Below are 60,948 nucleotides of genomic sequence, written 5' to 3' on the forward strand. Positions count from 1 at the left end.
CAACAGTAGCACACAAGGTGCAGACATTTCATTGCTTTTAGAAATAATGCCAGAGGAAGAACTGGCTTCATTTCAGGCTCTTCTTAAAAAGGCATTGAACTTAGAAACAGATTTTACCTTTGTGGCATTTCTCCGCTGTGCCCGTTTCTTACTGACTTCTACTATTATTTGAGTACTGACAATGGTGACAGAAACAGCTTTAATATAAGAGGAGACAGACCCACGCTGGGACTGGTAAAGAAAAGTTAGCCTGAGAGAATGAGTGAATTTTTCTGAGTTCTCCTTTAAGATTACCTATTTTTGAAGGCATGCTTGCACTGAGATAGATATCTCTAGGAAAACACTGAAAAGGTGGGGAAGAGCAACATCAGTCACTGCAGTCTTACAAAAGCTAAGACCCTTAGAGATGATTAAGACCACAGTGCGCTTAGTACTTGGAGTGGCCTCAGATGCTGAGTCAGTCCAAAGTTATTCAGAGCAAAACACAGTTCTCTGATGCTGCTGGGCTGGGTTATATCAACATAAATGTTAAAATCACAGACAATAACTGAACAGTCAAAATCAATGCAGATGATACACAGCAGCTTAGCAAAGTCATGACTAAAATGTGAATGTTATTTGGTAGGTTTGGGGTTAAAAATTCAGCTCGACAAGATGAATTAAACTGGTGTGCATCTTATAAAAAGCTGAATTTCATAAGACCTTGATCTGCAATGGAATGACTTCTGAAACAAAATGCCAGATCCACCTCTTTGTGTCTGCTCTGTAGCTTTGCTCATGAAACTGAAACTGAACAGGGCTGTCTTGATAAAAAATAACTTTGCCACTTTTAATTTTAGTATAACTCAGTGTTCAAAGTAGTTACCTTTATCTATCTAATTCACAAAGAAAAAAAAACATTTTCTACCTGCCACTGGATTTGGGCAATTACAATTTTTAATTTCCTTTGATAACTGTAATGAGGGTTTATTGTGTGTTCATGTGCTGTTTTAGAGGGAGCTAGTGTGCTAAAATTACATGTGAGGTGCTTCAAATCAATGATTCACCAAGGTCAGACGGAGGATTTTGACGCCTCCTCTCATCTTTTAAGAAACCACTTCACAGCTCTTCAACCTTATATCCATGCTTTTGTCATATGATGACATGCCTTTCTACTCCACTGCACTTGTCAATACTCTCTGTACCTCGTGGACAGGCACTGTTCACCACCCAAAGTCCTACAACTGATGATGCAAGCAGTAGCCAAACAGCAGCAAGAAAGACTCCTTTTAGTCCCAGACCACTTATCATGCTCTTTACCAGAAAAGACGAGGTTTTAATTGCTGAACATTTTCTACTAATTCTATTTTAAAATGCAATGTGGAAGACTAAAATATTTATATTCTCAACTTGTGTTCTTTGTTTTTTTTTTCATCATGGACCACAGCTGGAGTGGAGCTCAAGCTTAAAAATGTTCTCATAATTATGACTTACCATGGGATTTTTCTGTCTTTTAACAAGGTCAGATTTTACAGTTTTACAAGTCTTCTCTTCTTACAAAGTTTTTGATGTTTCAGTCATCTCTAGGCCAAGCCAGTTTGATTTATACACAATCATGTGCATAAGCTTTAGCCATGTAGGGTGCTAAGGCTTTATCTCGGGGCAGCTAAGGCCAAGCTTGACGGCATCTCTTTATTCCGGCCCTTTCCACCCCTGGTTTTGACGCAAACGAGATACTTGTGCTCTAAAGAAAGGATAAGTGCTCTGCGAAGAATTCCCTAAATCTAGTTAAATCCTTACTATTTGCCTCCACGAGTCAACTTTGCAAACCGATGGACAGCAAAAAGCAAACACCTCCCCAGGGCTGTCAAGTAAGAACCCTCTGCTGGTCCATTTAGTCCCACCACACCTCCAAAGAGCTGAACAGTGATCTTCAGCATCCCAGAGCCACCCCCTTCCGTGCTTGCTCTCACCACCCACCATGCCAACATGTTCTCTTTCTTACTCACCCTACAACATGGCTAAACACCGTCGCTACTTTCAGCAGATCCGGGCATAGCAAGATGATAGGGAAAGCAGAATTAGGATGAGGTGCCCTGACTGGGGCTATCACTCACCTATCTTTGCCTAATGGTAAAGTTTGCTTCTGAGAGTAAAGGCCATCTCCTTTTCGGCTTGGGGGTGAAGTGAGTGCATGTGTTGTACAGGGGAAATGATGAAACAAAAAGCGCAACATTTTTGTTTTTTTATTGAAAATCTGTACGTATTTGTTATTTTTTATTGTACCAGTTTCTAACCAGTACACCCAAGAAGTCTTCTAAGAGGTATCAAGGACAATTAGAGCAATGGTGTGGTGTGCAAATCAAGACAGACACACAGACACAGCCAGGAAACTTTAACCAAACTGAAAACAAAGAAAGATTCAGTTTTAGGTAACAAATGTTGGTCACTGTAAAATCATATTCTGGTATAACTGTGAGTTTGTAGAGTTTTTCATATAATTTCTATATAGATTTATATGTTGCTTTCAAAGCAGAATGAGACTGGTAGCATCTCTCTTCACCCTGACATGACCCACCTTTGCAGCAGTATTTTCAGTGGAAATTTGTTATTTTGTCTACTCTCTGCTTAAAGCAAAAGCATTGTAGGTGTTAATGATGAAAGCGGGCCCTTCAGGCAGATATAGAACTGTTAAAAAAGCGCTGTCATGTCAGACATTTGCCTCTCTCTGTGTCTGCTTTCTCTCTCCCTGTCTCTCTCTCAGTCCTCCGTTTCTTGATGTTCAGCTCCCACTGGTATTCTCCAGTCAAACCACCAGTGGGGGAACATCACCCGTTTCCTTACATGTCATGAGAGGAGCGAGGATGCAATTTTTAGTGCCAAAGTGTTTTTTTTTTTCTTTTCGTTGAAGGAAAAGTAGGCCAAGAGCATGAGGAGTTTTGAAAAGACAGAATGACAGAGAGACACAGAGGGGGAGAGGAAATGAGATGTGTAAACAAGAGAGTTTCCATCATATTTGTGACGTTTTGTTATTTGTTTGTGGGACATCCATCATTCTCGTACACGTCGCCTCTTTTTACTGAAGGAAAACAGACAGCCGACATGAGGACAAACTCTTTCACTTTGTTATTCCTCTTCTTGTTCCTTTCCTCTACATCACTGTCTGACAGATTTAACCTGGCATCACCCAATGTACAGGTGATTTAAAGGTACAGCTTCCAACTATTCTAATAGCAATAAAATATTCACAGGAAAAAAAACTGGAGTATTAGTCATACTGAATACTTACCAGAACAATGTTTGGTGAGAAATATCAAAAATGCTTTTACTGTCCTTCAGGCTTTTCTTTCTCTTGGGTGTGAAACTGTCTGAAATGTCTGTAGTCTCTCACTTATCCATCTGAAACGACAGTTTGACAAAAACATACCCATCCAAACATATATGCTCTCACACTTTCAGACAAGTGAAGACAGTGAAATATTGTCCCAGAAGTTATGTGTTAGTTTTATATTGAATAAAAAACAAGGCCAGGCGTCAAAAAGTGTTGTTCAGCTGGGAAACAAAAGAAAGAGGTGGGGTATAAAATATGTAAAGAAAGAAAAAATAAAGAATTTCACACCAGCTAACAGAAGAATAAGTGAAAGGTCTCTCAAATGTGTAGGCAGAGGTAGAAAAGTGTCTAAAACGCTGCATGATTTCCTGTCGGTGATCTGACAGTGCATTCACACTGTTCGGCTGTGATGGCAGGTCATTGCTTAAGGTAGCTTGCAACACTCAGTCCAGATTTTAGGACATTTTAATAGTTTCTTATCAGTTATCACTTATTCATAGCTTTAAGTCATGTGGCTGGTAACAGTCTGGGCTAAAGTACTACTGCTACCAATGACTGCTGCACGGAGCTGAAGATATTATTTCACCCTTTCTTCAAAATGACATTTACATCCCCTGACAACCACAGGAACACTGAGGTAATAATTCAAACTGGACATCATCATGTTAGACCCTTATGCATGGAGCACCTGAGACTTGAGTTCCTGACCTAGAAAAAAAAATGATGTTTACATACCAGTATAGCTGGTATGAGAGAATCCTTCTCCAGCTGCCAGGATGAAAGTTTTACAAAATTATTGACAGTTTTTTTGCATTTAATTTTGAGTCATTTTTGTTACAAATTGGTAAGTTTAAGTCAGGAAATTCTTCATCACTAAAGATTTAGTGAGTGCTAATTAGCCAACATAAGCTTGCTCATGTTACTCAACAATATTGTGACAATGACAAGCTATGTTTACATGGACCACTTGTAAGCAGAATAAATACCTGATCTGAATAAAAGTGCTTCATATTAACACTTGATTCAGAATAAAATTCTGAGATCAACTCATTCAAAAAGGAATTTCATTTTGACGGGGAGGGGTTGGTTTATGCTGATGGTCATTCAGATCAGTGTCCATGAAAACACTCCATCTGATCATCTCTACATGTTTAGGGGGATTTTAGTCCTACTGCATACCTGTCCCACTGACTGAAGCGACAGAAATATGGACACCAGACAAAACTGGTCTGTTGTGAGAAACTATTTCACTCGAAACTGCACAGCAAGGGTGTCAAACTCAAGGCCCGGGGGCCAAATCTGGCCCGTGGCACAGTTATACCTGGCCCACCAGATCATATCATATTTTTATTATAACTGGCTCACCAGTATGAGGTCTGCAGATTTCCACAACTAAAACAATGCAAACTTTTCCTTGATGATTGAAAATATCCTTGTTGAGTCATAAGAATTACAAATAGTAAAGAGTTAAAATAATTTGATAAAAAGTCAGGAATGTGGGAAAGGAAATTTGTGTTTTTATTTTGCATTTTCTAAATTGCATCTCACAACTATGACTTAAAGTTATGGTTTTGACTTTTATCTCATATTTTGACCGTTTAGATTCACAATTTAAGTTTTTAAGTCATATTTTGATGATTTAAACTCAATCACATTGAATTTTATCTTACATTTTGACATTTTCAACTCCTAACTTTGAATTTTAACCATTCTATCTTAAATCTTACATTTTTAGCTCATCTTTGGACCTTTATAACTCAGTATTAATTTAACTTAATATCAAATTTATCTCATATTTTGACATTATAAACTCATTATTTAGAATTTCATCTTATATTTTGACATGAAAAAATCTTGATTTAGAGTTGTATCTCATATTTTCACCTTCTAAACTCTTGATATAGATTTTTTTTCCAATATCTTGACATTTTCAGCTCCTACATGTAACTTTTCATCCCAAATATTGACCTTTTTTTTATATCATCTTTTGACCTTTTGAACTCATCATTTTGAATTCTATCTCATATTTTGACTGTTTAAAGTCATGATTTTGATTTTTTTTTTTAGAACTTTAACTGTTAAAGATCATGATTTTAACTTCTGATTTTTTTTTTTTAAATCTCAAAATCATTTATCATCATTGTTACATTTTTTCCCCCTATAATTTGTTACCAGTTAAGATGAGGTTGACAGTTTATGGTAAATTTTGACCCAGTTAGGCCTTCAGGTTAGACTCAAATTCAGAATTCCTGCTGCGATTGAGTCCAACATCCCTGCTGTACAGGCACAAAATACTAGAACAATGTAATATTTTCACGTGGGGAGGAGGTGAAAACCAAAGTGTAATAGCAGTTTGTTTACAATAAAGGTGAAGAGGAATTTCTTCTTCTATACACTCCAATACACTCGGACATTGGCTGCCTGGACCGGCTGTTTAACATGTGTTCAGACCAAGCGACAACCTCCGGTCCTAAAAAATGAAGCCAATGCGGAAGTGCCAAAAATTGTTATACCTCGACTGTCCACTTGAGGCTGGCTGCAGGAAAACCGGAAGTTCCGTCTGCACACATGTTGAACAGCCGGTTTTGACACACAAAATAAACTGGTTTACAGCCTGGTTCAAAACACCAAATGTGTCTCATTAGCTAGTGTCTTATTGTGCTCCCACTGTACGGGGGGTGAATTTTTTTGTACCACGATCGTTTGGCTGATATTTAGGATGAAAGCTGATTGGCGCATCTCATTTGATTGACGGATAGCTTGACAGGCAGAGGCTCCGTTTCTGTCAACTGGAATGCTAGCTAGCAGGCTGACAGGAAGTCACGCTTAGTGGGCGGGCGTTACGTTCGGCTGAGACCGTGATGTCAATATACAAGCCTCCAGGAATGGGCTTCAAAAGTCGTTTTGGCCCGCCTATTGTAGGCAGACGACTGACGTCACATGGGGTTTGTCCAATTCTTTCTACAGTCTATGGTGCAGACAGGACTTCTGGTGTTCCTGCAGCCAGCCTCAAGTGGACACTCGCGGTATAGCAATTTTTTGCACTTTTTTTTTTTTTTTTCCCAGGTCAAATGTACATTGTGACGGCAGCTACTGTCAGCTTTTAAGACCAAAAGACACCAGTGCTGTCCGGCACACATCCAATTGATCGCAACCATTATTTTCTATGAAAAAAAAAACCCCACTCTGGTGGAGGCCATGCTACAGCACTCTACACCACTGCTCAGTTCCCAGTGCATCCAGTGGAGGTTTTTCCTGAGACAAACGCTGTTTTGTCCATCTCAGCGGATGTAGCAGCAGCTCAGTTTGAGCGCATAGGAAAATTTAGCGCTATCTTTTGTTTGAGGTTTAGAATAAGTGGGCTGCTGTTGAAATACCACTACTCCTCGCCCTGTGTAGCGGGGAGGCAAGCCCGGAGTAGGTTTTCCTCTCTGATATCAAGCACCTGGCCATGTAGTGGCTGGGCAGGAGTTTGCTAGGGACAGCATAGAGGTGCATCATATGATGTGACATGATGGTGTATTTTGAGCTGTACTTACAGTCAGTATTTGGGGGCAGAAATGTGTGTTAAAAGGCAGTCAAATATAGTGCTCAGATTAGCACAATATTTGAAAGCAGGATTAGGAGAAGTCTGTTTGGTGCAAATATTTTGTTACCTAAAGCAGGGGTTCTTAAACTTTGCAGTCTGCGACCCCCAGATAGGTGCCAAAGACTGAGGACCCCCACTGTACCTGAGGGTGGTTGAAGCATAGTTGAACACAGCCTTAAAGAACAGTCATGCGTAGACTTATATTTTGCGAATGTGTTAAACATTACTTTGATAAAAGCTAACCTTGCAAAGCACATGGATTCGCCTGTTTCCATGTTTCTCACTGGCGAATCCTGCAAAGGTCCCATCTGAACAGACTGGGCCCTGAAAGAAAGTGACAGGACCAATCAGGAGTAAGAGGCAGTACTTTCAGACATGGCTGTGATGTAAGCAAGCATCGACAAGAGACTGCTATAGAGTCAGTTTTGTCAGAACTTGATGACATTTCTTCGTTGAAAGAAGAACAAAGAACAGCATTGAGTTATTTAGTTTTCAAAGACATGCACTGACATGTTTACAGTCGCCATGGTTCGCATTATGCAGTTCTCTATGGAGTTTACGCCTGCGCACACCTATTCATGTTTTGTTGCTCTGATTGGCCCGTAAAGATGTGACAGAACGGTCATCCACTCCGAGTTTTTTTCAAAAGCTCTGCCCTTTCTCAAACGCTGTCTATGGGAAATTTTCCAGATAGATGTGTGAAACAAATCCATCTGGCGTATCAGGTTAGATAAAAGCCTAATCTCACCAAATGACCATGTTTTTATTTTACATTGAACACATTTTCTGCATGTATTCTTTTTATAAAAATAGGTAAAATATTCTATTTCAATATTTCAAAAGTATTCCTTTATTTTTGGAAGGCATCTGGTTACCCCCCCTTAGTGTCTTGCAACCCCCAAAGGGGTCCTGACCCCTAGGTTGAGAACCACTGCCCTAAGGGCTTTTCTCCTCATTAACACACATCCTGTAGCACAAGCAACAGGTCCTCGGTCAGTCAGTGGGTTACAGAGGTACTACAGCACCACTGATGAAGAAAAGTTAACTTCAGAGATGGAAAAGCACAAAAATCTATATGAAACTGCTCTTATAACATTCTGATGTCCTCACCCATGGAAAATGAAATATTGAACAGGGAAGCATTAAATCAAATCTGTAGAGCACAAACTTCTTGTGCTTACCCCAAATCTTTCTGCATAATGGCCACTCACAGTTGTGTTTAAAACACCTAGAGAAATCTTTTTAGTCCTTCATGCTGTAGAACTTGCAAAAAGAAAAAAAGTACATTTTGTATAACTCCCCTGTACAACTGAAACACGCACCGATACTGCAGAGAGGGAAGAGGACTCAAAGTAAATGTTGATTTTTTTGTCATGTTGATGTTAGACAGCACTATTCCCAGCTGTATTGGAGTGATTGCATGTAGAGTGGAGCTGAAAATGCAAATAACAAGAGAGCGAGCAAACAGAGGGAGAGAGACAAAGACAGAGAGGGAGGGATGGAAGGAAAAAAAGGAGCGACAGGACTGCTGTTGCTGCCACAGGAGAGGTTTCATGTAAAAACACACAGCCGGCTTTCCTGTCCAATTCACCAAATTACTGACGACCCACTCTCCCCCTGAAGAGAAGAGGAGGGTGGGATAGATGAAGTGTGTGTGTGTGTGGGTGTGTGTGTGTGTGGTTGGGCGTCCGACTCATCTCATTTACCAGCTTAGACAAGATCTCTCTGTCAGATATCCTCACACATACACACTGGCGAAGTCAGCCCTCTGAAATATTTACTAGCCTCATGTGGGGAAATCTCTGAGGATTATCCCCAATAACCTGTTTAACTTAATCCTTATCTCACACACATGAATAATAAATCCCCCCCACTACTCTCCGTCTCCATCTCTCTCTTTTCCAGAAGTAACGCCTCTCTCACCTCACTCTTCATCACCCTCCCTCCCTTCCCTCCTCTCCCCTCTCACACACTCACTCCATCTGCTTCGTGAACATGAGACGGCTGCTTTCTCTGCCTCTCCAAGCGTCTTTGAGCGGTTTTGACATATGTGCTCCCTCTTCTCTTCTCTGTCTCTTTCTCTCTCTCTTCCCATACCTCTCCATACACCTCTCGTTATTCACTCCACCTCCTCCCCCTTCCAGGACAGGAAGAGGAGCAGTAGCAGGGAGCACCAGCGAAGAGGACTGACAATAACGGGAAGAGGAAGTGGGCAGTGACCTGTGTGAGAGAGAGGGGACTGTGGTCAGACAGCTGAGGTTCAACACTGCACTTTTGGCTTCTGGGCGAGAAAACCACATCAGATACGAAAGGAGGAAAAAGAGCACTAGAAGACCTGTTGGACTCCTTAAGAGGGAAAAACAAGGTGATAGAACAACTTTCAAACTGGAGTTTTTACCTGTTTGGGAAGACAGACACTAAATTGGTTTCACCCTGGGAGATTGTTTCATCTTTCAAGAAATCCAAACCTGGGATACATTCTCCTTTAAAAGGCATCCACTTATACTTCTTCATCACTGACTTCTCTTATTATCCTCTCCACAGTCCAGAAAAAAGGAATTATACTGGAAACTGGGGAAAAAACAAGCCGAGGGAGACAGAAATCCCTGCCTGTACGACAACACCTGCTGCTCTCTTTCAACATCAGAAAGCGCCCACAGTCAAAAAGAAAGAAGCTAGAGAGGCGAAGAGACAGAGTTGAATAAGGAGGCGGTTTTACTCCCTGTTGAGCACACGACCACCTACCAGCCTCTAATTTCTACCACAACCTGCCACATTAATAAAGCATAAACCCAGCGCGAGTGAGGAGGAGAGCTCGTTTCACTTGGTTGTTTCGTACGAAAACAAAGGTCTGAACATTTCTGCTTGAACTGGACTATCACTCAAGAGTGGTAAGTTATCTTCACTGTATTTTAAGGCTCTTCAAATTTAAAGAAATTCACCATGTGTTGTATGTGTGCATGCACAACCAATGTGTTCTTCTCAGTGTAAATGTGATTTAAAAACAGTGTATTCCAGATTAGCTCTAAAATGTAACCCAGAATCCTTTTGAACACCCTCCAGGCTACTTTCCCAGTCACCCAAGGGTGAAAAGCTCATCAATACAAGGGAAACTGTCTGGAGGAAGGCACAGAAATAACTTGATAGGGTGGTTATAACCCCTGTAAGGACAGGCTGTCACAGTTCACATATGTTACGCCAATGATCTCAGACAGCTTGGTGTAGATTTGAATGCCGTAATTGAGCGCTGCCTCCCTCCCCTTCCCCTTTTCCCCAGAGGCTGGACTGTCATTCCTAAGCACAGACGGCTGTGACCATTAAGACGATCGGGATGATCTGTGGACAGAAAAGGGGAAAAAAAACATCAAAATCAAACTAAATCCAACAGGAGTTCAGCTGTTCATTTTATATGGTTCTAAAAAGAATAACCGTTTTTTATTTTGCGGCTGTTTTGTATTGATTAAATTGTTAAATACATCTAAAGTAGCAAAGAATTTGCTGGGTGTTGACCCCCTTGTCATACATTCATATTTTTTGTTCTATCTAATTTCTTTTGGTACATTTTATCCCAAACAGCCAAGCTTTATAGCACAATCTAAATATAGAATTCTCAGAGAGTCTTTTCATATAATTCCTGATGCTGCAGCTTGTGTTGCGGTTGTCCTGGACTCCATTAAGTGTTCATATCATCCTCTCAGTAATACTACCTTCTTCTCCTTGAAATGATGTATTTGTGTGCCTCTGGATCCATCGTCCACAGTGACTGAGGTGATTTGATTCTTTCAATACATCAAAAGCTGTGGACACAACTAAACCCAGTGGTCTAATTCCTGGAGAGGGAGCTATCAGGGGGAAAAATCCTCAGGGTGCCATCTGGGAGACTTCACCCTCCCGCACACACACATAAGATTCCTGATTAGAGCCATTCATTCGTTCATTCAGATATATGTCAGAGTGGTTGACAAGCTGTCCAGATGTGGTGATGTTAGCTCAGTTCCTGATTACAAGTGAAAGACCCAGTTAGGGTTTTATTTTCAGTGTCTGACCTGTATTCTGCACTTTTCTGACTATCATGCACGTCTATTATGACAAGATTTTATTTCTTTAAACAATATTTATTAGTTTCACATCAGAGCCCCAGGGATTGTTTTAAAAAAGAACCCTCAGTCATCCCAAAAGTGCATGGGTTGAAGATTTCATTTCAGATAGCAGAGCAATAAATCTGGATTAAATGTTACCTGAAAGATTATGTAGTCTTGCCCAAACAAAAGCCAACCAAATCAGTCAATGAGGTTTTGCTAAAAAGTGCAACTACTTCAGCAATATGTGCAGAAGTTATAAGATCACTGAATATGTTTGATAAGGAAAGAAAAATCACCATGTTGTTTTGCTGTAGTTGGAAATGTTTTGCCTTTAGCAGAGATAGGGGCTGACAGCTGAGCCAAAACCGATGTGGACTACTCAGATTATTTTTAGATGTCTGTTGGTCATTACTCTGTTTCACAGCGGGCTGAAATCCGTCATTACCGGTTCACTTTGATCAAATCAGATAAGTCTGATTGTGTAAGGAAGAATCAACTAGAAAAGAATGAACACCAATCTGGGGCTGGACACAGTCCGTGACAGGACAGTGTCAGTGAGGACACAGTGTGCGTTTCTATGTGTGCGTGTGAGTGTCTGTGTGAGTTTGAGTTGCAGTGGGTCCTGGTGTGACTTGCTGGCAGACAGATTGTGAGAAGCTGCTCAGTGATTAAACACATTCTAATCTCAATCTGACACCACACCCAGATTTTGAGGCTTTTAAATCAAACATTTACTCAAATACAAAAAGTCCAGATTTTAGTGAAGTTGAGAAAAACCAAAGCAAACTGAACTGTTGTCAAAGAAGTCATTTAGAAAGAGAATTGTTTGTGCCAAAACTCTAAAGCTGAAGCTCAACAAGGAGCTGATGCTAATGAGAAAGTTTATGACTTGAAGAATGTAATACTTCTCTTGTTTCTTAAGTCAAACTTCTAGCAGGCCAAGACAGTTTAATCAACCTCCCGATGGCTTTATTAAAAAGATCAAGTCACCACTTTAAAAAAGTTCATCTCCAGGGGAGTAGAAACACACTTCTTTGATGTCAGTCTGTTCTCTGATGCAACAGGTTATCATGAGTGCAGGTTAAGATGTCAAGGAAAGAAGGTGCCAGAGAGCATGTGCGTGATCATCAGTCTCAACAAGATTCATCACTAAAATACCCCAATAAATAACCTGCATGAAGGTGGTTTCCTTTAAAAGTTTAATGGTTTTTAGTAGAAATGTGAATCTTTAAGTATCTCATGATTTGATTCAGTTCTATTTCTGGGAGCCTCGATTCATATCAGAATTAATTTTTGATTCAGACTGATCCCTGATTCACAACACATCCTTTATTTCTTATAAAGAGGTGATAATTTCAGCATCTGCTCCAGCCTGCTGTGCATTTAAGGGCTGCAAGTTGCTATTTGACATTAAAAAGCTTAAGATAATGCTGTTTTAGCATGCTTGTAGTGTCTTTTTAATCAAAGAATTAGAGTTTTAACAGAGAAAACAGTCATTTGAGCTAAGAAAAATATCTAAACATCACTGTAAATGATGCTGTGGGAGAGCAGGTGTTAGCATCCAAAACTTCAAAATACGGCATCATCATGCTCATATCAGATAGTCATTTTAGTTTTTGATGGTGGTGGAACAGGTGGATTCTTTTGGACTCAATATGTGGAAAAAAATGAATGTTATCATCAAATTACAAACATTACGTCAAAGGACTTTGGAAATAATTGTTGAGGATCTTGCTCTCACTCCACACTAACCAGATAAACATATTCTTCAGCTTTCCTTTGACTTACCAGCTATTGTAACAAATATTCACTGTTTTGTCAAGTGATGGAGGTTTGGGTTGAGAGGCCATCTTCCTTATTCAGTCAATAAGGAGTTTTTTTTTTTCATTTACTCACTGTAATTTGTAGATGACACCGGAGCACTTAACATTTCTTGTAGCAATCAAAAATGTTTGCTTTTTAAGGGGTTACTTCTGTTTGTTGAATAACCACAACACAAAAATCAACCAGTTCATGCTTTTCCCCACATTTCTCTTTATGTCTTTAGAAAAACCTTCTTAAATCATCATGTCTCCGTACAGAACACTGATTGAATAATCAAGCTAGAAAAACAGGCAGTTTGCACCATAAAGGAGGTTGATTATTGGATTAAAATTGAAGATGTCACCAGATATTCAGAGGGCTTAAGTGCACAATATGCAAATTACACTGCCAGTCAAATCAACAACAAAAGATAACAAGTAGAGACCTGATGTTGAGCTCTGCCCATAACTGCTGCTACTTCTTATTTTTAATTGAGGACTCTAACCAATAAATCTGAACCCCATAAAGTATATTTTCTACACATCAAACTCCTGTTTTCCTTTCATGGATGAATTTCACATCATGAGCAAGAACTGCTGTTAAAAGTGGCTTCCACGGTCAACACTGTGAGTGATCCCAGAATGTGTTAGCCAAGAAGGCCACTTCTTCTCCTGCCTTATTGTGCTCAACAGTGTGGTTCTGGAAGTAAAAATTACACTCATTTTCTCCAAAGTGGGTTGATTATTGATGATATTATCAGAAGGATCCAAGTGAGCCTTACCACAAGCTACCTCAGGGTTAAATGGTGGTATATGCTACTGTAGAAGACTAAAGTTTCTAAGAGATCAACTTCTAGTCAAGAAAAACAGTTTATTCTCAATCTTAGCCAGAAATACTACAACACCTACAATCCTTGAGTGTCACAGGGACATAGCTTGATTTGTGGGGTCTTTGGTCACCATGAAAATATCTTCTGAGCCTGCAAATAAGTGCTGTCGACTGTGGATGACGACAACGCATGTTATCACAGTATGAGGCTATAAATAAGTTTACTACGATATATTACAACATTATTTCAGATGTAAAGATAGATGTAGAAAAGAGGTACTTACAGTGCTTAACAAATTTATTAGACCACCTGTCATGTTTGTCTCAAAGACCATCCAGCGTCATGAAGTCCTTTAATGCGGACTCTTTCATTGAGCTCCCCATGTTTTACCATTTTGAACAGGAATGAGGGATTTCAAACTGAATTCACCCAAATTTGAGCTGGCTCACTGGGCTTCTCTGAGAAGTCAAAAATTAATCAAGTATAACATTCAACCACTAAAACTAATTTTTCTGTTCAGGAATGCAAGTAAATAACTATAATTCGACATATTAATCAAGAAATTTTAATGTGCTTTACTATTTTTTCAGTATTTTGTAAATCAGTAAATTTGAAAATTCATGGATAACAATAATAATTATATTTTAGCATTAAAAATATTATTTGGGTTAAAGAGCTTCTACATATTGGTGTATTAACCATTGCAGAAACATAAAAAAAGATTTTGGTAATTACCAATGCTGTTAATTTAAGGCAGCTGTGGCATAAACCTTACTTTGGTTTGGGTTAGGGTGGTCTAATAAATTTGTTAAGCACTGTATATCGAATAAAAGCTTGAAAAACTAAATTGCAATGGATTATGGGATGGTAGTTCCTTCTCATGGAGAAATATGTACACAGTTTAGTATATATTTCACAGTTTTTGCGCTGAATCAAATGTTGTATAGTCATTAGTACTCGGGTAGCTGGATACCTTGGTTCATGCATTTAAAGCATTGTGAAAATTTTAATGAAAATTTTATGACAGATTTCAGTGGCAAATTTCATTTCCACAGCCAAAGCCACTGTGGGTGGGCACTTATTAGTTCTATTATGTGGTTTACTTTTAAGGGGATAACACCTTATGGATTTCTGTTTTTATTGAACAGAATCCTAAATTAAAACAAGTGTGTCTCTACATGGCTTGAAAATATCTAGTGGGGCCACGGTATCAGTATCATTACAACTAAGTAGCTCAAAACAGGTACAGCAACAGAACAGCAGATTCCAGTGGTAGCCTGTGCTTCCCTATATGCCAGACTTTTAAGTTTAAGATTCCACAGCTGCAAAAATCATATTGCATCAGTCTCGGCAGCTCTGTCATGGCATTCTCTGTCTGGAAATATTTGAGGTATTGCAAGTAGTCAATAAAAATTGGCAACTTCTGCCCTTGCATAGGAAATAAAACACAATTACTTGAACAACATAGCCAAGTAAACTCGATTTCTTTTATTAACAGAATTAGAAACATTAGAGATGTTAGATTTTGAAAATAGTGTGAATAATCCCTTGCCCAAAGACGTGTTGAATGACTGATAGATTCCTTGTCCCTACTCAAATGTCATCATGAAGGACAAGAGATCCTTAAAACACACAAAACAACACATTCAGACTCATGCACAAACTTCACTGTCCCTTCAGCGAGCGCCGGGATTATGAAGTCTTGTTGACTCGTTTCTGTGCTTTAGCCTTTGGTTGAGTGAAACTAGGTCAGACCTGTCTGCCAGTCACAAAACATCCCGCAGAATGACAACTGTATCTCTGCTCCTCCGTCACACTCTCACACGCTCCCTTGCCTGCGGACAATGTACAGATGTAATTACAGATATTCCTGGATGTTATTTATTCTCCATACCTCTGAAAGATGCCTTTGATAAATGCTGCCATAAATAACTTTGAATAATCCTAAAGTGAGCTTTGCACACTCACAGTCGAGAGGAATAAAAGGGCGATTATCAAAAGATTAACAACCGCCATCGTAAATCAAAATGACAGGTGTATACAACTGTATAAAGAAATCTAAACTTCATTTACATCTTCTTGATCGTACTCAACACTCCTGTCACTTTCAATAAATCTCTCTGTTTACTTGCCTCTGATTTTCAAGTGACAGTGAAGGGTTGAAAAGGAAACTGGAGTTTAATTGAGACTAAAAAGAGTTGTTGAACTGGTTGTATCTTTTTTTATGCCCTGCAACATCCATTAAGGTGCTAAATCTGCTTTTAAGGTGAAAGGCAGCGGGAGTGACAGGAACGAGAGAAGAGAGGTGAAGAAGAAAAGGTGAGAAAAGGAAAAAGGAGGTATGATACTCAGGAGACAGAAATAGACTGTGTGAACAGCCAGATGCAGTTTTTACCTTGAGAGAAGAGGAAAATTTAAGAGGAAAGGAATGATGGGAAGTGGGAGCAAGAAAGGGACAAAAATAAATAATGAGCAAAATAAAGAGACAGACCTGAAGTATGAGACATCAAGAAACAGAGAAAGACAAAATGTGACACAGAAACAAAGTGAGACAGCAGACCATAAAGAGAGAGAGAGAGAAGTGAAGTCAGCAGCAGCTGCTGAATACCAGGAAGGGTGTGTCCTCTAACTAATGATGGCCCTTCATTAACTGAGCCAATGTTATTTCCCAGAAGGCATTGTGTTTACAGTTCCTGTTGCTGATAAAAGGGGAGGAGTAAGACGCTGCCTGTTGAAGACGGAAACGTGACATTTAAAAAATGCCCTTTTAGGGAAAATGCCCACAAAGGTTCTGTCATCACTGAACTAACAGTGAGGAAGCCATTCAGAGGACGTGATTGTACATGAGTGAGTAAGAGGCTACATGTAGGTAAAGGTGACTCAAAATTTTGCCCAAGATTTTCTGTACTTGTCATACGATTCAGATACACAGTCAGGACTTAAACTCAGATTTGAGAAATCAGGTTATTTTATCTAATAAGAATTTTCCATTCATCCATTTTACCACTTATCCCATTTGGGGTAAGGGTTAGGGGGGCTGGAGTTTCTACTGAGAAAGTTTGTGTAGTTAAGATCATACATTAAATTAATTAAACTCAAATTTCAAACACCAAGTGGTAAATTAAAACAATGGGAGTCATTTACCAACTGTTCTTAAGAAAAAAAACTTGTTCCTAAAACTCTTACGCAGTTTTTCAGAAGATTTGGACATTCACCAACATTAGAGATCAATCTTATGAACATTTGAGTGCTAGGATGAAGGATAAAATGTTTTATTTTGCACTCATCACCACTCTCATGTATTAGATTAAAAATGACAGCATATTGCTGGCATTAGGTCAAAACCTTGTATCTCCATTTTACATTATTTTGATGTTTTTCATAAATCAGGCTTATTGATCACCTTTTACATCTGTCAGTGGGTATTTAATCATTATTAAATAAAAAACTGCTAAAAAAACAGATGCTGACTATGACCATTGAGTGTTAAATTGAGTGAAAAATACAGCAAATACAGGGTCAATATTCCTCTATTCCTCCCAGCATTGTGATTATTCTCACTACAATTTGCTGTCTTTCTCTCTGTTACGCTCCGACTCGTCTCCTTGACCGGGTGTATGTCTTTCAAACTATAAACTCCAAAACTTCGAATAAGTTCCTCATGTCCGCCATCTCCTGGAGTTAAGTGGTAACAGCGCAGACCTCCGCCATTAGCCCTATCTCCCAATAGTACAGAATCTTTTAAAAATTCTGGGATCCAGAGGGTGATCTGGATCAGTCCCAAAATCTAATCAGTTCTTCCTTATGCCATTTCTGACATTTCCTGAAAATTTCATGAAAATCCGTCCATGACTTTTTGAGTTATGTTGCTAACAAACTAACAAACAAACAAACAAACAAACAAACAAACAAACAAACAAACCCACCCGATCACATAACCTCCTTGGTGGAGGTAATAATGAGGCCTGTAGTTGGTAGAATTATTAGTGTTACAGTACATCTCCAGCACATGGGCAGCAACATAACAACAAAAAAAGATTTTAAGGTTTTAAATTTTACTCTCTTCTCCCCAAAACCTGCTGACATGGACTAAAGTGAAAGTCACCACGCAAGCTCAACCTATGTCAGGATTCAGGATATATGTTTGAAATTGTTAACTGGCAGTACCAATGACATTAAAAAAATACACTTAATGACTTACATAGGCACAAGCCAGTGTTAACTAAATACATATTACAGTTTTAAAAAGTATATTTACTTTACAAAGATGAACTGGACACACACTTGTTATTTCTTTAAATCAGGGAGTCTCAACAGGACTGGTCTTAGGACCCACCATCACCTGTTTAATTGGAAATCACAACCCAAATTTTTTAATATTTTCAACCACAATGTATTTTAAGAAAAATGTTGCAGTTTGGACCTTAGATGGAACAAAAGAATTGTCTGAACAAAGAGACAGGGCAATATATGTTTAAAAAGTGCATCATTACACAAGCTCTTAGAAGACATGCACATGCATCCATTTAATTTTACTTGGTTTCCTGTGATTACATGCACATTTTGGTTATGCTCTAGGGATCTGGAGAAAATAACTCATCACAACTGGTAAAAGGGCTTTGTTGTCCCAAGATAATGAGATAAGTCAGTTGAGATCTCTGTGTGAAAACAGAGTAAGATAAAATGTATTGATCGAGGTCTTGACTTTTTGTGTCACATTCTCTTTTCAGGCACTGATTTTCAGCCCAATGAGAACAGCTCTGCAACCCACTTTTGGGTCTCGACCCACCATTTGAGAACCACAGCTTTTAAAGGTCTTTAGTTAAGTCTGTAAAACAGCTTTACTTTATCCTCAGTAAGTCAGACGGCTTAACTTTCATGATTTTGAGGAATTTTCAGCTCATCTACATTGTCTGCACTTTTAAGAGTAAAGATTATAAAAACAAAGAAAAACTGTAATTTTTCTAAAACATGTTAGAATGGATCTTTTAAAAGTGATTACATGGCTAATTTGGATTAAGAAAAACTAGTGTAAAAATATATCAAAGACTTTTTCAAGTGTGATATTCTGGTCCTGAAAGCCACTTGAGGTTTTCTTCGAGGCCTGTGTCTTTGAAGGTCTTTGCGTGAGAACACACATGATCAACACGGGGTGCGATTTCTTTGTTTGTTCAGAACATGTTGAGAGGAAGGATACAGCTCACACACAGTTTAAACCAGGCACAGTGCGAAGAAGGACACAGCAGGACACCAGCAGGAAACATGTTTGGCCTCAAACAGTGGCCCAGTTCACCACCAAATGTTTGTGGGTCTTCCACTGTTGAAGTCACTCTTAGTGATGGAATTTCCAAAGATAAAGTAGTATATTAAGATAAGAAAAACACAGAGGAAATCACAGTTAAATGCACAACTCATGTTGAAAGATTGAAAATTAAGGCAATGTGGAAGAAAGAGAATAAAGTCTAAGATCTCATCAATTAGCACTTTTCCAGGATAAGATTTCTCAGCTTTGTTTTAATTATTTAGACCAATGGTACAAGTTTAATTACATTTAAAAGGCAAACCCACTTTTCATTTTCCCTCTTTCCATTGCATCTCAGTTTCAGTCATGGTTGTGATGGTTTCTACTATTTTCCCCAAATATTAAAGATGATTTGGACTATGACCAAGAGAGTTAGTGCTTGGGGTAGCTTAAAAATGGGACAATCCTTATACTACTGTTCTTTGAGAGGTTGCTTAAAAAAATAGTATTACAGAAATACAACATGCATAGTAAAAAAAATCTCATATCTCAAATACCTCAAAGTTACAGACATTGCCCTGTTTCTTCATTATGCAGCAATGACAGTAGTGCATTTATTGCTTTTAGTTCATAGCTTAGGTTATTAAAACAACAAGGCTACTCTATCTTCAAGGCATTAGCACTTTAGTGTGTTGGGAGAATCAATAAACCTTTGCATAAGTAATGAATCACTCCCACAGTTTTAACGAGGGTCCCGTGTTTAGTTAAGTGTAGGTTTAACATCCAGTCTAAACCATACAATGAAATTTGAATGAGGTTTGAAGTAAGGGTATGGCATTGTTTAGTTGTACCACAATAAGGTTCACTTTAATTAGAAAGCAATTAAATAATTAATCAATTAAAAAGCAATATTTTTCTTAATGCAGTGTTAGCTTATTTATGGTGCTGCCTCTAGTGCCTTAACGTCTCTGAACAGAATGAAAGCAGAAAATCACCACTTAACTTTTGATGCTCAGAAAACTATTGCAAGTGTATGTAGACTATACCAAAGCATTATGATTAATTGATAGCACCAGCAACAACCTTAACCTATCTTATTGTGAAATAACAATGCTGATACTGAGTGGCGAAATCATCAACAATGGTGCACAGATGGCCTAGCGGTCTAAAGCGCTACCTATGTACGCAGGCAGCTAGGATTCAAATCTGGCCTGTGGCCCTTTACCACATGTCTCTCCCCACTCTCTCTCTCATTTCCAACCCTTTCCACTGTCCTCCTCTATCAAAATAAAGGCAGCCTAAAAATAAATCTTACAACTTAGTGTGTTCCTGGAGGGATGAAATTGACTCTGCTCGTGGAAGCATAAGGGGAAGTCAAAATCATACATTTCTAAAGGATCTAATCTAACATGGAAAACACTGCTGACAACAAAGAGCTGGTAAAACCCCTCTACTCTTTTGCGTCCTCTGCGATATAGCACTTATCAAAATGATACATCATGAAAGACCGCTCACCAGGTCCTGGCTGGTCTTGGAGTCAAATGGAAAATAAAAATTGCTGCAAGACTCATCATGTCTGTTTATAGTGCTTACAAAAAGTATTCAGCCCCTTGAATGTTTGACTCTTTTATTGATTTTATAAATCAATCATGGTCAATATCATTTCATTTTTTGACAAAACAAAAGAAAATCCCCTTTAATGTCAAAATGAAAACAGATTCTTACAAAGTAGTGTCAACTTAATAAAACTATGTAATGTGAAATAAGTGAGTACATGAATATTTGCCCCTTTCAAGTCAGTATTTAGAAGTATGTGGATAGGTCTCAATCAGGCTTGCACATCTGGACACTGCAATTTTACTCCATTCTTTTCTGAAAAATTGCTTAAGCTCTGTCGAGTTGCACAGGGATCAGGAGTGATAGCCCTTTTCAAGTCCAGCCACAAATTCTGTCTTGGATTCAGCTCTGACTCTGCCTCTCCAGAAAATTCACCTTGTTTTCTATTTCTGTGTAGCTTTCACTGTATGCTTTGTGTCAGTGTCTTGCTGGAAAATAAATCTTCACCTAAGCTGAAGTTTTCCTGCAGACTGATTAAAATTGTCCTCCAGGCTTTTCCTGTTTTGCCACATTAATTTTACCCTCTACCTTTACAAGCCTTCCAGGGCTGGCTGCTGAGAAGCATCCCCACAGCATGATGCTGCCAACACTGTGCTTCACAGTGAGGATGGTGTGTTTGTGGTGATGTCCAGTGTTTGCTGTCTGCTAAACAGAGCATCTTGTCTGAGCACCAGAAAGCACCATTTTGGTCTCATCAGACCAAAGAACTTTCTTCCACTTTTGGCGAACAAAGTCCAGATTTAAGATAAGTTTTCTTCTTTTCTTTTTGCAGCTTTCTCTTTGCCACTCTCCCATTAAACTTTGAATGGTGAAGAACATGACCAACAGTTGTTCTATGCAGAGTCTCCCATCTCAGCTACTGAAGCTTGTAACTCTTTCAGGCCTTGTCCACACGGAGACAAAAATGTTAGATTTTCATTTTGTTTTGAAAAAGTTATCTGTAAATATGGGATTGTCTCAGGAAATGTCGGCGTAAGCACGGAACCACTGTAAACGATTGGAAACGCTGCAGTATGTATGCCAAGTCTGTACGTGGTGCTGTATTGCTGCCATTGAAATGCACCAAAAGAGACAAGAAGATTACAGAAAACTTCTTCTAGTTGCCATTCCGGTTGTTCTCAGCATTGGATTTAGAAACATCTGGTATATGCTGTTTGCGGTGGTGGTAAAGGAGCATCAGATTTTTATGTAAAAGCTATAATAAGCTCAATAGCTTCTGCAACACAAACACAATCCACCATTGTTGTTTTGGTTTGATATGTGCACGTGGGGTAAGTGTGACATAATTGTTTCAAGAAATATGCGGTTGGCTGTCCACATGGAGACGAAACGGTAAGCGTTTACAGATTTGTTCACTCTGGGACCCGGTTTCAAAAAGTAGTGTTCACAGCCTTTTAAAATACCGTTTCCGTGTGGATGAATATACGATGATACGACAAAAAACTTTTGCGTATAATTTGTCTCTGTGTTGGCGGGGCCTCAAAGTAGTAATAGGTGTCTTGGTGGCCTCTCTCACTGGTCTCCTTGCACAGTCATTCAGTTTGCGAGGATGGTCTTATTCAGGCAGATTTACACATGTGCCATTTTCCTTCCGTTTCTTGATAATGGATATAACTGAACTCCAGGGTGATGTTCAGTTCCTTGGATTTTTTTTTGTATCCAACCCCTGACTTACACTTTTCAATAACGTTTTGTCTGAGCTGCTTGGAGTGTTCTTTTGCATCCATGGTGTAATGGTGTAATGGTGTATTAACCAGTGACTGGACCTTCCAGACACAGGTGTCTTTATCGAATGAATTAAGCGTACACCTTTCAGCATTGCTTAGGAAACTCTGACATGTAAAAGTATTTATTAGATAAAAAAACATGCTTTAAAGTGGAAGTTAAAAAAGTTCTGGTATTAGTGAGAGAAAATAGTATGAAATCAGGAAAGGGACGCTAGGCCTAACCAAAAATGTAGAAGATATGCCTGGTCATTTGTATCTTTTGAGTAGGCCTTATGGAAATGTCCCATTCAAAAGTCCCAAATCAATTACAAATAGATCATGCTCTTGTGCTTAATTGGTTCAGTCCTGAAAAGAGTCCACACACAAACAGAAACAGGAGGAAATAAAACCCAAACAAAAGGATGTTAACTGAAGGCCAAACAAACAGTGTTGAGTCTTTATTTGAGCTGATTTGTCAGGAGCCGTGTGAAGAGGTCAGGGGAGGTCAGCAGAATACCAGATTAGGCCATTAGAGGGAGAAGACTTTGTGTCGGTATAATCCCCTCATCGTAATCTCTCTTCCTCCCTCCCTGCTGCTGCTAATGGCTAGAAGACAATAAAATGCTCTAATCTGTCTACTGGGATGGCACAGGACTGTGCTGAGATATCAGTGGAGCACATATAGACTAAAATGTTTTGAAGATTATTTCCCTGGCATTTCTGCACTATTAGATAGAGTCCAGTGTGGGGGGAGGGGAGTGCAGGAACCATGGGGGACAGACAGAGAGGGTGAGACAGAAAGAGGGAACGTAAGGGAGAAGTTTACAGGGCCGCTGGTGTTTGTTTGCCTCTTCATTTTGGTTAAATAGTGCTAAAAGCCTCTGAGGCTAGAGTGAGTGATGCAAGACGATGAAACGGCTCCAAGTCATGATCATTTAGAAGCCATAAATCAGGCAAAGTGCCAGCTGTTGGATGGTGATTCCACCAGAATTCAATTTTAATATTAATTATTCCCTTTACTGAGAAAACAGTTTCTATTTAGGTAGAAGAATTGATATGAATAGTGTGTTTGTTTTCCTAATCAACATGAGTGACGTTTATGATCTGAAGTGTTGTTCAGACATGAAAAAGAGTGTGACGAAGAAGAGCTTCTGCGTTAGACATCAAACACGTTGATAAAAAATTTACTCTTATAGGTATGAGATGATTTCATTCAAACTCAATTCTACACACAACAGTTCAGTACAGTTTGGATTAATAATTGTTAGATTATGTTCACTGCAAGTCTTTTTTTTTTTTTGCTTGTTAGACAGCACTGTGCATAACCTTTGGGCATGTTTGGGCCAAAAATCTCAGTCTGCTACAAACAGCACTGCTTTTGCAGTATACTTAATTCCCTTCTCTAAAGCTCAAAGAGTAGGCTCACTGACTGAAGTCACAGCCATCTATGGATACTAGAGCTGTCAATATTTCAAAAACAACTTTGAAAGAATTTCAACATCCTTATCCATTCATGTTTCATTGAGCTTTACTCAAAAGGGGCGCAACATGATGAAGATGACAGTCCTGCAAGAAATTAAGTGAAAGACATTTTCTGATGTTCGAATAAAAAGGGACGGCCCAAATGGCTACAGCCCAGATTAGAGGCAGGTGGCTGGATTCCTTTTTTAAATTTACTGATATACTTCTGGGTTTTTGTGCCTTTATTTCAGAGAGGAGGACAATGTATAGAGTCAGGAATGAGAGACTGGAGGAGAAACGTGGGAAAGGAGCCACAGGCTGAATAAGATCCCAGGCCGCCAATTTTGCTACAGTCACAGTCCTTGTGCAGCTGTTGCCTGTTGTGGCATCTGACTTTGAATTTTTGTAGTGATGCTTATATTCCCAAGAGGACTTATATTTGTTGATCCTCTGACTTTTGGCTCCACCAGGAGCTTGATATTTGTGGATTCAAGCAGGGATGTCATGCAGGGTTTACAGTGGGGTCAAGAGGGTCCTTCTTAGAAAAAAAAAAGGGAAGAACGGTGCCATTTTATGCCTGTTAAAACACACAGAATAATTTGAATAAAGCATGCGAAATCATTCACACCTTTTTTTTTGGTTCTCATTTATGAGCTCACTTCCATTATGTGATTTAAAAAAGCCTTGCTTACTAAATCTAACAGTGCTTTGACCAATTATAACTAAAGCAACTGTCACTCATTATAATCTTTTTAATTATCATACTTTGGTCATCATTATTAGCCTGTCAGTTTACCTACAGATAAGCACTCTTATCATCCTGATGAACATCACCATCACATCACATCCTTACATGATAGGTCTGGAATGGACATAAAAGTAGGAAACAAAGCTTTTAAGGCTCCGGCAAAGTTAAAAAAAAAAAAAAAGTACATTTAACCACTAATGAAGCGCAGTGTTGAGACAAAAATTGTTTATTTTTGAGTTTTCCTTCTTCTGGTAGTTTCAATTTCTGCTGTATCTTGTAATGGAAGTTACTTTACAAAACCACTTTGGTAATAAAAAATATTTGAATATTTGAATTTCAGTTAGGTTCATTTCTGAGGCTGTGTGGAGTTATCCACATGCTTCCCTGCAGTTTAAAAAACTTAAGTCTATCTCTGACTTTAGCTGCTGTAGCAGTAAAAATCTGACTGCATGTATGCATCAATTATTTGCATGCAATAAAACCAATTACTCTGTTGTAAGCCCTTCTGCATAATAGGAATCAGCAATTTGCTGATGCCATCTCATTATTATGCCAATTAAATTTCTATTGCAGGTCTTTTACTTTTAACAGCGTGATTCTACACTGTGTGGTATATTTAAAATAAATAATTTGGGCCTTTTTTAAACACTTTAATTAGATCTGTGATGCAAGATACCATGTCTTTCTAGCAACTCAAAAGTGAAAATATCCTACCTGTTGCAGTTTTGTTTTGTTTTGTCGATATTTCTCTCTGCATCCTGACATGAAACTATCCAATGTTGATAAAAATCACCTGCTCACTCTGACTACTCTAGGATTTACTCAGCTCTGAGCTCACATTCTCAGTATTACATAGGATGCTAAATTAGCCTTTAATAAGTCATAGCTAAGTAGCTGCTAAGGCGGGGGGGGGGGGGGGGGTAAACCACCCACATATGGGCTGGTAAATATCTTTGTCATATGCAAAAGTTTGTATTACTTTTTTGTTGAATTTCATATTAACACTTTTTTTTTGGTTTTGTTTTTTTTTTTAAAGTTGATGCTTTATAGTCCCTTTAGCAACCCAGTGCCATTTATGTGTTGCAGTCTCTGAGTGCTGCTCATGTGAACTCCTGCAGCAACTTTTAGATCAAACCAGCAAAAATAATCTAGTGGGGCTAAGAGGGCACCAGCACAAGTGCTTAGTCTCGTGAACTAGAGGAAACAATTTTTTGTCTTAATCCACTAACCAGAGATTTGATTTTTTATTTAAATGTGTCTTTTTTTTTATCCCTCCAGGTACTAAGATATTTATACTTGGAAACTCTCCTCTCTGGAAAATAAAAAAGTTAGTTTGGTCTTTGGTTGGGAGTCAGTCTAAAGCCGATGTCGAACTACATAACTTTTGCGATTCACTGGTTGCTATTTTGTGTTCTCTGTCTCACTGTCACATGTCACAGCAACAAACCCTATCACTCTTCTTTCACTTTGCCATTTGTGACTGCTGCATGCGTGAGTCTGCACTCTCATTGGTCAGCGTCACTGACATCACAGAACAGATCTTGGAGAGCAGGACAAAAATCAAACATGCTAGACTTTCTGTCCAGAGGTGGTGAGGTGCCTTAGGCATGTTTTTGATTTTCATTCTCAGTGACACACTATATAAGATGAAACAACAGATTCTGGGGCCTACAGGTCCCAAATCCCTGCCACTGTTGGGTCAGGTTATAATCATTATAAAAACATTTAGTCTAACCTTGGCTTTAGGTTAAACAGACGAGTATTAATAGATAAAAACATTCAAACTGCAATCGATAAGTACATATCTTAATGTACTTTTCCTCACCCTGCTTTCTTCCTTTGTTTATTAGGGCTCGGGGACCAAACCTCGAAGCAAGAACCCCATTGTATCTGTAAGTGTTTGTATTATTATTAAATAGGGCTAATTTGCTAAAAAAACAAAGAAACAAAAAACTCTCTAACATTCACACAAAATTCTGTGTGAATTTTTGTGTGAATTCTCACAAAATGTCTCTAGAGCGCCCCCTAAAGAGCAGTCACTTGGCCAGGTTTGAGCTACATGCATGAAAATCAGTACGTATATTATGTCCAGACACACAAAAACGTCTCTTTAGACCACCCTCTACAATATACAGGAAATGTGCTCACAACAGTTAAAGGTCGAACTTTCACATTTTTTTGCCAATGGACAGTTTTAAATCTTAACAAAGTAGTCTGAGGGATTTAATCCCATTGACTTGACAATTTTGGGGGTATTCTAGACAAGACTGAGATTTAAAATGATCAAAATCTTGAGTTTTCATTACAGGCAAGGCTATGACAGGGGCACAAAGTTGGAAGTGCCCCTTCCCAAAACCAACACCAACAACAGGAAGTATTTAGTTCCAAGGATTTAACATACACCTTCAGTCTCATACATTATTTTGGAAAGAGTGGTACAGGATTATTTTAGCTCATTGGCTATGTGGCACCCCCTACAATTAAAAAAAAAAAAAAAGGTTTGAACTGCATCCAGTTTACACCATGGTCATTAACATGGTGGTCATATGTCAAAGCCTTCACAAAAGCCTCTTGGACCCATGCCCAAATACTAACAGGAAGTCAATCTGGTTCGTTTGATTTTCAAAATAATGTCTTTTTTGTTACAAGATGATTTTAACCTGTGATTAAAAAAAAAAATGTGTTTTTTGATTTTTTTTTAATTTTTCTTTAAATTTTTTAAATTTTTTGCCAAAACAACAATATCAGACTGAACATGTCTGCATCTAGTTATCTCATCAAAGTGTCCCGTGCTGGACACAGAAAGTGATACACTATTTCCATAAATGTTACTATTTTGAATTGAATGTCCTGGGAGCATCTATATTAACGCTCTACTGTGCTGTAGCACACTGCATGGTTTACTAACACCTAGCTGTGGCTGCACACCCTAGTTTCATTATTTTTTGTGTGTTTTATTATTCTTCCTTTCACTGAGTATGTCTCATGGCATGCTTTCTATTTTCTATTGTGCTATGTTGTTATGTAACATAAGAAAACAAAACAGCTGGTCATGAGATCTATGTAAAGTCTGGGGACCCCCTCTTCAGGTCATAATTAAATAACACAATTTTTCTTGACAGTGAGCTTTATTGCCACACAGAGCAGCTAATGTTGCTGTGGTCTCTCTCTGTGTTACTGAGCTCTGTGTACATCTGGTGTTGTTGCCATTGGTAAAGATAGAATTTTAAAGCTATAAATCCTTGAGTTTTAAGGCTTATCTGGTTGCACACTGCACAGTAGTTGAAAATGTAATACTATTTCATAACTAATTTATTACAAATGGTTTTTATCCTGAATCTTGATAATCTCTGGGTAAACAGAATTAGGCCATTGATGTTTTGAGGAAATCAACCAGAAATGGCTGCTTATTTTGTTTATGCAGAGAACAGAACATTTTTTTGGCAAATGATATTATGCTTTTATTTTCTAGTGGTATCTTTGTTTTATAAACAAAGCTGTCTCATTAATACAAATGAGGAAGATGCATTTTCTTTCACGTATTAATATGAATGTGACCCATCTTTCCCTTATTATCCTAGATTTTTAAGAGCTCGTATCCCTCTGTGGTACACCAAAACCCTTTCTTTCCACAATTTTATGTGCTCCATTAAAGGGAAAAATACCAATCAAAAATTCAAAATGTCAGCCAGTCCCTTTGTGGGAATGTCCTCTCTAATGGTTGATTAAGACAGTCATCCAAAGTGGTTTTAATGTCAGCTCCTCTCTCCATCTCCCACTGTCTGTTTCTCTCTCAGTGGGTCAGGACCTAAAATGGGTCATGGGCCTATGTTTAATAGATCCCAATACGACCACAGCAGTGATACGCCTCAGCCAGGGTCCCATGATGAGAGGCTAAATGTTTCATTTGGGTCCCTGCTGAAGAGCTTTAAGAGCCCTGGGCCTCAATGATAGCTAGACCTCGAGCTCAGCAAAGGGGACGGGGAGTCCTTGGCCTTCAGTCTGAGTCTCATCCTGGCACAGTGAAGGGGTCTGTCCACGGCTGATAAGTGGTTTTAATGTGATCTCCTCTCTCTTCTCTCCCCCTCCATATTCCTCACATCACTTACTCCACTCTTCCTCTTCCTTCACGTTCTCTTTGTCATTCTCTCACCCTTCTCTCCTCTCACTCCTCCCCTTCTCCTTTACGGTCATTCAGATGATGGCCTGGCTCCAGCTGTGTGCCACGATGGGGCTTATAGTTGCTATGCTCCTGTCGATCTCTTTCGCTGTGGCTGAAGATTTTGGCCTTCCCGTTGTGGAAGGCCATGTGGAGATTGTGAAGAAGGAGACCCATCCTGTCCTTTTCCGGCAGAAGAGGGAGTGGATCTGGAACTCCCTGTATGTCGAGGAGGAGAAACCTGCACCCCGTCCCTACAAGATAGGACAGGTAGGTCAATTTTTGCTAGAGGTCATCTAACTGTTTGTCAGGAATCTAAACGTCCACCTCGGCTCCATCTTTTTGCCTGTGACTGACCAAATGCTAGCTTGAGACAAAATTTCAAATCTGGCAGGCACCACCAAATGGCACGCCATGGTCCAATTCCAGGCCCGGTTACCATTTTATCTGGACCTGGCTATTAATTTGACAAGTGCCCCAAATATAAACCTAGCAGCTTTTGATCCTTTTTAATGTATTATTCTCTAGAAACTGTCACACATGACAATACTTGGCCATTCAAAGCCTTTCCTCAGACCAGGCTCTGTGAATGAATGCAGGGGGTGCATGATAACAGAAACTCAGGAGTCAGGGAAGTCTCAGAAACACAGCTGGAGAAACAAAGTGATCCAGGGACAAATATAGAGCCTCTGTTCCATGAAAAATAAAGAAAACAACAAAAGAAATGTTTGTGGAGAATAAGCAGACTTCTTTAAGTTCATTCTCCCCACAGGCAATTTAAACCAGAATGCCTTATATGTTTCAATAAACTCTATGATAAGCGAGCATTGCAATAAAGAAACTGACTGTTAGATGGTTAAAAAAAAAAAAGACACAGGGAAATCAGATACACCTTTTTACTGGATTTTTCAAAAAATAGGTACACTTGTTTATTTTAATTAGGCCCTTTCTAAGAGTTGTCATTGTATTTTATTTTTAGATATTAATTCTTCCACTGAAAAGAGAAACTGATTTATTATAATAGGTACTATTGTATGATTAAAAGTTTATCATCACAGTACCCTCCAGTTTGTAATGAGCATTTGAAAAAGAAATGCAACCGTAGCACTTCTGGCGTCCCCCAAACCACTGGTGCTCAGGGTGGGGAAAAGTTCATCAAAAAGATGGAAAACATTAGGACCAAAACACAAATGCAAAAATAATTCAGGTCCAGGCACTCCAGATGGTTTGAAAATGCAAAAGGCATTAAATTCACAGGGCTAATGCATAGGAGAAAAATTAGGCATGCTCCCTCTTCAAAGTATAGTGACTACACCCTGAAGAAAGTGCGAGCTGATACGTGCTGGTGTATTTTCAGTGTTTCAGATCCTATGAATGAAAGACCTATATTTTTCAAACCATCTTGAGCACCTGGACCTGTATTATATTTGCAAATGCGTTTTGGTCTTAAGTTTTATATCTCTTTAGTTAAAATAAGCATTATTCTTATACAGTGTGTTTTATGAAAAAGACTCATCTCACAGGTGAGATGTAATGACCTTCACCTTGAGTCACAGCTGGTCACATTGTAAATTTGAATTCAAATTGACCCTTGCCTCATAAGGGCCGCCAATGTTAGCCTTGACAACCCAACCCCAAACCAATGAGTGATGCCACTGAAGTTACGATCATGCTTTATACAGTCATGTTGATTTAACTTCATCTGTTTCTTCACAGCTGAAGTCTAGCAAAAGAGTGGAAGTGAAGAGCTTCAAAATTGATGGTGAAGGAGCAAACACCATCTTCACTGTGGATCCGAAAGGAGATCTGTTTGTCACCAGATCTCTGGACAGAGAGGAGAAGAACTTGTACCATTTGACAGCTAGGATGTTCGATGGGAACAACCAGTTGATAGAAGATTCTGGAGACTTTGTTGTGCAAGTGACAGACATCAATGACAACAGCCCTGTTTTTCCCAGAACATATAATGGCTCTATTATGGAGAGATCCACAATAGGTGAGAATGGTCATGACAGAAACTGTTAACTGTAAAGGAAAGTCATTTTCACAACTCACATTGCTCTATATTACATAGTGTCTCAAATGGGAATGTTCAAATACCTGAAAATCAAGACTAAAACATCTCAAGCATCATGCAAAAACCTTCAATGAAGTGAATTCTTGCAGGAACACTTTCTTTTTCTCCAAGTGTATATTTGACATTTACCATCCAGTGATAATTTAGTATAAAAATAGGCGAGACTGTGAAATGTCTTGGAAAAATGAAACATAATGTCAACGCCTGTCACATTCATTAACACTTCCGCTCATGAAAAAAGGCACTTTGCTGACTTAAATAACACAATCTTAGCACATAATCATAAAGCATTAATCACTTAAATAGACATGATGTTCAATACTTGAACATTTGGCATTTTCTGCAAAATAAAATATCTTAAGAAGAACATTTCCTCAATATCTACTCTTTTAGGAACCAAAGTAGTTGAGGTGAAGGCAACAGATGCTGATGACTCCACCACTGCTAACGGAGAGCTCAGGTACTCTTTGATGCACGACCTTTCTGCCTTCCAAATCGACAGCATCACAGGTATGTTAGCTGAGATTGTTCCCTTGCAGCAACATTACGTTTTTCATCCTTAACAAGTGAATGCATGAGCTATTTTTATTCGATTATGAGTCAGAGCTGACCTAACACCCTCTCTCTTTATGCCCGTTTCTTTGCAGGTGTGATCAGCTGCAAGATAAACTCTCTGGACCGGGAGACCAAGAGTCAGTACGTTGTGGTGGTTAAAGCTCAGGACATGAGAGGAATGGCCTCTGGCAGCACAGCCACCACCTCTGTCACCATCACCATCACTGACACCAACGACAACATCGCTTCTTTCACCCGAAGTAAGACACAGAGTGCAAAGAGGGATGTGAAAACCTGTGGTGGTGGTTAATATTTTAGACGTCATTCATTTGTAGACTTAACAGTGAAAGTGTGCCTCTTAAATATTCAGCGTTCTTCATATATTAACTGTCTTATGGGTGTCTGCTTTGTCTGCAGAGGTTTATGACCTAGAGGTTCCAGAGAACCACAAGTTGAATGAAAAGATCGGCACTCTGGAGTTGGAGGACAGAGATCAGATTCAAAACAAAGAACCCATTTTCGCTATTCTCAATGAGAACAACAAGGTGTTTAACATTGAGCTCACCCCGAATAAGGACGGAAACCTCATGCTCAAACAGGTAAGAGGCTCAAATGACAATAAATGAAAGGAAAATTTCTCAAGGGTAACACCTTGGCGAGCATTTTTATCTCTGAATTTGAAGTTATGAAGTGGCTCCAGTCCTCTAAAATATTCACATTTAAGCATTCCAACCCAAAAACCAATGAGAAACTCATTTCAAAGTGGTATTACAAGTCATGGTTTGATGTTCATTTGGAATTTGAAGTATTTAAGAAATGCTTTCATTCATAAGAGAAGCACAAAAATAGATTTATAAGGAAGCCTCACTAATATTTAACACAACCATGACAGAACCTTAATAGGATTTCCATGACCAAGTGGACTTAAAATTTCAAATATGTTTTTTGCCACCGGATCCCAACACATTTTGCCACCCCATCACACCAATTACCTAAAAAACTAACCTGGAAATTTGGAGTCAAATGTGAGATTTTAATGCAAAATAGGATGTATAACACTAAGTAAAACCCCAAAGTCCCAGCATTTAATATTCAAGCAAGTTTCCTTCCCTGGATTGTGCTCTTCAGATAAAGTATTTAGGACATCAGAGAACTGAAAATGTGCACTAATAAAATGAGCTCTGAAACAGCTTGCACCAGAGTCAGCCTTGAATCGAATCTGCTCCCTGCTCAGCTCGCCCTCAGCTCTGCAGCCCCTCTCATCTTTCTCCGCCGCTGTGTTTACATGCAGAGAGTAAGCCGGCTATCAGACACACTGTGGTAAAGGCCTTATTCTTGTTAAGCTGTTTACACTTGCCTTTGATACCCTGCGACTGAATATACCTGTTAGCATGGATAATCCAGTTAAAAGATTAAGTTTACCTGTGGTATCCCATTTGCTGATAAAACAGCCCTGCAGAAAAAACACAACTTAACAGAGGGAGATTTTATAAATAATTCCTGCAGAAATCTGACCATAACAACTGCCTGCTTCCATGCTTCTGTAACTTTATGTAAACCCTAGTTTTTTTTTTCCATGCATGGTGTCATGTTTAACATGAAGGGAAGAGGTTAGCATTTTATCACTGTCCTTACATTCACAGTTATGAGCTCGACCAGCTTGTTCCAGCTGAGTTTGGACATTTAAAGCCTTTTTACACCTGGCATCGACTGCTGTCCTTGGAGAATAAATGCAGGTGTTAATGCACCAGGAATGAAGACAAGAGATGCATTTAAGCAGAAAAAAGTAAAAGTGTGAATGCAGCATCTCCCAAAGTCTAAAAGCATGACCAAAAAGATAGTAGAATATCAACTTCTGAGGAGACTACTTTTGTACCAACCAACATGTATACTCTAAAAACAAAGTTAGAAGACAGAATAAGTTATCATATAATTTGTGAATAAGAGAAACTCTTTGAGATTTTGGATTTTTAGCTGCATTAGATCAATTAAAAATGAGTGCCTATGAAAAGTATTCGCCCCTTGGATGTTTTACCCTTTTATTGATTTTATGAATCAATTATGTCCATGTAATTAGGCTTTTTTGACAAAAAAATAAATAAAAATACTGCGTGCAGTGAATGGGTCTCAAGTGATTGTAGTATAAAGACAAGGGGTGTAACAGAACCGTTACGGTTTTGGGGTCATTGTTTGGTGCATGTAGTCCCACACCAAATATGTCTGAACTACTATAAAAAAGGGGGAAAAAATAATACAAATACAACAGATTTACCGTCAGTACAATTGGTGGTAATGGCAGTAAGTGTTTGCTAACTGCTATCAAACCACCAACAAGGAAGAGGAAGTAGCTGGCATATGAAAACAGAAGAAGAAGAAAAGTCCACTTTAGGCTGGCTCCCTATGGCTGGCTGTAGCAAGCATGTCTAGCATGCACTATTAGAAAGATGCCCTTGCAGACATACAAATATTAAGCCTTTGCTAATTGACGTGAAATATAATAGAATTAAATAAGTTATATATAACTTAAATTCAGTGCGCACATCTTTTTTAATCATTTCTGGTGTAGCGGGAATGCTTCTGTAAAATGCAACTTAAAATCCTCCTTCAGTGGCACAGTGACTAGAGAGAACTTTAAAGAGCCTGCTGGAGTTCAGTCTACTAAAAAATACAGACTTTAACTCCCTGTGGTTACACCAGTGTGCCAGCCAGCATGTGCGCTCAGTACTTAAAAGGAATGAGAGTTGATACTTTGATTAATTTTACTTATGTCGCTCCTAAAACACAACCATATGTTTTGCACTCTTCTCTTGGGTTTGCACCTAAACTGACTGTGTTCAGTATAAAAAAATTTAGAAGGACATGCCTAAAATCGCTTAGGCGACAATACACTCCACACCATCAAACTGGGCTGATAGTATTTCACTGGGATCAATGCTACATGTAGGTGTTCAAAGGTAAATTTAAAAATCGTCATGCTTACAATGTCCTTTGTCCATAAACATCAGTCATTCACTCAATCATTTGTTAAATCTGAGTCTTTAAAAAAATGGGAAAAGCCTTCATATTTTCAACTAGAATATTTAAGTCATTTTTGGAGGTATTCTCTACTGTAGTGCAAAGACTGTTTTGAATATTGAAACCCAACTAAACACCAGTGCTCTATATATAATCAATGCAAATATGATAAGAGCTTTTGAAAGAAACCTAAACTAAATGTTAAATCATATCCAGATCCAATGATAGCTTAATTTTGATTGTTGTGTATTGATTTCCTTAGGCTCTGGATTATGAGACAAAAAACAGCTACACATTAGACGTCCAGGTGCGAGAAAACCTCAGAAACCTGCGTTTTCCTGCTGACAACGTGAACACTGCTGTCACAACAGCCAAGGTAAATATCAGACGTGAAATCTGCGGTCTTCAACCCATCTTTTAAGTGTCTTTTCCCTGATTAATTACATTTATTTTTAAACACAATAGGATCACTGATTACTTTAATTACTGTTTTTTTTTTAAAAAGAAATGGAACTGTGTTTAAGAAATTGAACAAATCTGGTTCATTAAATCTTTAATGCAGACCGAATGTGCACAATTTCTAACCAAAGCAGTCAAAGTTGTTTCAACTGTTACCATTGGCTTTCAAACTGATAGGTGAATGTCAGGGTGTTGGATGTAGACGAGCCGCCGGTGTTCTCTCAACCCATCTACACATTCACGGTGCTGGAAGAACGGATTGTTAACAACATAGGAACGATCACAGCCAGAGATCCTGACAGAGCAAACAAGAGCATACGGTATGATCATCTAAGGGAATAAACAATGTGATGTATGCTGAAAAGTGGCTGTTAATGTGATTCTCTTCTCTCTTTTCTATTTAGTTACTCCATCTTGGACAAGGACTGTCCGATCAGTATCAACCCGTTCACTGGTCAGCTGTCTACCCTGAGGATGCTGGACAGAGAGCTGGAGGCCACACATATGTTTCAAGTTAGGGCGCAGGAGGAGCCAAGTGGTGCGTCACACAATTAATCCTTTAAACAATAGAACTTCAGATGAAAATCAAACACATGTGTTTTCTCTCACACATGCATACAGGGAGGGCCAAAAAAAAGACAACGAGTTCTCTCATTGTTCATCTGGATTTATTGAAGGATGGAGATTTGACACCTTAACAGGGATTTTTATAGCTTTAACATATTACCACAACACCTGGTCGACCCACACAGCGAAGCAGAGAGTAAGCAGGAAAATCACATTAGAGGGCCTCTTTGTTCAAACCAAACTCCATATATTTTTAGACCAGCATGAATGAAATCCAAAGATCTATTTTAGTGGCTTGTCACGATGTTTAAGGAACACAATGGTCCCCTGAGCCTGACAAGGTCTTCGATATACAGTACACATATTGAACTAAAGATAGTTTCAAAATCTCAGAGCAAGAGACAGCAAAGAGACTCGCACATTCATCAAAGGACGGGCATTCAAACAGAAATGTCAGTGATGTAAAATAAATGTAAAAGCTGCTTTAGTGTGACTAAAACAACTGCCAAATATAAAGCCCAAGAAAAGATATCTTTTGAGGCACTCAACCTTAATCAGTTCCATTTAAAGAAGAGATTGCTCACACCTGACCTGGATCATGCCAAAACACTGTCAGTGATCTGAACATTAAGATAGTAGCAATCAAGCTTATAACATAGGGCTGTCACCACAGGGCTGTGCCATATTTAAACTTTGATATGATACTAGTAAAATTTGAATGTTTGTACCTTTATCTATGAGGAAATGGCACTCAAATTTTGGAAATGTTGTGTTTTTATTACCAATAAGTAAAAGAAAACTCCAGCCACTGTACACATTGCAAAATATATTCGCAACAATTCATGAGTACAAGACTGCCAATATATGTTGCAATGTAGACAGCTTTATCTTTTTCTTTGTGTCAGCCTTTGGCTAAAATATGACTTTGCATCTTAAGTTTTAAGTATTGTTTTTGATACCTTTCAGTAATGATAACCATTGAAATAAGAGATTGTGTAAATTTAAAGAAAAGTTACAAAAATCTTGAAATTGTTAAATTGTGGAGAATGTTTTTTTTTTTTAAATATACCAGCAATATACAGTGCTTAACAAATTTATTAGACCACCCTAACCCTAACCAAAGTAAGGTTTATGCCACAGCTGCCCTAAATTAACAGCATTGGTAATTACCAAAATCATATTTTATGTTTCTGCAATGGTTAATACACCAATATGTAGAAGCTCCTTCACCCAAATGATATTTTTAATGCTAAAATATAATTATTATTGTTATCCATGAATTTCAAAATTTACTGGTTTACAAAAAACTGAAAAAATAGTAAAGCACCTTAATATTTCTTGATTAATATGTCAAATTACAGTTAATTTCTTGCATTCTTGAACAGAAAAAACAGTTTTAGGGGTTGAATGCTTGATTAATTTCTGACTTCTCAGAGAAGCCCAGTGAGCCGGCTCAAATTTAGGTTAATCTGTTCAAAATGGTAAAACGTGGAGAGCTCGCTGAAAATGAAAGAGTCCGCATTAAAGCACTTCATGATACTGGATGGTCTTTGAGACAAATATGACAGGTGGTCTAATAATTTGGTTGAGCACTGTATTTCACATAGCTTTTTAAAGGGAGTTTTATGATTTTTTTTATATTTAGTAACAAAAAAATATAATTTGTACTGTAACCGTTATCAGCAGCTCCATACAGGAACAAACTAACTACTTTTTCAAATTTAGTCTTACTTTCAAGATTAAAATGCCTTTTGGTTGAAGTCCAGTGTGTTCACTCTAAAAATTTTAAGTCAAGTTTTAGTAAAAAGAAAATCAAAAACATAATAGTCCAGTTTTAGTTTATAAAAACATTATTAGTCTTTACTTTTGATTAAAATGATAATTTTCTCTGAACCAACTATATGAAACAGGAAGATGAAATTTCATCCCTCATGGCTATCCTATCGTCAACTGTAAGGGATATTTTTAACAAGTGGAAGCGTTTAGGAACAACAGCAACTCATACATGAAGCAGAGGGCCATGTAAAATGAAAGAGTGGGGTCAACAACTGCTAAGGCACATGGTGCGTAAAAGTCACCAACGCTCTACTGATTCCAAGTTGCAAACTTCCAATGGCATAAATATCTGTGTGGCAGAGGATTTATGGAATGGGTTTCCATGGCCGAGCAGCTGCATGCAAGCTTCACATCACTAAGTCCAATGCCAAACATTTGAAGGAGTGGTGTAAAGCACACCAACACTGGACTGTGGAGCAGTGGAGAAGTGTTCTGTGGAGTGATGAATCACGCTTGTCTGTTTGGCAGTCAGGTGGGCAAGTCTGGGTTTGGCAGATGCCGGTAGAACATTATCTGCCTGACTGCATTGTTCCAACTGTGAAATTTGGTGGAATCGGGATGATGATATGGGGCTTGGCGTTGGCCCCCTATCTCCAATGAAGACCAGCAATATATTTTGGACAATGCAATGCTTCCAACTTTGTGGCAGCAGTTTGGGGAAGGTCCTTTTCTCCAAAATCTTGTGGAAAGCCTTCCAAGAAGAGGGTCTCTATATTGAAGAAGATTAAAGTATTTGAATACAATGTCATTCCAATCCCTGCTTATGTAGTGGTTAGGTGGCCAAATACTTTTTTGCATGTAGTTATTTTAAGCTAGTCTTGGTCTTGTCTTCCTCAAAGACAATGGTAGCTGACGGACCTATTTGTACGTATAGTTTTAGTAAATAAAATTAACATGAATGTACATAAAGATGGAACACATGTCCCTGCCACCATCTGTTGCACAGAAAAGTGAAGCCAAAATACTCTCATACCGGCTGCTGATATAATGTGCATTTGGGGTCAGAGTCTTGGAGTTGGCTGGTTGAGCAGCTGTCTTGACATCCTGCCCCTTTAACTTACCAAACCACACCTTTAATTTAAATTTAAAAGTGAACAAATGAATGAATAAAATTACAAAGACCTCTCAGGCTTGCGCAGTCCAAAGAGGAACAGATTCTTATGTCAGTTTGAAGCAGACACTCTCCTTTTTGTATCGTTCACTGAGCTCCTTTTGATGTTCCTCAGTTGCACATAGGATGATCATGTCTTGTCTTTCTTGTGCAGGTTTGGAGTCATTTGTGAAAGTTAACATAATAGTTCAGGATGTGAATGACAACAAGCCTGAGCTGGTTGTGGATGAGATCTTTGTCTGTGAAAACGACTTCACCAACACAGTAAGAAAACACTTTATCAACAGCAAGCTATTACTTGATTTATATGGACTTGATTTTATATGGATCTTGAATGTTCTTTGCTGAGTTTCTAAAAGCTTGCTATAAGCCCTGCCTTTAATGTTTTTGAAAATGACTTGCACTTCTTCCTATCTCACAAAAAGAGAGACAAGTATGTCAGTCTGAACACTGGATGCACAGTATAAAGAATTTAGTCAGATCTTAAAAAACTTAGTGAAACAGTACAATATCGTGCTGTGTCATACAAAAACATCCAGACATAAATGGTTAATGGACTGCATTTACTGTTTTTAGTGCCTTTACCCCAAAGGGAGTGCAACACACTAACACACAAAGTAACAAATTATATTCAAGCAAGTTCAACATGCTGGCCTCCTGTTGGCACACAGTTTGGGGTTTGGTGTTTGAAGATGATGCAATGATTTTCTGATGCAAAAACAGATAATGCTGGAGAGGCTAATTTTGCCAATGCAGTTAAAGGTTTAAACACCAGGGCTCATAGCTAATATACTTTATAAAGGGGAACATTATAAGAACAAAATTTATCTTACAATGTTTAACAATGAGTAAAATGTTAGACCAGTGTTGTTATATTCTTGGAAATACTTAAAGGTTAATGAATGTCACCAAAATGTATCTCCTGATTCTTAAACAGTTTGTATTTGGACTGTTTCAGAGCTGTTTTATTTCTCCCTCAGGTGATAGGAACATTGAGAGCCACAGATAAAGACGACCAGCCAGCCTCGTTCAGCTTCAGCCTGGCCTCTGAAAGCTCTAACTTCACCATCAAAGACTACGGCAGTAAGTCTGTGTGTGCACCAAGCACATATTTACCTTTCTCTCCTTGCTTGTTGCTCTAAATGGCGCTCAGAGGAAAGCACTCGCCCTGGTACTTGTTGCTATGCAACAAGTGAAACTCCATTTGAGGCACAGTGCTTTGTTGCTGAAAGTTGAAATTATTTTAACTTCTCAAAGCGTGCTTTGGTTCTTGCAGCCAGACGGGGGATTTAGAGAGCCTGTCTGGGACTGTAAGTGCTGTCTAGAATGCACAACAGCAAATACTGAAAATAATGAGAGCAAGTGGCTCAGTGGACTTACAGATGACTCTCTATGTATTCAGAACTCATCCCAGCTGAACGTGTTAAAAGGACAGGCCTCACACAGAGCTACTGTGCTGCTTCTCTTACAATAAAATAAGGTACAAAGAGACCAAAAAACACACAAAAAAGCTACTTTTCATTAACAAATTTAATGAATACCTGATTTTTTTTAACACATTATGCCATTTAAATATGTATAACTGAAATAAAATCAGCATAAGCTAAAGAAAGGCAAAATGTTTGTAGTAGACATAGAGTTATATTCTTTCAAACAGTGCTGTGACTACCTGTCGAGCATTGAGAGCAAACATATCCTGGTTAGGAACTGAAGAAGATGCTGCGCTCTTGTTTTAATGAATTAGTCTGGTTCTATTTGAAGAGCGATATGTAAACACAGAAACAGTTTATTCTGTTTTTTAGATAAATTTACTCACCTTACAGTGTGTGCCAATGAAGACATGAGCTACTCTGACCGAATTGACTTTGGCACCAAACTGCAGTCATGTTTATTTCTGCCGTGTTAACATGCATTTCAGATGGGTGTTCATGGGACTTTCAGACTTTTGCAGCCAGCCTCAATTGACACTGAAAGAGCTGCAGTTTTTAAACTCCTGTGTTGGTTTCATTTTTTTAAATCTAGATATATATTTTGGGGCTTTTTATGCCTTTATTTTTATAGAAGAAGACAGTAGATTGAATCAGAAACTTGAATGAGCGAATGGGGGGAGAGACATGTGGGAAAGGAGCCACAGGCCAGGCTTGAACCCAGGCCCCATACATGGGGCATCTGGGCAGCCCTTGGTTTTGTGTTTTGAAACAGCCTACTCAGATTATGTCAGAAATGACTGCCATTCAAATTCACGTAGGTCATTAGCAGCAGTCTCCTGTGCTCATTTATGCTCCATTTACGTACAAAATAGATCTGTGTGTTTTAAACTATACAACCGTCACTGCCAACATACTTGTATGCATTTATTACATTGGGTTGGACATTAAAAGAATTAATCCACCGTGCTCACTGTCTTACATGGAGCTCCACAACACCTTTGTTGCTGCTCTATCTGTACTCCGCCCAGCTGTTCATGTTGTACTTGTTTGTCTCTGTGCTAAAGTGAGCTAACATCATGTTTTTTAGTTTTTAACAACTTATACTATAATCGAGAGGGGTCTGGCTGCAGACTGTACATTTCTGATGGTTCATCTCAGATGCTGTATATCTCGGAGGGAAGTGTCATTCCAGTTTTAGATTTTTTTAATTCAACTTTATTCAAAATCAAAGCCTGTCAGTTACATTCATGAAATAAACAAATCACAGGTTATGTAAAAAGCCAGTGTAGCTAAGTTAGCTGTAGCAGTTTGAGCTTTAGTAAACATAGCTAAAAATACAGTTACGTAGATAATGTAGCTATGAAGATTACATAGCTGTTTTGTGAGTTTAGCTTAGCTTTAGCTACATGAGCTGCATAAGCTATGTAGCTCTGTTATTTATAGCTAAGTGAGCTTTGGCAACATGAGCTTTAGCAAACATAGCTAAAACTAATGTAGCTGCGTAGGTGGCCTACCTATGTAGCTCACATAGCTGCTTTGTGAGCTTAGTGTTAGCTAAGTAAGCTATGTAGCTGCATTATCTATAGATACGTATTCTTTAGCAACGTGAGCTTTATCAAATGTAGGAAAAAATAACATAGCTATGTAGGTAGCATACCTAAATAGCCTACATAGCTGCTTTTTTAGTTAAGCATTGGGTATGTTAGCGACATAGCTAACATAGCTCAGGTACCTATGTAGCTTACATAGCTTCATTAGTTGATAACAAAGCTCCTGAAAATGTTTTCATGCCAAATGAGTATTCTTCCTGTAAGCAGACTGTTAACTGGATTATATTAAATGTTTATAGGTTAATCAGGTCAGGCTTTTGACTTTTAACTTTTGGTATCCTAACCCATACCCTAACGACAAATGAAAGTTTAATTCAATTTTATTTTGAAACTTTAAGTGTGCATTTCTGTTCTGAAAGAGACAGCGTCTCAGGAGAACAGTCTGTAAAATTGGCGGTAAGAGGTGTACGATCTGCAGCCAGACTGTCTTGCTGTAATCAGTGATATTTTGTTGGAAATCTCTGCTGCATGTGTCTAAAATGGTATGTCTTTGTTAGCTGCATTTTTCAACACTGCCACCATGTTTGACAATGGAATTGCACCATTTTACCATATCTGAAAACCAAAAAAAAAAAAAAATGCAGAAATACGTATTAAGTGAATGCAGAGTACAGATAGAAAAACGTGACCGTACTCTGAGGGCCTTAAGGGAAGCTTTTGTGTCATTATGACATACAGATTGCCAAAGCACTGGTGCTTGTCCACCTAAGAATGAGAGCAAAGTGCAGTTCTGAGCTTTTTTAAACCAAAAGATTAGTCCAAATTGAAAGTAGCATCTGCAGTCAGAGGATCTGATGCCATTTGTGAGTAGAAATGTTGAAGATAATTGTACAAGTTACTATTGTCTGCTCAGATAAACAGACAGTGACATAGACGATGGTGTGTACTCTGCACAGGCATTTTCTTTGATCCACTCACTGATATCTAGGCAAAGGTTGGCGCTCTGTTACGTCAGATTTCCAAAGCCTATTTTGGTTATCCAACTAAGGACACAAAATGGCACAAGTACAACAGTTTTCATCATTTTTGATCATCACATGCCCTTATAATACATGAAAGCCAGCAGAAAAGACTTACCAACTGTTCCAGTCAAATATTAAAAGTGAATAGATGAAAGCCTCAGGTAGTCAGATGAAAGATTTAGGTGAAGTGTTGCTATTTAATTTAAGTGAGACTGGAAACATACTGAAAGGAAGATAAACAGAGGGAAAAAAGGCATGAACTCCGTTTATCCATTTTCTTCCCCGCTCGCGCCTGGAGGGGTGACATGTTGAACTGATGGAGAGAAGGAAGAGGGAGATAGAGGAGGGAGAGAGGGGAAAGACAGATGAAGCAGGGGTGGAAGAAAAGATAAAAAGGAGGTAAGAGGGAGAAATAGGGAATCAGGGTGACAGGGAATATTAAAGTGGGAAGGTGTCAAAGTGGGAAAGAGGGTTAACATTAAAGTGAGAGGATAGAAAAAGGTTACGAAGAGCAAGAGGAGTAGAGGAGGAAAGATCAGAGCAAACAAAGTCAGACAAAGGAGTGTTTTAAAAAAGGAAATGAGACAAGAAAAAGGAAGCAAAAAACATGGACAACAAATGGGAGAGGAGGTTAAACACTGAAAGAAAGCAGAAAGAACAGAAGATAAGGGAATAAGAAGAAATGAGGATATGGAGGAGGAGATGAGACAAGGACATGACAGAAGAGGGGAAGATGACATCAAAAAACACGAATGCTTGAATAAAATATTCAAAAGAAAGGGGTAAGAGAAGGAGCAGAGAAATTAAGAGAAGAGGAAAAATAGATTCTATCGACAGACGAGGAAGTCAAAGAAAGAGGAGTTGTTTGATAAGTGCTGTTTGTCTGTGTAAACCTCTGCCCTCCCTTGTGGATCAGGTCCGTGCCCCCCTCCATGGAAAACCTGACATCACTTAACACACAGACTGCAAACACTCACACATACATGCAACAAGAGCTGCAAAGTGAGGGCTCTTAAAATATTCATTGACTACCAGCTCTTTAAAACTTGCAAAAACAAAAAAAACATGCTCTTCATTATGGAATCCTGAAACTCACACACAGACACACATTTCAACAGTCAGTGTAGCTGCACAGAGAAGTGACAGGATATGGTGTCAGGACCAGGCGGCTACATGAACCTCACTGCATTAATACCAGACAGACAAGAGAGAGGAGGAGGAGGAAGACAAAAGGATAGAGAGAGAGGGAGTGTAATGAGATGCATGAGGAGAGAAATGGAGAGAACAAACGAAAAAAGAGAAAGAGAGAGAGAAAGGACAGTGAGAAAGAGACATAAATCCAGAGAGACAATATAGACATGAATTCAGACGACGGAGGAGCGGGAGATGAAGGGAGGACAGAAGCTGTTTTCATCTTTTATTCAGTTAGTTAAGGCTTCATCTGTATCCATGTCCTCCCACACACGCTCACATACACCTTCAGTGACTGCATGTTGTCTCAGAAAACCTGATCCCAGTGTTGGTTGTATAAACTGAATTTGGGTGTCAGACGCTTTGAACCTGAATCACTGGAAACAACTTTCTCACTTTCTTCCAGCAGTATCTTTCCATGTAATTAGTTTATGAATAGGAATTGGAATATCGTCCTTGAATATTGTTTTTTTTTTTTTTTTGTCGTTACAAATAAGTTAATGAGCAAGCTGATTGGCACCTTGCCAGTCTGCTCCACTATATGGGCAAAAATTTGTGGACGCCAGTCATTATGTCTATCTGAGCTTTTTTTGGACTTCTTCAGTCGTACACACTAGAGGCAGGAACTTTCCTTTTCAACACAATTAAATCCTAAACTGGATTTATACTGTTGGCCATGATCCATTTCACTAAAAATTCATTAAAATATTGAACAATTCACTCCATTTCAGTTCTATGTAGGGTGCACTGATGCATGGGGTTTAACATCACTTAGGCCAATATTGACTCTTTTGGCAACATTAGCCATCTGCAAATGATGTGGGCATGAACAAAGTCAGTACCAGATTATCATCTGTGGTGTCATATCAGTTTTAATTTTGGTACAGCTGATTCAGAGAATTCTGACTTGTTTTGTGATCAAAGATGAGAGAAAATGTTGGCATAGTGGGAGTCTTACAACAAAAGAAGTAATGAAAAAGGGCCATCAACTAAATTGTTGTTTTCAGCATCATATCTGCATCAGCCCAGATTTTACAATCTCCAATTCTATCAGATGCAAACTTTTTTGCTCCAAAAGTTAAGAAAAGGCGAACAAGGTTGCTTTGATTTGTCTTTGAGTTTGTTATATGTAAAAGAGACAACATACTAGGCTTACTGTGCCTATATATTTTAACGTTATGTTGGTGAACTTAAGTGTAAATCACTTACAGAGGCCCAGGTGTCTCACTTTGATGGTTACTTGGGGAACAACTGTTGAAATCTGTTTATAAATCTGTGCCCTTCTGTACCCCTCAATTGAAATCCTTGAACAGCCAACACAGTTTTTTTAAAAATTTCATCAGGAAGAACAAATGAAGGACAATTTAACAGACAAAGGAGAAATGGAAATACACAGTTATGGAGCTGTGTGTGTCTGCTCTTACAAGAAAATTGTAAATTTAAATAATACTGAAAAGACATATATTAGTCTTTCATTATTTCTGTTTTAGTAAATATTCCATTTACACATATGTCAGGCATTTTTTTTCTCCACTCACTCTGTAACTGACAGTTGGTGTTTGTGTTGGTTCTTAAACTGATATCTGAATATTATGAGATGCTGTCTGTATAATATCATGTCATTGGTGTCCATTTTAATTATGTCACAAATTCAATCAGCAATGTTAAGGTTACATGCTCCAGGTCTAAACAGGCTGTGAGTGATTGTCCTCCAGGATTTCCCTATATTTTGCTGCTTTCATTTTGCCCTCTTCCTTTACAAGTCTTCCAGGGCCAGCTGCTGAGAAGCATCCCCACAGCATGATGCTGCTACCACCATGCTTCACAGTGGGGATGGTGTGTTTGTGCAGCGTTTGGTGTCTACTAAACATAGCTTCTGTTCTGAAGGCCAAAAAGCACCATGTTGGTCAAAGAACTTTCTTCTACTTGACCATGGAGTGTCCCGCATGCCTTTTGGCAAACTCTAGTAAAGATTTAATATGAGTTTTCTTCACCAGTGGCTTTCTGTTTACCACTTTCTCATAAAGCTTTGACTGGTGAGGAACCTGGGCAAAAGTTGGTCTATGCAGTTTCAGATGCTGAAGTTTGTAACTCATTCAGAGTAGTCTTGGTGGTCTCTCTCACTAGTCTCCTTCTTGCATAGTCACTCAGTTTATAAGGATGGCCTGATCTAGCCGGATTAATGTGCCTTATTCCTTCCATTTCTTGGATTTACTGAAATCCGAGGAATATTTAATGCCTTGGAATTTTTTGTATCCATTCCCTGACTTTTACTTTTCAAGAACCTTTTCTATAAGTTGCTTGGAGTGCTCTTTTGTCTCCATGGTGTAATGGTAGCCAGGAATATTGATCAACCAGGGACTTGACCTTCACTTAACTTAGATTGTTGCCTTGTCACTAATTGTGAGACTACTAGCATCAGTTGGCTGGACCTCTTTTGAATTAGGTCAGTCACTTTGAAGGGGGTGAATATTTATGAGGTTTATTTTACCTTACATATTTTTGTTTAACTGACATTACTTTGTAGATGTCTGTTTTCACTTTGACATCAAAAGGTTTTTTTTTTTTTTTTTTTTTAATTTTGGTGTCAAAAAGCCAAGATATATTGGCCATGATCAATTGACAAAATCAATGAAAGGGTAAAACATACCAGGAGGTGAACAGGTTCATAGGCACTGTAGCTATTTGAATTGAATAACAGGTGTTAAACCACACCACTGATAAATGTGGATAAACTGTAGTGCTGTTACTTCCCAACACTGAAAACATCTTTAATTCTTTTAGAAAGGCTTTCACAAGATCCTTTTCTGTGTTAATTTTTGCCCAGTTGGCCGCAACAGCACTTGTTTTTACTCCGCTTGTGTGTGGTCTTTTCATTGTGTGGTTTAACTGTTGTGGCTTCTAAACACTTCCACTTTAAAGTTACACTCTGATGATCCAGTAGGGCAGAAATATCTCAAAATAACCTGTGCAAAAAGTAGCACTTTTGTGAGTATCGTCAGCCTTGAGGATCACACTCTAGGGCCCCTTTACGGTGGAGTCAGAGTTAATGTGGAAAAATGTGAGTTTCGAGTGATTAACTGTGTCCCTTTTCTAACGGCCCTTATTCAAAGTGCAAATGTCAGCATGTTGTTTTGGTTTAAACTTGCCCTTAAATCAGAGCTATATGGCATGTATCTTTGTCTGAGACTACAGAGTGTGTAATGGTATGTTGGAGTGTTTGTGAGGGCCTTTCCTGCCATTGTGTTCTTTGCTGGTTCTTCAGCGGTGGGATATTATGAAGAAAGGCTCTCCCCAGATGTCTCAGCAGGAAACGTCTGCCTGCCAGGGGGTTTGACTAATGATTGTATTGTTGGTCGGGACTACTCTCTGCTCAATGTGTTTTACTTCTTTATTATTTCTATTTTTGGCTTTATTTGCTCCAATCCCTTTTGGTGCTCTTGGACTTTTAGCTCATCTGTTTTGACTCTTGACTTTAAAACCAGTCTGCCCACCAACTAACTCAATGGCACTGAAAAGGTTAGAGTCAATATCATCCTTTCAACTACTGGATGTATTTTTTGTTAACCTTTCCTGAAATTGTGCGCATATAGGATATCAAGATGTCAGGTTTTAAGGGGCTGTCATTATCTATAATCCTAAATGACTTAAATCCTAAATGCATCAAACTGACATAATCAAAAGTGATCTGTCTGCCTTTATGTAGCGGCTGCTTTTATATCTATCAGTGTAGCAGACGCTTGCTTTATAAATAGACTTTAAAGACTCTATATACTGAGCTGAAGAACAGATCTGCATTACACAGAAGAGTTGTGATGAGTCAGACAAATTAGGCATGGGTTTTAAAAAAAATGTGAGGTAAATTCACGTTGTGAAGGTGGTTGTAGTATTTTGTACACTAAAGATGTGTATTCATATGTGTGTTTTTTAGACAGCACAGCAGACATCATGGTAAAACAAGGGCCGTTTAGCCTGGATGACCCCAAGGATTACAGCGTGGATGTGCGCATCAGTGACGGAGGACGACCTATTCAGACCAGCATCACAAAGCTGGCAATCAAGGTCCGTTTGCATTTTTTGTGTGTTGGTTGTGTTGAGAAGTTACTAAAACAAACAGAAGTGTATTTATACATTGAAAGTCACATAAACTTATGTGTTTTGCTTAGCTGGATGGATGAAAAGTAACTGAACATTGCATTTTGACTTAGTTCATTTAATTGATGTAATGATGATTTGTATGTCCTATTGTAGTCGTGTCGGTGTGACGCCAGGAGGATTCCTACACAGTGTAAAGCTGGTGCTCGGAGAATGGGAGTCAGCGTTCATGCTCTGATAGCCATCCTGCTCTGTATACTGACTATACTGGGTAAGTTAAAGCTCTTGTTTTCTTTAAGTCTCTGTATTCAATCCCTCATTAGCTTATCACTGATTTTTCTGAAAGATTACATTTTAGGGAGTTTCATGTATTGGCAGAGACCATATCTTCTTCTTTTTCATGATCTATCTCTTTAGCTTCTTTTTATATTAAGGAGAACCTTAAAAGGAAATTAAAGGTTTTACATCAAAGTCTGGGTATCATGGGATTGGAGACAAGTGCAAATGTGGAAAAAAAAAAAAGCTGAAAAGAGGCATAGAGGGAGGTGTTTTGTAGATCAGTGAATTACCTCAAGTGATGTCAAACAAGTCAGTGTCGGTAAAAGTAATCTACAAATAATAATATGGCCCTAAAAAATGCAACTAGCTATTGTCATGTCTGAGATTGTTTTTTTAACCTCTTGATTGGCTAAAGTTTAATTGGCTGTTTCCATGTTTTTGCGGTTGTTGTTATTGGTGGTGGTGGTGCATCCTTAAAGGCTTACTAGACAATCTCCAGAGCAGATTCCCAAACCAAATGAAATACTCTCTTTGGACACATCTCCTTCATCCCTCAGCTCACCTTCCCCACCTATCTCCATACTCGCCTGCCCTTCCCTTCCTGATTCACCAGCAAGTTTCCATGACACAGAGAGAGGCAGAAAAATACAGATAAGCATATGAAAACAGGATTCTGTGATCAATTTCAAGCTTTGAAAGTTTGTTATGCTTGTCTTTTTAGGCAAAAGAAAGTATTTTCTTGGGTTTTGAAAAGCTTTTGGTTCTTCAGTCTCATCTTATGACTCTGTGCCAGTATGCTTTTAGAAACAGCATATTTGAATGGATAGCAATTTTTCTTTTCCACCATGAGATGGCAGGGCTTATGGTTGGAAAGGGAAAGGTTGATGTAAAAAAAGGCAAACAAACAAAAAACACATGAATCATACTTGAAACTCATAGAAAAACATGAAAAAGCATAAGGAAGGGCTGCTTCATCAGTGTGAACACTGAGCTGTTAACAACAAACCAGAAGGCAGTTCAGCATCACTCTCTTATTAAGCCATTAATCAATAAAACGTTTACACAAAGTATATTTTATTAATGCCACCCAGGAGTAAAGATTGTTGCATATTGAGTCTGGATAGATCGGGCTGTAACAAACAAAGAGCCAGTGGGTTGGAGAATATATTCATTAAAATTACATTCTGCTGTCACAGAATAATTATGCATTGGGCCGTTTTTGACTCTCTGTCATTACAGAATTGCATAGCATTGGTCTTTTATAGAGACAGAGGAGTTGCATTTCAGCATCATTTTAACATTTTCTAGGTCCACTTTTTTGTTAGAGTGGTCTGGCTGCAGGTCATACATCTCTGACAGCCACTCTGACAGACCGTTCATCTGAGACACCGTATATCTCAGAAAGGAAGAACCATGATTTTCTGGTACACCTATTTCCAGTACTAGATTTGTTTTTTTTTGTTGTTGTTTTTTTTTTAAACTGAGCTTTATTTATTAACAAAGTAAAGCTAGCATAGCTATGTAGATAATGTATCTTCATAGCTTACATTGCTGCTTTTTGAGCTTAGCTTTAGCTCCATTAGCTACTTAGCTCTGTTGCTAAGTTAGCTTTAGCAACAAACCTTTTAGCAAATGTAGTTTAAACGTAGATACGCAGCTTACATAGCTGCTTTGTGAGCTTAGCTTTACCTACGTTACTTATGTAGCTCCATTATCTACATAAGAATGTATGTTCTCCGTTAGAATGTTTTCATAGAGGAGAAGCTCTTTGTCCTTTTAGCAGACTTTTTACTTTGCTTTATTAAACATTTTGTAATGAGGTTGTGCAGGTCGGGTTTTTACGTTTAACTTTTGGTATCCTAACCCTTACCTTAACCTCTACCCTAAATCTGAGTGAAAGTTGAATCTGATTTTATTTCAAAAGTTTTAGCGTATATTTCCATTCTGAGATAAACGGCATCAGATGTACAGTCTGCAGCCAGACTGTCTTGCTTTTTTTGTGGTTTTTATGGTTTCCTCAAACAACCAGCTCCTAATCTCTGTTTGAAGCTAAAGCTATTAGCCAATACAAGCATAACTATTTGAGTCCAGTCATCACTGCACCCTTAAGCTGAGCTCCTTTTTTCTAGCCTGTCTATCATACCAGCTCCTTTAAAGTGGAAAGGACAATGAACTTTTTTTTATGTGAAGGATCACTTCTGGGATTCCAAGTAGTATCTATGTGAGGTGCTTTTTAAGAGGATGTGTTCAGATGTACAAAGGACAAGGAAAAACTCCATGGCACTGTCTGTAAGCAATTAAAATGCCTTAATTTCCCCAGCATGGTCACATAGACCTAAAAAACACACAACCAGTTCCAGTATCTCATTTTTATCAGAGATCCAAACAAGCAGATGATAGGAATGTTCCACTTGGGCATAGCATTGTGGCCATAACACAGATTTTAATTGGTTTTCATTTGTCCACTGAAAATCTTTAAAAAATATTCCTTGTTCATTTTCTCAACAGCCTTGTTCATTTCATCTGGATTCTGAAAGTGGGGTTTGAGAGAACAGACTTTGAAGTTATTTTTTTGGAGATGAAAGACAGAAGTTTGCTGGAAGAAAACAAATCTGCATCATAATCAAACACAAGTGAATTCCTAACAAGCAGAAAAGTGAAATGCATCTCTTCTTGGCCTGCTTATTTGTTTGGAGAAGATAATGAATGGGCATTAGTTAAATCTTCATAGTTAGAATTAGGGATAGACAGCAGAATGAATGTTGAAATGGATTTTTACTTCAAGTCTTGGTTCTTTCACAGTTTGTTAACAAACAGGTGCAAACAACCTGCAGACTTTTTAATCTCTGACAGGATTTCATGAAGGTGGCATCAATGATGGATATAAAAATGCCAGCACTGAGTGATTGGGGCATGTGCACAGACTCACTTGCCCTTGCTGTGCAATAAATAAGGTTTGTGTTTTGTGGGGAACAGTTCCCCTCCCTTTGTTGTTGGTTTTATGAATAATGCAGCGGCGGATGTGGAAATAATGCCTGCGGTTGTGAGCTCAATATTCTCTTTGATACCTTCGCCCCCTGCCTCTTTTTTTTCTGGTGAAAAAAGAGACACTTGTCATGTTGGATGAGAGGCACGCCGGAGATAGTTGGCCAAACAAGAGGGGTGAGAAGTGCTGAGAAAGAAAAAAGGCAAAGAGACGAAGACTTAAAGATTAAGAGAGGATGGAGGTGGAGTGACAGATGGAAAAAAACTTATATCTAGACTTAGATATGGGAGGTGGAGGGGGTGAAACAGATGCAGACAGACGAGAGGGAGACAGAGTGACGAGGCGAGACAGAAAGAGGTTAAAGAGAGATCCTGAAGTGGAGAATTGTGGGAAAAGCAGCAGAAGAATCAGAGTGGTAATGAGGAGAGTTTATCAGCTCTTTAGGTGCCGTCTGCTTATCAAACACCACCAAACACTCAACCTATTAACTATTAATACACTCCTTCACTATCGCGCCTTTACCCCTCCATTTTTGCCTTCATCTCTCTCTTCCTCCCTCTCTCCCCCTCTGGGTCTCTCTCCCTCTCTCTCTGCCTCCCTCTCTTCCCCCTTTATCAAATACCCCCCCTCTCCCAAACGCAGGCTAGATTAACTATTTAATGCACTTGTCATTATCTACCAGGGCCCAAAGCAATTTACTGCGCTCCCCATTTACCGACGCGTTTTCTCACAAGAAGTCTGGTTTGACACGCAAAAAAGGAGAATTTTCTCAGTCATTCTTGTACAAAGAAAAGGCTTCTTCTTCTCTTTTTTTTCTCCTCCTTTCTCGTCCCTCTAAGTCTGATATCTCCAGAGCTTATTAAACTGCAGAGCATGTGTTGTAAAAGATTAATCTGTTGGTTTCCCAGGCAAACTTAAATTAGTCCCGCTCACCCTCGACTAAAAGGCATGGCTAATGCCGCCCATCCACTGAGAGAGAAAGAGGTTCATATCAGGACCGAGGCTCCGGGCGTAATCTAATGTCAAATGTATCCCCTCCTCTACTCATCTGTCTCCTCTCTTCATTTCCTCTGGCCTAACTTCTCCTATTTCCTCCTCTTCCTCCTTCTATCAGTCACTGCTTCTTTTAGTTTGTTTCTCTTACTGTTTTATTCTTTTTTGTCCTTGTCATCATGCATCACCTAAATGTGAGCTAAAAGGAAAAGAAAACTTGTTTCATCATTCCAATTTTATATCAATTTAGACAACCATTAAGAACAAAAAGGCATAAATTAAAAGGAAAATCATTTGCTGTTATTATTCTTGAAGTCAAAAATTGCTCAGACTTCTCATCCTTTTTTTCAAGAGTTTGGTTTTATGAGTAAAACTCCACTTTGTACTCACTAATGTTGACAAGCACTGGATAAAATAAGTCTGGAGTTCAGTACTATCAGAATTAATTTACACATGGGGACAAAATTGTTGATACCCTTCTGTTAGAGGAAGAAAAACCCACAACTGTCACTGAAATAACTTGAAACTTACAAAAATTAATAATTGCTAAAAATGTACTGGAAATGAACAAATAAAAAACAGACATTGTTTTTAAATTGTGGTTCAACAGAATCATGTTAAAAACAACCTAATGAAATTGGCCTTGACAAAAATGTTGGCACCCCCTGAAAAAAACTGAAAATGATTTGAATATATGGATATGTTAAACTAAGGTGTGTCCTGTAATCAGCTTCACAGGTGTCTTCAGACTTATAATCGATCAGTCTGCTCATTTAAAGGGTGAAAAGTAGTCACTCTGCTGTCTGGTATCATGGTGTGTACCACACATAGACCACAGAAAGCTAAGGAGACAGTTGTCCCAGGACATTAGAAAGAAAATTGTAGACAAGCATGTTAAAAGTAAAGGCTATAACCTGCAATTTCCACATACAGGGACTGTGTCGCGATCTGCTGGTGGATTGTACTGCAGAGCAAATTGCTCTCTATCTAGTCATTCAGAGCAGTTCCACTGCCCACGCTCCAGTTCTGCACTGGTGCATCCCTGAATCGCCACTCTGGTGCGCTTCGCTGGTCTATTTTTGGCACTGGCCACTGCCAAACCATGTCAATTCCCAATTTTCAGAAAGCTCCAAACAGGAAGTCACAAACGTAGAATATCCAGTTCTTTCAAAATACAACACAATGCACAGACTCCCAATCGTAAATCATCACTATATCAACATTACGTCTCATCCTGCTGTGAGAGCAAAGGGTCACTGAGAGGTCAGTGAGTCACAGAGCTACAACGGCACCACTGACGAGGAAAAGTTAACTTTTGACGACACTTAGCCAAAGAATTTTATGAAAAAAAACACATATCCTGTAAGCAAACATTAACCTTTTTACTTCCTTATGTACTCATCCAATTGCGGAAGCATTAATATCATGGACTTATACCGGAATGGATGATAAATTACCAAATGGTAAAATAGTCCGCTGTTGATGTACCATTCCTACGTGAACTCGCAGTCCTCCCGTGATCTCTGCCCCCAGATCAGGGCACGCTGCAGGGCAGCACTTTAGTCACGCTTCAAGTGGACGAGGTAGCTCGTCTTCAGTTAGAGCAAGCCCGCAGCACTTTGGTGCACGGTGCAGTCATTGAATGCAGAAATTGCAGGTAAGACCATATCCCCTTGACTACAGTTGCACAAATTATCTAGAAGTTTGAGGTCCAAGGGACTGCAGCCAACCTCCCCGGATGTGGCCTCAAGAGGAAAATTGATGTCAAATTGAAGAGACAGACAATACGAATGGTCACCAAAAAACCCAGAACAACATCCAAAGAGATTAGAGGTGAACTCCAAGGTCAAGGTACATCAGTGTCAGTCCATCACTGTTTGAATGTTGAAAGCAAATGATAAAAAAGGGAGACAGGAATTTGCCAAAATGCATACTGACAAGCCACAAAGCTTCTTGGAGAATGTTCTTTGAACACATGAAACAAAACTGGAGTTTTTTGGCATGTCACATCAGCTCTATGTTCACAGATGCAAAAATGAAACATGAATAGAAAAGAAGACTGTACCTACTGTGAAGCATGGAGGAGGCTCCATATGTTTTGGTGCTGCTTTGCTGCATCTGGCACAGGGTGTCTTGAATCATTGCAGGGTACAATGAAATGTTAAGACTATCAAGGCATTCTGAAGTGAAATGTGCTGCCCAGTGTCAGAAAGCTTGTTCTCAGTCGCAGGTCATGGTCTCAGATCAACAGGATAATGACTCAAAACACAAAGCTAAAAAACACCCAAGAATGGCCAAGAACAAAACATTGGACTAATCTGACTTAGGCTTATGTGCTTATGGTAGAGTGGCTAGACACTCTGACATCCTATAGTACACCGCACTAACATTTTAGTCATTTTAGTGTCCTTGATGAAAAACTTTTTCATCAGAGTTTTTGTTACCAGAAATCTTTTTAGGGTGCTGGTTCAGTTCAATTAGAAGAGCAGGTGCCCATAAAGTGAGGCTATAGTCCTCAAAACACTGGTTGGAGGATTGACTCCTGGTCTCGGTGCATTTTTGGTTTAAGTCTTCTCTTTCTCCCCATTTGTCCTGTCTCCTTTCAGCTGTAATCAATCAATCAATTAATAAATCAATCAATCAATCAATAATTGTTTGTATAGTACCAATTCATAACCAAAGTTATCTCAAGACACTTTGCAAAGAGGAAAGTTCTTGACTGTACTCTGTTGTGGCCTGTAATAGACCAGTAATAGACCAGACCATAAAGACAAAACCCTACTATAAAGTTGATACCCTACTATAATAAAGACAAGCATTAATCTGAAATATTATAATAAAGTTGATACCCTACTTTAATAAAGACAAGCATTAATCAGTAATGTTATAATAAAGATGATACCCTACTATAATAAAGACAAGCATTCTCAGTAATATTATAATGAGGTTGATACCCTACCATACTAAAGACCAGCATTATCAGTAATATTATAATAAAGTTGATACCTTACCATACTAAAGACCAGCATTATCAGTAATATTATAATAAAGTTGATACCTTACCATACTAAAGACCAGCATTATCAGTAATATTATAATAAAGTTGATACCTTACCATACTAAAGACCAGCATTATCAGTAATATTATAATAAAGTTGATACCCTACCATACTAAAGACCAGCATTATCAGTAATATTATAATAAAGTTGATACCCTACCATACTAAAGACCAGCATTATCAGTAATATTATAATAAAGTTGATACCCTCCCATACTAAAGACCAGCATTATAAGTAATATTATAATAAAGTTGATACCCTACCATACTAAAGACCAGCATTATCAGTTATATTATAATAAAGTTTATCATGATAAAGACCAGCGTTAATCATCATGAGCATAGCACTAGCAGTCTTGTACTGTCCTGTCAAATAAAGGCAAAAATCTTTAGAAAGATAGACCTGTTTTTACCTATATTTGGTTTAATTTTCCTCAAAACAGGGAAAAAGTCAGTCATTCATTTTTCATCAAAGTTTTAGTCAACAAAATCAACTCTGGGTCCTTGTTAGCCATGCAGCTAAGTTTAGCTGACTCAGCCCAGTGCAGTCCTCTTTGCACAGGGATATGTTCGTGTTTACTTCTCAGACCAACTGGACATCCAGAGTTGTCACTCTTTTTCTCACATGTTGTGTTTGAACCAGACAATATTTAACAGTTATGGTTTATAGTAAGAAGTAGAGATGCTGGGGATTGAACCCAGTACCTCATACAGGTGAAGCATGCAGTCAATCACTGAGCTACATCCCCTGACAACCTTCACAGGATGAGGGGATTTCTCACTACCTCTTAGGGCTATAGATCAGTGTAAGATAGTTTGTGTGGTTGATTTCAGCTAGATTAAAGCAGAATGTCTCTTCATCGCTGCTGATCATGGTGACCAGCATTGGCACAGGAAGCAAACCGTGGTCTCTGCTGACCGATCCAATGACAATCACCTTTTTCCTCTGCTACTTCCATCTTTGCTCCAAACAGACAATACTTGAACCTCTCATGGCTGCTAAAGGTCTTTGTTACTCGAACATTTGGAGTACACTTTGGGCATTTTTTAATGACTTATTTGTTTCGGACTCTTATCCGTACATTCTTGTCTTTGCTCTCTTGCTTCCTCTCCTATTTCCCCTTTCCTCTGTGTTTCTCAATTGTTTACTTCACCATCGTTCTTCAGGTCCAACTTTTCTTTCCTTTCCTTTCTTTCTCATCTTGTTTTCTCATGCTCGTTTCCACTTCCCATCCTGTATTTACTGACTCTCTCTTCCTGTTTCGCTCTCTTCTCTCTCTTTGTTGGATATGTTTGTCTCTCGCTGAGTCGATTCATTTGAGGTTTGAATGCTCGAGGCGAACGCCTCAGACACCTTAAACCATCCACTCCTCATTTACTCCTCTCGTTCCTGCTCTGTTTTCTAGTCGCTTTCCCTCATTAGCGTTTCTCTTTCCTCACTTGTTTCCTGCCCCCATTCTTATTCTGTTGTGGTTTGTGTGGCCTAATTTTCTCTCATGTTTTTTAAGTTGTAGAAGTGTTGGTCAAGCAGGGAAAATGGCGGGATAGTCTTTCTGTCTGGGAGGTTTTTACACTTACACGTATGTTTATGTATGTCCTGAGTATATAAAATACTCGCCTTCTGTTCTTTGAGGTAGTGATGTCCTAGATTGTATTTTGGCAGCTTTAATCTTGTAAGATCAGACCTCAGAGAGGAACAAAATGAGATCTGATTAATATAATCTACTTCTTTTGATTTGCTGCAGCAGACTTTATACAGCAAAGCTCTCAATCTATTCTTTATAAAACCATGCAATTGTTTCTACTTTGTCTTAAGTTTTTGTTAAATGTAGGGAATATTGTGCCATTAAAGCCATCTGCATCTGATTAGCCTTCACTGAATGAATGTGATTTTTTTTTAAAATAAATGTTACTGTTCTTTACCTTTCAGTCATTGTGATCCTGTTTGTGATGAGGAAACGCTACCAGAAGGATTCTCTAGCCAGTATGAAGAACAGCGGGGAGATTCACGAGCAGCTCGTCACATACGATGAGGAGGGAGGAGGAGAGATGGACACTAATGGGTATGAAGATTTCTGAAACGCTAAACTCTACACCTTCTAAAAATCTAAATAAAACTGAAATGAGCTGATACGCTAGGATCGTTCTCCTCACAATCATCTCCTAAAATAACTTTTTAATACTGTGAAACAGAAAAATCAGAAGTCTAAGATGAAAAAAAATCTCATCCTTTCATCTTTGCAAGTGCTGCCAATCTATTGTTATGGAATGCTTTTTTATCATGAGAAAACTGGTTTGTGATTAAACTACTAATTAAGAGTAAAGTAAAGAAGATTTGGCTTAAAATAGCTTAAGAATCATACAGCACCTATAAAAAGTATCCACCCCCTTGGGTGTTTTACCATTGAGTTGTTGATTTTATAAATATATCATAGTCAATATAATTTGGCTTTTTTTTAAGAATTATTTTTGGGCTTTTTTCCCTTTATTGGAGAGATGGGACAGTGGATAGATTCAGAAACGGAGATGAGAGAGTGAAAGAGGCTGGACTTGGTGTTCCTTTTGCCACCCTCACATAAATCTTTGGTGAAGAACTCTGGCAACAGTTGTTTTATGCGGAGTCTCTCCATCTCAGCTGCTGAAGCTTGTAACTCCTTCAGAGTAGTCATAGGTGTCTTGGAGGATCTTGGCAGATTTACACATGTGCCATATTACCTACATTTCTTGATGTTGGATTTTACTAAGCACATTTTCTCTGAGTTGCTTGAAAGTTCAGTGCTTTGGACATATTTTTTTAATCCATCCCCTGACTTAAACTTTTCAATAACCTTTTTTCTGAGTAGCTTGGAGTGTTCTTTTGTCTACATGGTGTAATGGTAGCCAGGAGTACTGACTGACCAGTGACTGGACCTTCCAGACACAGGTGTCTGTAATACAGTCGCTTGAGACACATTCACAACACTCTGTCGATCCCCATTTCACTAATTGTGAGAGTACTTGCACCAGTTGACTGGACTTTTGTTGAATTAGGTCAGTAACTTTAAAGGGGCTGTATGTTTATACTGTCATTTATTTTGCTTGACATTTTTTCATCTAATTGACATTGCTTTGTAGAAATCTGTTTTTCACTTTGACTTCAGTTTATTTTATTTATTTTTTGTTTTTTTGAAGTTTTATTTTGTCAGAAAGCCAAATTATTCTGACCATGCTTAATTTTTAAAATCAATGAAAGGGTAAAACATCCAAGGGACAGAATACTTTTTAAAAGGCACTGTAACTGTATATTACAAGCAACTTTGTCCACATTGAACTCTAAAATATTATTTTTTTGCTGCATCTGTCAATTTCCTGACCCAGTTTACTCAAAAGAAATCATTAAAGTTTAATTTAATATGAATCTAATCTTATTCATATTTAAGTAATACTAAATCCATACATAATCCTTTACACGAGAGATGTAATCTGCACCATGAGGTCTACTGTCAAAGTGTCTTTGATGAATATCTACAGACTGACAGATGGCAGGCAGCTGAAAGTAAACTGGATTGTTTTTGACATTTCTATCCTCAACCCATTAAATATGTGCTCCATCTAGAAATTATAAATGACTTATTCAGTCTGAAAAGATGACATTTAATTCAATTTTTTATGGATATAATCAGTCATCAAATTAATTATCTTCAGTTTGTTTTATATCCTCTGACATAACAGTATTTTTATATTTTTATGTTAAATTAATCTACAACATACATGACATCACATTTTAATGAGTTAACACACAGTATCTCCTTTTTCCAGCTATGATGTCTCAATCCTTTCCTCTGCTTGCAATGATGGGTCTCTGCTCCGCCACCCGGACCGCCACCCTCACCCATCCCTCTACGCCATGGTCCAGAAAGCCCCCCAACACCACCCACAACCCACCGCCTGCAAGGGCGACATGGCCGCGATGATCGAGGTGAAGAAAGAAGAAGCAGATCACGACAGAGACGGCTTCCCATACGACACTCTGCACATCTATGGCTATGAGGGACCAGAGTCTTTAGCTGGGAGTCTTAGCTCTCTGGAAAGTTCCTCCTCTGGTTCGAATGTGGATTATGACTTCCTGAGCGACTGGGGGCCGAGATTCAGGACCCTGGCAGAGCTATATGGTGTGGATGGACCTGAGTATTACCATCAATACTGATGGAGCCCGTCTGCTGATAAGCACATAAAATGCCAAAATACACACATTCACATATTGAAAACAGCCATAGAAATACACCTACTCAGAGCCAACAGCATGCAGTAAATATCCACACATAACCAGGCTGTTAGGCTGTCCATTTTAGTCTTTGGATGAGGAGCTTCAATCAAGCAGACAACTGAGTTCTCCAAAGACTTCTTCTGCTTCTGAAAACAGAATCAGGGCGCTCTGTTTCCAGTGTTACAACAACTAACTTTTCTTATCATGTGTAACTCAAAGTGTGCTACACTTTGTAGACCCTCCCCCATCCTCACCAACAGATAAACAAAAGCCTCATCAGACTCCAGGAGGAGGCTGTATCAAGTTCAACATGTTGATTTTTTTTCCTGGAGATCCATTTTTTTTTTTGCCCTATCCATCCTAAAATCAAATGTTAGAAATATTCTTCAAGTAAAAGGAGGACTTGATGCCACTGGAGAGTGTAAGAACTAAATACATACAAAATGTGTAAGGGTTGAAAGATCCCCATGTGAGGATGCCTCACAGGTGGTGTTGCATGATTGCAAAATATTATTTTTTTCTGCAGAATATCCAAATGTTTAATCAGATAAAACTCTACTGTGACTGTAGCCAATCAGATTTTACCTGGAGTTATTGATGTGCTTACCAGTCCAGTCTGGTACCAGTCAGTTATTTAAATTCTTTGTGTCATTTTGCATCAGTTCATGTCATTTTTTTCTTTATGTATCACCCTTTTGCATCCTATTTTACTACCAGTGCAATAAATACACCAATATGGAGGGATCTTTTCAAGTTAGGCCTCTCTATGCACCTTTATCAAGCCGTGCTGATTAACTTTTCTGTCACCATTTTGGCGATGCCAGGCTAAGCCAAGCCGCACCCAGAATGGTCCTGCTCTGGAGCAGGGCCAAAGCGTAAGCCCCTCCTCCAAGTGTGCTGCAGTGTTGTTAAAGCAGTTCACAGGGTGCAAGTTTAAGGGGTGTCTTCTGTTTCTGATATCCTTCTGATGCTAAATTTTCAGTGTGAGCTTAGAAAGTTTGTTTTTGCTTTGAGAAGATGTTAAGACAATCAGACAGGAGTATTCAGATCTAACTCAAGTCCTTTGCTTTGTCAATTTTTGTCATAAAGAAATGTTAAGCCATTAGTAAAATCACATTACTCTCAGCAGGTGCAGTATAAGTGACTGTGGATGAGACTGATGAGGCCTCAAATGCTGCGTCATCAGCTCTAGATGCGCCCTCATATGGGTAGCTCAGTTGTGGTGGAAAAGCATATTCTCTGCTGCGCTGGACTGCCGGGCTGAGTCAAAGCAAGGCTTTTTTTTTTTTTTTTTTTTTTTTTTTTTTTACACAAAGATGTTTAAAAACCATGAAACTTCCTTTATTTAAAACATCAGTTTTTCATACTGTAATGGGCTCTTCTAAATATTAAGCTTGATTTTGAAATTTTAAAGTGGAAGTTTTGAATTTCTGCCCCACTGGGGATGCAAAATACTGCAAGTCAAAGCAACTTGTAATTAATTTGATCTTTTACTGTCTTTCTTCTGTTATACTGGCAGATTGTTCTAACTCTGATGATTTTTTGATATTTGACAAAAGGGGTTAAAACAAAGCAAGAAAAAGGAAAGAGAGCTCTCATTTTTGTTCTGAAGTTCATAACTAGATTTTGGGGTTGTTTTAAGACAGAAAAATTGAGACGACACAAGAGTTTAAACCCAAAGACATTTGATGTGTTTGATCAGAGCGAGATGCCAGTTGTGTTTACTCTTCAGAAAAATACTGAATCTGGCATAGAAGCCTGGGAAGCCCATCCATCTGTAATATATAGCGTGCTATTTTGTGGCATGCTCTCACTGAGTTTTGTGATGAATTTAGTCATTTTTGCAATCTTTACATGGCCAACAAAGACAAAGTTCAGGTGAGGTTCAAGAACAGTTTCTGATATTTGGCACTAGGACATTTTTTTTCCAA

The 60,948-nt window shown here is 38.6% G+C and overlaps 1 protein-coding gene across 2 annotated transcripts; it reads left to right on the forward strand.

Moving 5' to 3' along the window:
* The first annotated feature begins 8,894 nt into the window (after window positions 1–8,894).
* On the forward strand, window positions 8,895–60,623 carry cdh5 (cadherin 5). Of its 2 annotated transcripts, none has more exons than XM_041790323.1 (16): window positions 8,895–9,790; window positions 26,238–26,279; window positions 28,586–28,816; window positions 30,263–30,542; window positions 31,017–31,133; window positions 31,271–31,438; window positions 31,596–31,777; window positions 34,456–34,569; window positions 34,830–34,972; window positions 35,057–35,190; window positions 38,321–38,430; window positions 39,147–39,249; window positions 47,291–47,421; window positions 47,611–47,725; window positions 56,702–56,834; window positions 58,570–60,623. In XM_041790323.1, the coding sequence occupies exons 3-16, from the start codon at window positions 28,586–28,588 to the stop codon at window positions 58,955–58,957; spliced, it is 2,349 nt and encodes a 782-aa protein (XP_041646257.1). In that variant the 5' UTR covers window positions 8,895–9,790; window positions 26,238–26,279; the 3' UTR covers window positions 58,958–60,623. The 2 variants fall into 2 exon arrangements, with proteins under 2 accessions (XP_041646257.1, XP_041646258.1); XM_041790324.1 differs by lacking the exon at window positions 26,238–26,279 and having other exon boundaries at window positions 8,895–9,264; window positions 9,444–9,790.
* Window positions 60,624–60,948: the final 325 nt, after the last annotated feature.

This window comes from Cheilinus undulatus, linkage group 6, assembly GCF_018320785.1.
Source record: "Cheilinus undulatus linkage group 6, ASM1832078v1, whole genome shotgun sequence".
Taxonomy (NCBI): domain Eukaryota; kingdom Metazoa; phylum Chordata; class Actinopteri; order Labriformes; family Labridae; genus Cheilinus; species Cheilinus undulatus.

Coding starts and splice junctions, on each gene's coding strand:
- cdh5 (XM_041790323.1), top strand. CDS start 28,586: ATGATGGCCTGGCTCCAGCTGTGTGCCACGATGGGGCTTATAGTTGCT. Junction 28,817..30,262: donor GTCCCTACAAGATAGGACAG/GTAGGTCAATTT, acceptor GTTTCTTCACAG/CTGAAGTCTAGCAAAAGAGT. Junction 34,973..35,056: donor AGAGCAAACAAGAGCATACG/GTATGATCATCT, acceptor TTTTCTATTTAG/TTACTCCATCTTGGACAAGG.